The 72,089-nt window shown below is 31.5% G+C and overlaps 4 protein-coding genes and 1 non-coding gene across 9 annotated transcripts in view; 3 read left to right on the plus strand and 2 right to left on the minus strand.

The window, feature by feature from the left end:
* The window catches only part of PMM (phosphomannomutase), a 6,713-nt gene extending 25 nt beyond the window's left edge, over positions 1-6,688 (plus strand). Inside the window, exons 1-12 of one of the 2 annotated variants that reach the window (XM_069297546.1) lie at positions 1-157; positions 3,342-3,484; positions 4,136-4,180; positions 4,283-4,349; positions 4,755-4,831; positions 5,144-5,179; positions 5,600-5,655; positions 5,769-5,868; positions 5,970-6,065; positions 6,159-6,248; positions 6,330-6,381; positions 6,491-6,688. The exon at positions 1-157 is cut by the window's left edge and continues 25 nt beyond it. In XM_069297546.1, coding sequence (XP_069153647.1) covers positions 3,416-3,484; positions 4,136-4,180; positions 4,283-4,349; positions 4,755-4,831; positions 5,144-5,179; positions 5,600-5,655; positions 5,769-5,868; positions 5,970-6,065; positions 6,159-6,248; positions 6,330-6,381; positions 6,491-6,561 — 759 coding nt within the window. In that variant the 5' untranslated portion in view covers positions 1-157; positions 3,342-3,415 and the 3' untranslated portion in view covers positions 6,562-6,688. 2 annotated transcript variants of the gene reach the window in all.
* A 15,093-nt stretch (positions 6,689-21,781) lies between these two features.
* Positions 21,782-35,850, plus strand: LOC101259636 (putative threonine aspartase). Of its 4 annotated transcripts, none has more exons than XM_010323232.4 (11): positions 21,782-22,025; positions 22,199-22,249; positions 24,321-24,441; positions 24,610-24,694; positions 25,219-25,300; positions 29,292-29,418; positions 32,119-32,285; positions 33,855-34,018; positions 34,262-34,382; positions 34,459-34,563; positions 35,197-35,850. In XM_010323232.4, exons 1-11 carry the CDS (start codon positions 21,873-21,875, stop codon positions 35,215-35,217), a joined length of 1,197 nt encoding a protein of 398 aa, XP_010321534.2. In that variant the 5' UTR covers positions 21,782-21,872; the 3' UTR covers positions 35,218-35,850. The 4 variants fall into 4 exon arrangements, with proteins under 4 accessions (XP_010321534.2, XP_010321533.2, XP_069154224.1 ...); XM_010323231.4 differs by having other exon boundaries at positions 35,336-35,850; XM_069298123.1 differs by having other exon boundaries at positions 32,122-32,285.
* Positions 35,851-36,179: 329 nt separating this feature from the next.
* Positions 36,180-36,297, minus strand: LOC112941597 (U5 spliceosomal RNA). Its single transcript, XR_003247019.2, has one exon. It is a non-coding gene; the product is annotated as a U5 spliceosomal RNA (small nuclear RNA).
* Positions 36,298-36,307: 10 nt separating this feature from the next.
* Positions 36,308-43,776, plus strand: LOC104644289 (uncharacterized). The gene is given in 2 exon segments (XM_010323328.3): positions 36,308-37,799; positions 43,120-43,776. Coding segments are annotated over 2 exon segments (1,062 nt in total). The 5' UTR covers positions 36,308-37,228; the 3' UTR covers positions 43,611-43,776.
* An 11,078-nt stretch (positions 43,777-54,854) lies between these two features.
* On the minus strand, positions 54,855-60,378 carry LOC101247923 (uncharacterized). The gene is made up of 6 exons (XM_069298125.1): positions 60,085-60,378; positions 58,264-58,850; positions 57,478-57,670; positions 56,148-56,212; positions 55,810-56,020; positions 54,855-55,334 (listed from the first exon to the last, which is right to left on the minus strand). Exons 1-6 carry the CDS (start codon positions 60,259-60,261, stop codon positions 54,972-54,974), a joined length of 1,596 nt encoding a protein of 531 aa, XP_069154226.1. The 5' UTR covers positions 60,262-60,378; the 3' UTR covers positions 54,855-54,971.
* Positions 60,379-72,089: the final 11,711 nt, after the last annotated feature.

Genomic DNA, 72,089 nt, shown 5'->3' on the forward strand with positions numbered 1-72,089 from the left:
AGATAATTAAAACAAGCAAAGTAAAGCAATTTCTCTTCATTCTCAAACATCTCTTTAATTCTACGTCGAAGATTGAGATTCAGATTCAGATTCAGAATCCGGTGATTTCTTGCCGGGCCGTCACCGGCGAATTTCATCGCCCGTCGATTGCAGAATAGTAAGTTCTATGTATCGCATTTAAATAAATCAGCTTTATAGTAATGTCACATCCAGATTTGGTTTTGATTTTGTTGTGATTAAGCATTCAGTTTCCAGAAGTTTGCTTGAATTGAGATAGCGTCCTAATTTATGTGAGATTAGCAAACATATCTGTGAAACCTAACTCATTATAATCGGAATTCAGCTTCTAACCTTTTGGGATTCTTAATTTTCTGTTGAATTTTACATCGGTTTAAGGAAATTGTGGATGTATGTCGTTGGATCCAGTTAAATTTAGTTTTTGAGAGCTTATTATCATCAGCTTTGTGTATTTGTTTAGCGAATCAATACTAAAACAATGATGGATAGGTTAGGAATTTTTGCTTTATGTGCGTAGAAGGATCCATATGGCTTTCTGTTCAACTATATCTTAGACATGTTTAAGTATGACATTTGGTTCAAAACTTGAAGTTGTATTTGATTTCCCTCGGAACCTTCTCAATCCAAAACATATGGCTTTCTGTTCAACTATATCTTAGACATGTTTAAGTATGACATTTGGTTCAAAACTTGAAGTTGTATTTGATTTCCCTCGGGACCTTCTCAATCCAAAACATCAGTGTTTTTGCACTATCACTATTTACAACAACAACAGCAAAGAATGCTAATTGAACATTAGGATATAAAAAGATATATAGTTCATGTAGTTTTGACAAGTATATGACCAAAATTGATGTGCCTCAATCTCATACCTAGCCTAGCCTAGTCTGTATAATGTATATAACATATTTTATTTTGATCAAACTACAGAAATGTATCAAATAAAACAAAAAAAATAAGTAGATTGTCAAAATCTTATTATTTTCCTTTATGTTTGATGATAAATTTTGTTTAAAAAAGATTTACTAACCTACAACCACGAATATCCACTTTGAAACCCATAGACGAAGAAAACTGTGAAATCCTAGCCGCAAAATGAGACAGAAGGAGTGAAATCGTTTCTGAAAAATAATGAAAATGAGTGGAAAAAAGAGTAATTAAGATTTAGGGATTTAGTCTATGTGATAGTGGAACCCTATTGGCGTACCACGTGGCATCCACATGACATTTAACAACTTCCGTTAATAAGAAGGATATTTTTGACTCAATAATTTGTTGAAAAAGGTAGTTTTGAGCCGAATATAGTTTAAGGGTAAATATGAGCTATTTCTGATAGTTTAAGGGTATTTTTGATCCTTTTCCTTTTAGTCTATGTGGAACCCTATTGGTGTGCAAATGTGACATCCACATGACATTTAACAACTTTCATTAATAAGAAGAGCACGTTTGACCCAATAGTTTAATGGAAATGGTAATTTTGAGCTGAAATATAGTTTAAGCGTAAATATAAGCTATTTCGGATAATTTAAGGTTATTTTTTACCCTTTTCTGTTAAAAGAACTATCTTGATAAATAATGTTCTATTACTCTTGTAACATGTAAGAATTTAAAGTTAAGTTTGAATCCACATAAAATCACATATACCTGCAATTCGCTCCGCCCCACCCCACATAGCTTTAAACCCGCCCCGAGCCATTGTCATCCCTAATATTTGACTTGACACACCTATTAAGAAAATAAGAATTGACATAGCAAATTTACCATTTTACCCCTATTAATTAATAGAATTCCTAAATAAATTTACTCATTAAAGAAGTTCTACCTTTTTAAAAAACTCTCTAAATAAATTGAGGGCATAATAGGTTAAAAAATATTTTATTTTCTTAATTTGTAAAATACTACGAGTAAAATGGACAAGTAAAAAATTAAGATTCGACAAAGTAAAAAGGGACAGAGAGTAATAATTGAACATATAGTAAAAATATATAGTCTTTTGAATCTTGTGGTTTTAAATTTACCATGTAGAATATTATAATTAGAAAACTTACAATATAAAAAAACACGGATTTTTTTGGAGACAAACTATAAAAAAAAAAGTAAATTAGTTAAATTGGATCATATAATATTTATTACTCTCTTTGTTCACTTTTACTTGTCAAATTTAGACTTGACACACACATTGAAAAATGATAATCGACATAGTATCTTACTAGATTATTCCTATTAATTAGTACTTAATACTTTGTATTAGATCTTGAAAAGTAATTTTAGAAATAAATAACTAATGATAAAGGATAAAATATAGAAGAAAATATTTATCTTTTCTTAATATGCTAAAATGACAATAAAAAAGAAAAATCTATTTTTAAAATAACGGATAAGTAAAGTGAACTGTATTAATTAACCAAGAATAAATGTCAAATTTTTATTTTTTAATCTCCAATCCAGTGTCCGCTTCCATATTTGAGCCTGACTAAATCTAAATTCACATCAAAAAGCCCCTTATTATATGTAAAGTACACACTAACAAAGACAATTTTGTACCCAAAAAGATTTAGTGTCTGTTTGGAAAGCCACCTGGTAATTGAAATTTGTGTAATTACTAAGGTAGTAATTACCAACAATCACACATCTGAAAATTAGAGTGTATTTACCCTTGTGAATTACACTCAAACCAAGTAATTACATGATCAACCAAGCAGACCAAACAATGTAATTACACCTAATTATACCAAAATCAATTACCAAAATGATTTTCCAAACAGATTCTTGAATCTGAAACATGTGATTAAGAATAAAGAGCACTTACTACTCCAACATTTATAAGATTTTAGCATCATTATGACAAAAATGAATGAGTTGACACAATATAATTGAGTACTAGTTGAAAGAAACTACATAACAGATATTGGGACATATAGATTAAAAATAGAAACCTAGTACTCTCTTTGAGCAAAAACACCTCAACTGGTATGCCAATATCCACACTATAAATTACTCAAAAGCAATTTGATCTCAGATCTGTGTCTGATTCTCCGAGCCAATTTTTGCTGAGGTAAGCCAATGAATGCACAATAAAGCGGTGGAAAATTGCTCACTTGCACGTCTCTTCTTCTTCAATCGGTGTAAATTTTGCATTTTCTGTAATTGATTTTGCTTCATTTTGTCGTCTTGTTGAATACTTCTTTCTAGTCAGTACGCAAAGTGCCACCGCCCATTGTGTTCTACAAAGTAGTACAGCTATATATTGCGATTCTATAATTTGATTTGTTTCATTCAGTTTTGTGAACTTTTGTATTGAATTTTATTTTGGTTTTATCAAGTGTAGCTTGATAAGGTTGAATGTTTAGCTGTTAAATACTGTGAAGAGTTGGGGAGAAGTATAGAAAGATCAAAAATGGCTGCAAGGAAAGCTGGTTTAATTGCTCTGTTTGATGTTGATGGGACTCTTACCGCACCCAGAAAGGTATAGTATTGATTGCTCCTGCTTGTATTTGCTGTTTAAGTTTGATTGTTCACCTTGTTTCTGTTACTAGGGGTGTGTTGGGTATGCAAGTAAAGAAATTTTATTCTAAAAATATTTGTATATAATCGAAGCAAGATGAGGATGGGGGTTGTGGGGTCGGGATAGGGGTACAGAGGTGGGATGATGATAAAGTGTGTAGGAGGGCAAAATCAATGTGGAATGCTAATTCAAGAACTTGTTTTACCTACTTCTATTAGGCTATTCATTTTCCTCATTTTTAAGGAACTTGTTTTTCTAAAGAAAATATTTTTCAATTTTTTTTAGACAAGGAACATGAGAAAATCAGATCCATAATGAGAACACCTTTTTGTAGATTAATTTGACTTTATGGACAATTGCATCCTTGATGGGCTTTTATAGAGCAGAATGGTATAGATGATTTGTACATTTAGTAGCTGAATCCAACCTGTTTGAGATTGAGGTGCTGTTGAATGAATGATTCAGTGTATTTTCAAAATATTGTCATGATTTTTATTGTTCTGATTCTTATTTCTTCCTTTAATTTTATAGTAAATTTACCATTAGTTACATTTAATCACACCCATAACGATAATGATTTTCTTCTTTGGAAAATTTGCATAAAAATTTCAGGAATCTACTCCACAAATGTTGAAATTCATGCAGGAACTTAGAAAGGTAGATGATTCTTTTGCCATATTTTCTTTATTTCTTTTTTCCACATATATATTATTTTTCCTCTCAAGGATTCTTTGGTTTAACAATTTTGTCGACTTGCAGGTTGTTACTGTTGGAGTTGTTGGAGGTTCTGACCTTGTAAAGATATCAGAACAGCTTGGCAATACAGGTTAGCTTAAGTAGCATATATACTAAAGTTGGAGTTGGGATGATGAAAGGTGTGCTACATCAACTTATTAGAGCTCATGTTTCTAGCTCAGTATCTGAAATTCCTCGCAGTATTAGGCAAGAGTAGAAGTGTAGAACTATGAGTTCACTGGCAGCCTAGAGCACTGAACTGTGTTTTGATTTGAAATATTAAAGGACCTTTCCACTAGAAAGGCATACATAGTCTTATGGTTATAGCTCCATGTTAGTTGTTGAAATGTACCTTTTTCTACCGCAACTCTAGTGCTAAACAATTTTTGAGGTCATGCATGTCCCTTGGTTCCCAATATGTGACTATTAACTGATCTATCTAAAAGAATTTCTTGAGAATGATGACACTTTGATCTTTCTAATATTTGTGATGCAGTTACAAAGGACTACGATTATGTTTTCTCTGAAAATGGCCTTGTAGCACATAAAGATGGCAAGCTTATTGGGAAACAGGTAATTTTAATGACTAGAATTTGATATTGTATCTGTATAATATTACTTGTGAGTGCATATTCATTATGTGACAAAACAAAATCTTTGGGTATTGTCTTTATCAACTCGAAACAACATCCTTGTTGCCACCACTTAAGCATTTTGTACCAAGTTAAAACTAAATAAAGTCTCATGAAAATTTGAACTACCTAACAACTTGAAGAAATTTTCTTTCTACCCATCTTCAATGAGCATCGCTTCTCTCGTTCTCCTTAGTTGTTCATTAGCAGGGTGATTTGTTTTGAAATGACATAACTCTTGGTGTGCGTGCAGAGCTTAAAGTCATATCTTGGAGACGAGAAGCTCAAGGTTAGTCAATACGTTTTTCTTATTTAACGAGAAAATGTTTTATTTTTGTTATAGTGCAAAGAGGGGAAGCCTACCCAACCAAGTGTAGTTCGTTATAGGCTTGGTGATCCTTCTAAATATTTGTTGTTTAGCTTAAGAAAAATAATTGTGTTGTAGTGTTAAATTACTATGTAATTTGTACTTCATTGAAAACTGCTCTGACGTGGTATTTCGTAAGTTTTCGAAGCAGTGTTTATAATAGTTAACAAAAATCTGAAAATCAAGTTATTACACATTCCATGAAGAGTTAATTGTGTATTTTTGCTGCATATAATTGGGTGAGAATTTATGTTTATTGCTTAGGTTCACCCAATTGAAATAGAAATGAGTTTATATGTAGATGGCCGAGAAATATTTTGATGGGATGCAAATTATATGCAGGAATTTATTAACTTTACCCTCCATTACATTGCTGACTTGGATATTCCAATAAAGAGGTGAGCATATCAAAGTCTGTGTTGCTTGGATCCTCCAAAAATGACACACACCCGACAACATTTTGAAGGATCCAAGGTTGAATTATCTACTTCTTAATCATTCTTCTTTGCAGAGGAACATTCATTGAGTTCAGAAGTGGCATGCTAAATGTGTCGCCTATTGGGAGAAACTGTAGTCAAGAAGAAAGAGATGAATTTGAAAAGTATGACAAGGTATAGATAACTGCTCTAGTATTGCATATATCTTTTGCAGTAACATACCTCCTACAGATTCTTTTTCTCTGTGATTTAAAGACAATTGAAACTATAATCAGGTACAGAAGATACGCGAAACAATGGTATCAGTGCTTAGAGAAAAGTTTGCACATTTTAATCTCACCTTCTCCATTGGAGGCCAAATTAGTTTTGATGTGAGCATCTTTAAACCTTTGCTTGTGCACATTGACCGCTGAATGTTTTAAGTATATTATTGACATATGATTTGGGGATCTTGGTCATGACAGGTTTTCCCCCAAGGCTGGGACAAGACTTATTGTTTGAGATACCTTGAAGAATTTAACGAAATTCACTTTTTTGGAGACAAAACATACAAGGTAATCTTTAGTTATTGACGTGCTTGAAGCTTTCTTTTCGTGTCCGGGCTGATATAAGAGTCGTGTTTTTTACTTGAACAGGGAGGAAATGACCATGAGATCTACGAGTCTGAGAGAACCGTGGGTCACACAGGTCCGCCTAAAACTTCATTCTTTTGATGTTTGAATATAGTTATTCTCTTGCGTAATTACTTGAGGAATCACATTTAACCTGTTATTTGTTTCCTTTTCTCTTTTTCCAGTTACTAGCCCTGAGGAGACATTGAATCAATGTTCTGTCCTATTCCTTGGCAAGGATAATGGAAGTTCTTGAGCTTGTTGCAGTTTTTCAGTACACGATTGTATTCTATGCACAACAGAAATGAATAATTGAAATAATTCTTGTTTTGAATTTTGTCATCAAAATTATAATGATATTACTACTTCTCTTGAAATCCAAACTTTACATCCAAATAGATAGCTCAACAATATAATTTTTTTTTTACTGATAAATGATGCAACACCTAGAATTTAAGTAAGAACTGTCCCTTAATAACTTCTTTATCATGGAAAGAACTTATTCCATTTTGCTTAAGACATATTTGGTTAGCTAGAAATAACTCTCTTAATAAGAAGAAGGCACCATTTCAATACTTATGACACCATCACAAAAGCTACTGAATATGCCCTGTTAATTGCTAAGAAAGTAGTTTGTATAAAGCATATCTATTAACCTACAGTGGGAACCTTCATTACTTGGCCATTACAAACTCAATATTAGCTCTTATGCAAGGGCTTAAGATTGCAAAGGATAACAACTTGATACCTTTGGACATCTCCACAGACTCAATCAAGATAATAAATTTTATTAACAATGACTACGAATCTTATAGGTCTATAATTCATGAATGCAGGTCATTGATGTAAGTATTGAGAGATAAACTCTTGTATACCTATAGAGAGCAGTTTCAACCAAACACACCGCCACTAACTCTAGCCATGAACTTGACTTCACAAAGATTATAAGTGAAATGAGCTATGTTCCTTTATAGGATGGTAATAGATCTTCCAATGTTTTGACACAAGACACTAAACTCAAATGACAACTTCAAACTCAATCAAGCTCCTTATTGTTGATATAAGTTTGTTCTTTCTTGAGAAAAATAGATTTTTCTTTGAATATTCTTGATTACAATAGTTAGTTGTTTCTTGTCAAAGTGTTTAATGTAAATCATAGGTAAAAACAACCTAGATAACATGTTATTGGCTGAGAACTTTGTGCCTCTGTTGTCGTGTCCACCTACTACAACAGGTATGATAGCTTTACAAATGCACTCTATTGACTTGTCTTGAACAATCACCATTCAAAGGATCAAGTCTCCTTACCAAATTTCATTTCTTCGTAGTTTGTTTAATAATCAAAACATAAATTTGCAACAATCACCTTTAGTACGACTTGATCCTATTTTCAACCTCTAATATACATTTGTTACTATTTCTTCCTCTTTTTATTTTCAGATTTTAATCAAAAAGTTTACTAACTTAATTTTAGTACAAGTTAAAATTTACGGCATATAGAGGAACTTCAATGTTCTTGTGACATGAAATAGATGAAAGTACAATTTGTGTAACAACATTAAATTATTGTTTATGCTTGAACATTACAATATTGAATCATGAAAAATAAAAGACATAAAAGGTAGCAATATAGTTTGCAATATTCTTTAGTTTGTTACAATTGAAAGAACTTTTATAGAACAAAGACTCAATTAAACTTAAAACTTTATGTCTTATGAGAGTACAACTCTTGAAGAAAAAACGTTGAAATTGTTCTAAACAAACTTAAATATTTAACTAGGGGCTTGTGGACTCTGAAGAAATTTTATTTAGATCTATATCTATTGAATTTTCACGCAATCTTTTGCCCCTGACATTACCTGTAGTTGAGCAACAATCGTGTGGTGGTGGCAGTTGTGCTTGGGGCATCGCGATCGCGGATCTTGTTTGTTGGTCTAATGGTAAACCTTTTGATGACGTTATACCTAACATGTTAAAACTTCGTAACAGAAATATTGCTTGTTGATTCATTGAGTGAGATTGAAAATGACTCATAAATTCTTCATGAGTGTCACCGATTTGAGTACATATAGGGCAACGAAGAAGAGTAGGGTGAGAACTCAAAGTTCGAAAGAACATAATAGTATATGCATCTGCGTTAGACATGTTAATGCATGTAATGAAAAAAAAATTCTAATATTTGTTAAAGAGATATTGAATTTGCCTTTTGATTTATTCAAAAAGGAAAAATGATACAGAGTAATGCACCTCACGAAATATATGAAGAATTTATAGGTCAGTATGATTTTCAGATGCTAGATGTGAACCCCGCTCATACCAATATATATAGTAAATTTATTAAAATAATAATATTAAGGTTAGTATGACCAAAACACAAATAATATTTAAAGACAAAAATTGAGTTTTTTCTATATGGGGATTTTTTTTCCTTTTTTGTTTTTAATGTTTTTTTTCTAGCTAACTAAATTTATTAAACATATGTAGTGAAAAGGGTCATAGAAAAAATAGACAGAAATTTTAAAAAATCATCAGTGCTAAAAATAATATATATAATATTTTTTTTTAATAACAGAGACCAAAAATGAAATGTAGGACTAGTTAGTTTAATAATATGTTTTTGGTTAGTCTTTTCTTTTCCTATGTAAATGAAGAAAATTGGAAATATTGGAAATTGATTACAAACTACTATATTTTGGTTATTATTTTATTTTCTTTTCATAAGAAAAAAATAGTTTAGATCTTGATTTTATAAGCTAGATATCAAACTAATTAATTTTATAAAAATGTACTAAATTTGGCTAAAAATAAGTTATTCAGAACTACATAAATTAAATATAGTATGTTATGATCAAAAATTTATCGGTGACAGTCAAGAGGCAATATTAGATTTTCTGACTATATGGTCAGAAATATAAGAGGAAATATTTAGATTTTGTAGCTAGATTTTCAATTTCTTTTTAAAATGTACAACATTTGATTTAAAGTAAAGAATTAATTTTAAAATTTAAAAGTAAATAGTATAAAGTAATTTATTATGATAAGTTTTTCATTTTTATCCCGTAGGGAAAAATAATTTAGAAAAAAAAAAAGTGGAGAACTGAATTTAAAAGTAAATATCATAACATATAGTTTATTATGGTTCATTTTTCATTTTTATCTAGAAAGAAAAATAATTTAAATCTTAAAGTAATGCATTAGATTTAAATTTAATGGTCAGTCTTACATTTTTATTTTGTAAAAGAAAAATAATTTAGATCTTAAATTTTAAAAAATAGAATTTAATATTTAAAAGTAAATATCATAACATAGTTTTTTTATGGCCAGTCTTTCATTTTTATTCTAAAAAGGAAAAATCGTTTAGATCTTAAAGTAAAGATTTAAATTTAAACTTAAAAGTAAATATTATAAAATAGTTTAATATGGCCAGTCTTTCATTTTTATTCTATATAAGAAAAATTATTTAGATTTTAAAATAAGGAATTAAATTTAAATTCTAAAAATAAATATCATAACATAATTTATTATGATCGCTCTTTCATTTTTATTCTGTAAAAAATAATAATTTAGATCTTCAAATAAAGAATTGAATTTAAATTAAAAGTAAATATGATAACATAGTTTATTATGATCGGTCTTCCATTTTTATTTAGATTTTTAAGTAAATGATTGAATTTTATATTAAAAGTAAGATATCATAACACAGTTTATTATGGCCAGTCATTCATTTTTATTCTATAAAAGAAAATTAATTTAGAACTTAAAAGTAAAGAATTAAATTTAAATTTAAATTTAAAAGTAATACCATAAAATAGTTTATTCCAATCAATCTTTCATTTTTATTCTATAAAAGAAAATTATTTTAAAACTTAAAAGTAAAGAATTAAATTTAAATTTAAAAGTAATACCATAAAATAGTTTATTCCAATCAATCTTTCATTTTTATTCTATAAAAGAAAGATAACTTCGATCTTAAAGTAAGGAGTTGAATTTAAATTTTAAAAACAAAATATCATAACAATTTATCATTGTCAATCTTTAAAAGAAAAATAATTCAAATCTTAAAATAAATAATTTAATTTAATTTAAAAGTAAATATATTAATATAGTTAATTATGGTTTGTCTTTCATTTTTATTTTGTAAAAATAAAAATAATTTAGATCTTAAAGTAAATAACGAGATTTAAATTTAAAATTATATATCATAACATAGTTTATTATGGTAAGTCTTTCCTTTTTATTCTATAAAAGAAAAATATTTTATATCTTAAGGTGAATTTAAAAGTAAATATCACAACATAGTTTATTATGGTCAGTTTTTCATTTGTATTTGTAAAACAAAAATAATTTAGATCTTAAAGTAAAGGACTGAATTTATATATAAAAAAGTAGATATTATAACATAGTTTATTATGACCAGTCTGTCATTTTTATTTTGTAAAAAAAAAATTTTAAATGATCTTAAAGTAAAGAAATGAATTTAAAATTTAAAAATAAATATTTTAACAGTGTCTAATCTTTCACTTTTATTCAATAAGAGAAAAACAATTTAGATCTTAAAGTAAATAATTGAATTTAAATTTAAAAATAATTCTCTTAACATAGTTTATTAGCCAATCTAATAATTTAAATTTTAATGTAAAGAATTCAATTTAAAACTTAAAAGTAAATATTATATCATAGTTTATTATAGTCGGTCTCTCATTTTTATCGAGTAAAAAGATTACCTAAAGAATTAAAATTTAAAAGAAAATATCATGACAATTTATTACAGCGAGCCTTTCATTTTTATTTTATAAAAAATAATTTAGATATTAAATGTAAGGAATTTTATTTAAAATTTTAAAGTAAATATCATAACATAATTATATTTTGATTAAACTATAGGAATGTATCATACAAAAAGTGTCATGTGAACAGTTATTATTGAACTAGATATTGGAGTCCGTCCCAATATATGATATTAGTGAAAATTACACAAGTGAAGGCGTTTTATTTAATAATTGCCACTTTTAAGTATAATTTTAATTTATTATTATTTTTGTCAACTTTTAGCAATATATACTTAAAACAATTTTAAAATAACTTTAATACATGTTTAATACAACACTAATTCATAATGCAAACTTCAGTTTAAATTTTTCTTAAAATTTACATATGTCATACAAATGAATTATAACTATTTTTAATATACATTTAATATTTTTTTTTCTCACCACTTATAATTTTTATATAATATAACTGAATTATATGTAGAATTTAACACACATTGTGTAATGATATAAACATAGAAAATTTCATAACATTCATACATAATACTAGACATGCGTTAATACTTAATTAGAAGACAAAAAATGATCTGAATTTTTATAGTAAACTAATCAACTTCTAAAACAAAATGCTAAAAAAGATTTTATTCCTTATTCTTTATTCTTTATCATAAGGCCTAACATTTTTGGAAGTCTTCATGTTGTGATCTTGTTATCCATAGTTTATGTTGAGTGGATTTCTCTTAAAAAATAACTATTTATTTTAAATACTCTCTAATTCGTAAACTACATAAAATTTGTATCAATAATTAATAGACAAGTAATCTAACCATAAGAAATGAAGAGGCATGATAAACAGCCAAATAAATTAAATTTAAACTAAAATATATTACACTCATTTTAAAGTTGAATTAGAAGAGAATTAAACATGAATTCAAAATGAAGCAAATGAAAGAGCATTATGTGATTTGTAAACTGAATAAAACTAACATCAATAATGAATTAAACAAGTAATTCAATCATAACAAATCAATTAATAAACTGCAAAATGAATTAATTTGTATTAAAAGTGCATTACACAAATATTAAAGTTGAATTAGAAGAGAGAATTATGCATGGATAAAAAAAATGTAACTAACGAAACACCAGACAATGATCTATAGAGTGAATAAGTTTATATCAATAATGAATTAAACAAGTAATCTAATAGTAACAAATAATAAACTACAACATGAATTGAATTTGCGTTAAAAGTGTATTACACAATATTAAAGTTGAATTTGAAGAGAAAATTAGCAATAAAAATCGTAACTAACGAAAGACAAGACAATAATTTATAGACTGAATTAAACTTGTATTATTCATGAATAAATTATGTATTATAAGTGTCTTATAAATTATTTTGGTTTGTATCTCTAAGAACATGAGTGATGTTTGCAATATGTATTGTATCTATGTTATAAATGTATTACAAGTGTTTTCTTAAATTATTTTGGTTGATATCATTATAAAAAAAAGTGAAGTTAATTATACAACTTTAATACAATTGCGATATAGTTCCACAAAGTTCACTTTTTTCGAGTTTCAATCTAATTTTTTTTTCAAAATCAATTATAAACTTAATCAAACCCTCTTAAAATTGAGATAAACTTCAAACGATATTTTTAATTATTTGTAGGAACTACATATCCAAATTAATCACAAATCCCTAAAATTCAAAATTTAAAGCTTTATAATGACCATCAATGGTGAACTCTTGTTTCTGTAATATTAGAGATCTGAAATTTCTGCTTAAAAACGTGATTTTATACAAATTTCTGATCTTTTTATTTCTCTTTTCATCTTGTTTTTGGATAAAAATAGTGATATATAGGCAAAAACTGATTGAGGATGATTTTTTAGATGAAAAGCTCAAAAAAGAAGAAGAAAAAAAAAGGAAGAAGATAAAAAACGCAAAAGAAAGAGCCGAAGAAGTAGAAGAGTAAAAAAAAAAAGGAAAATGAAGCATAGGAGTAAAAAGACAGAAAGAGACGAAGAAGCAGAACAATGAAAATAAGAAAAGGAAAAAGGGTTGAGAAAAGAGGCGCTTTACAATTTTCTTAATTATAAAAAAATGTCATATCTAGTTAAAAAAATTATGTTAACATACATGGTAAATATTTTTATAATATAACATATTTATGTGTTTTATCCTTATTTGTTTGTTTCAATTTATGTGACACATGTAAAAATTGAAAAGTCAAAACAAATATTTTAGGTATTTATTAAATATTTTAAATTGTTGATCGTTGTGATTTACAATATTTTTGACTTAATTTACAGTTAATATGCATTACTCTCTTTTCTCAATTTATGTGACATAAATAACATTTCGAGATTTAATCGAATTCTTCATATATTTTATTTTTTTTAAGTAATTAATTATTGTCATTTATTTTTGCGTACTTTTAAAATATGTAATCCACTAAAAATATTTTTAAAGCTTGTGATCTAAAAATAAGTGAGTGATATTTGTACCACTATAAAGTATTTTATTAAGAAATAATTGAATACTTTAAATTTAAATTGTTATTAAAGATAGAAGCATATCCTATTTTTTTAGATTGATAAAGAGAAAAGTGATAAAGTGGAACTTAAAAAAAGTAATAAAAATCAGCATAATATATTTTATGAATCATAACTCATTTAATTAATTTGATCAAAAAATTACTAGCAAAGTCACTAAATCACTTGTCTTAAGCTATTATTTTTTATTTATCTAAAATTTGATTAGTTTCAACTTTTAAAAACTATTGGATCTCTATTTAAAATAACAAAGCTACTATTGCACTGTTGCTATACTTTCCCTTGTTTAAATGTTTTGAAGAAAGAAGTGACATTTTAATGGTGTAAAACTCTACGTATTAAAATAAGGATAATTTTTTGAGGATTTTTTTTAAAAATTCTTCTTGATTATGTAAAACATTACTTATTTGAAAAAGAATGAAAAAATGAGTAAAACTAGTATTTATTTTAAAAATGGGAAAATACTCAAGTACCCCTCAACCTATGCCCGAAATTCCAGAGACACACTTATACTATACTAAGGTCCTATTACCCTCCTGAACTTATTTTATATATAATTTTCTACCCCTTTTTAGCCTACGTGGCACTAGTTCGAAAAAAAAGTCAACCATCATTGGTCCCACAAGATTGTGCCACGTAAGCTAAAAAAGGATAAAAAATTATTAATAAAATAAGTTCAGGGGAGTAATAGGACCTTAGTATAGTATAAGTGTGTCTCTGAGATTTCGGGCATAGGTTGAGGGGTACTTGGACATTATCTCTTTTAAAAATAGTGGACTAAAAAAATATTTATACGATTTAATTTTTCTTTATTTTATATATTTTTTAAAAAAGATATTAAGCATGTGTCGTCTCCTAATTATTAGATGAAACAAAATCTCCATCTCAACTAGATTTTTTCCCCATAATTTATCCAAAGAATATATTCTTAAAAGACCTCAATTATTTTTGTTTTTCTTAAAAAAGAACTTTAATAGTTATTTATATTTGTTGTGGCTTTTTATTTTATTCGACCACCTCAATTTTTCTCTATATTTCCCAAGTTGTTACTTCGATTGACGATACATGCATAAATAAAAATTAACAACTAAGATTTAATCAATTAAATTAAAATTTTAGTATGATATAAATAATTAATATGTCTTAAACAAATTAATAATATTATGATCTTAATAATATTATCTTATCTATAATATATTATCATTTTCTCTCTTTTCCTATTTCTACTTTTTCTACAGGCTACGACCTACAATATTTATATATTTTTTTCTTCTTTTTAATGAGTTGTTACAGAGATTAATAGTCAAAAAATAAATGATTTTTTTGTTAAAAAAAAAAGATGGACTTTGTTTAGGATTTATGATAATATAATATGTCCCTGTAATTGTGGCATGACTAATATTTTCAAAATATATTAATCATCTAAAATAATTTTTTCTGAAAAAGCTATTGAAATTAGAAACTATTATATTTAAAAATATATATATTTTTTGGATCTTGAAGTGATATATTGTTTTATTTGGATAAATTATGGGGGCAAAAATTAATAAAAGTGAATTTTTATTTTATTCAAAAAGAAATTGACACATAATAATTTTTTTATAAAAAAAATATAAGAGAATGTTGTTAGTTTCAAGGGTATAAGTGAGCCAAAAAGGTGAATAAAAGGGCATTTTTAAATCCAAAAAAATAAATAGAAGGTTATTTTTAGTTCAAAAGATGAATGAAGGGTATCTTAGACTTTTTCTTATAATTTAAGAGTATTTTTATTATTTTCGGTTTATTTTTTTTTAAAAAAAACAGAGGACTACTAATTAACCAACAATAAGTGATCAAAATATATAATCCTCTGTCTAAGTTTATGTGCCACAAATACATTTTTGAGATTCAACCTTCTAAAGTTTGACTACAAAATTGAGGCATAAAAGCTTTTAGTTTTTAATGAAATTTGAATATTTAAATACTACGTAAGTTTTTAATTATAAATTATAATAAATAGCAATTTAAATTATTCAAAAAATATATACAAAAATTCTGATTAAATAAAAAATTGGTTACTCATCAATGTGACCAAAAAAAAGAAGGATGATTTGGCAGATTATAATTTGCTACTTGTTGAAAAAAGCAAAAGGCCACTTAGCAGCCAAAGACAAAGACACCCTTTTCAATATCACAAACTATAAATTCAACTCCCACAAATCTATTTTTCCACTCCTAATAATCTACACGTAGTATTATTTATGCAAAATGTAATATATGTTTCTTTGTCGTAGTTGTTGTTTCTTTACTTTTATTTTGTTTCTCACCCGATATTTGATCCTTTCATTGAACCTGACTAAATAGAGATTCGCGCCTAGAAGTCCCACATTTGGGGAGGGGGTGAGGGGGGGGGGAGGTTAAAACACTCCCTAACAAAGACAATTTTGTATCCAAGGGGGCTTAAACCCGAGACCTCTTGGTCAAAAAATGAAAAAGTACTTACCACTCCACCACAACTCATTGTTATTTTTTTTACAAATTGTACAATTGCATTCTTTTGTTGTCGTACTTCTTGTGTGGGAAAGGTAGGTACATGGTTAAAATCTTTTTTTTGATACATGTTTAATCCCCATTCGATTAGTTCATTTGTTTCATATTCTGAAACCTCTTAATGAAAATTCTGACATCACCAATAATCTAACTACAATGTAATTTTTCAAGGGGTGTCAAATGCACGTGGTTACACCATTGGGTAGGATTTGTATGTAAGGAGCTATATCAGCTTATTAGTGCACATGTTTCTAACTCAATATCTAAAATTCCTCTCACTATCAAGCAAGAGCACATGTTACGAATGATTATGACTACTGTGATGAATTCTTAGAAAGTAGTCTATTTTGAAAAATTTAATACGGATGTAACATTAAAAGTGAGGAGTCTACACAATTTAGGTATTCTCTATACATACTTTAGTTGGATTCTAAATGTGTGTCATTCAAATTTAGATATGATTTACATGGAAATTGAAACCTCTCTTAATTAAATTTCACAATCATCTGACTAGATAATAGTCTCATGTATTCTTGTGAGTCATGTGAACCAGGGTCTTTGGGAAATCCCTTGAGGTGGTCTTGTTTTTGTGAGATAATCAATGTGTTTTATGTCGATTTCATAATCATCATTCATGTTATGTGTAAATTGTAATGTGTGCACTTCATTCATTACTAATTTATTGCCCTCATAATGCTTCAAGGTTCAATTTTGAAATACACGAATCTAAATATTATTACAACTCAAGAATTGTATTGATAACTCGTGGTATGAATATGTACGTTCTTTGATGATTTTTAGTTGACTCTCGAATAGGTCTTGCTCTATCTCTCAAATCTCTATGTGTGATAAGTTCTCAAAGCATTTGTGTTAAAGTTCAAGACGTTTCATGAATTCAATCTTTCTCAAATCTCTCTGTGTGATAAGTTCTCAAAGCATTAATGTAATTTTTTGTATTGAAGTTCAAGACGTTTCATGAATCCAATCTTTGTTTGACTTGATTTGGAGTTAGTCAAACTTCTCATAATTCCAAACTATCTAAATTTTTTTGTTCAATTATGATAAATTTTCATGTATTGAACTCCAAATATGTTATCCCTATGTATTCATGTTAGTAAAATAAAAATAAAAAAGATGAATTTGAAAGACATAAAATAAAATAATCCGACTCCACAAAATTCATTGTGTATCCATAAGAAATTTAGTCCCCATACCTGAATTTGTAGATAAATTCCTCCCAAAATAAAACGAAATAACCATTAAAGAAGTAATGATAATGAGAGAAATCCTCGCTATTTATATCCATCTATAGGTGTGAACATACATGTTAAAACAACAGGTCATTTTCGAGCAAATTTTAATCTCGATTAATCAAATAAATTTTGCCTGACAAATTATCAATCAATCACGAAGGCGCAAGGGGACACTCTCCACTTAACCCTTTGAAAGTTGAAGGAAGTGTTTCTGATATAAGGACAATCATTTTCCTTTCTTCTATCAATATAAGATAAATGACTTTTCATTTTCCTCCAAATTGATTCTCCACATTTCTCAATTTTTCATTAACATCTTGCTTAAACCAATAAGTTCCTTATACAATTGAACTAACGCAAATTACAATTTTCTAAGGTTTTCTTTTGTGCATATGGATAACTTCTTCTTGCATCAACAAAACAATTTCCGGATAAGTTATTTCGTTCATTGATTTGACTTGTTTTGACCCCCTTTAATACGTTTTGACCCTATTTTCAAGCTCTAATATATAATTTTTACCACTTCTTTCTCTTTCTCTTTATTTTTAAAATAATTTAATTAAAAAAACTACTAACATAACTTCTTAAATTCACTATATGTTAAAATTTACAGTGGATGGAGGAACTTCAATGATCTTATGACATGAATGGATGAAACTACAATTTGTGTAATAACATTAAATTATTCTCTTCCTTGGACAGTAGAATATGGAGTCATGAAAAAGAAAAGGTTATAAAAAGTAGTAATATAGTTTGCAATATTCTTTAGTTTATCCATGCATTACCTTTTGTGTTTGTTACAATTGAAAGAACTTCAACGATGAAATAAAGACTAAATTAAAATTAAAATTATACCTTACATTCTAAGACTTCGCAAGAAGAAAGGTGCTTCTTGTTTCATTGAATGATATTGAAAATGATTCATAAATTTTTCATAAGTGCCACCGATTTGAGTAATATAAGATAACAAAGAAGCATAGAGTGAGAACTCAATAATCAAAAGAACATAATAATATACACATCTGTGTTAGACATGTTAATATTTGTAATGAAAAAACTCTAATATTTTTTAAAGAGATATTGAGTTTACCTTTTGATTTATTAAAAAAAAAAAAGTGATTCTCAGTAATGCACTTCAATTCTACGAAATATATGAAAAATTTATAGGTCAATACGACTATTAGTTGCACATAGCTAGATGTGGACCCCACTCATGCCAAGATACATAGTACAATTATTAAAATAATAATATTAAGGTTAGATGACAATAAACAAATTAAATTAAATAGAATTTTAAAAAAGTCAGTAGTGTAAATAGAATTAGAAAAATCGGTAGTGATAATATATATATATATATATATATATATATATATATATATATATATATATTAAAATTAGAGATAAAAAATGAAATTTAGAACTAGTTAGTGTAATAATACTTTTTTTTTTGGTTGGTATATTAATTTCTTCTATAAGAAAAAATATTGTAAATAGATTACAAACTATCATATTATGGTCATTCAATTATTTTCTTTTCATAAAAAGATCTTAATTCTTTAAATTAGACATCAAACTAATTAATTTTGAAAAAATATATTAAACTTGGCTTAAAATAAGGAATTTAGAACTACATAAATTATAATATAATTTTATTTAAAAAAAATATACACCAAGAATGAAATTTAGAACTAGTTGATGTAATAATGTTGTTGGATAGTCTTTTATTTTTCTTCTTTAAACAAAAAAAAAATTGTAAATAGATTACAAATTACCATATTGTGGGCGTTCTTTTATTTATATTTCATAAATAATTTAGATCTTGATTTTTTAAGCTAGATATCAAACTAAATAATTTTGCAAAAATGTATAAAAAATTATAATACAGTATATTATGGCTAGTATTTAATTTTTCTTCTGTAAAAAGAAAAAGTATTTAGATTTGTAGCTAGACTTAAAATTATTTAATTTTTTAAAAATGTAGGAACTTTGATTTATAAGAAAGAACATAATTTAGATCTTAGTTCATTAAACAAGATATTAAACTAATTAATTTTGTAAAAATGTATCAAACTTGGCTTAAAATAAGGAATTTAGAACTCCATAAATTTATAATTGAATTTGTATAAAAAAAATATATAAACATCGGCCAAAAATGAAATTTTAGAACTAGTTAGTGTAACAATATTTGTTTTGGCCAGTCTTTGGTTTTTCTTCTATAACAAAAATAATTGTAAATAGATTACGAACTACCATATTGTGGTCATTCTTTTATTTGTTTCATAAGATGAAAACAATTTAAATCTGAATTCTTTAAGCTAGATATCAAACTGATTAATTTTGTAACGATATTTAAAAAATTATAATATAGTATATTATGGAAAGTATTTAATTTTTCTTCTATAAAAAGAAAAAAAAAGATTTAACTTTTTTTTTAAAAAATGTACGCAATTTAATTTAAAGTAAATAACATAATTTAGATCTTAGATTCTTTTGAACTAGATATCAAACTAATTAAATTTCTAAAAATATATCAAACATGGCTTAAAATAAGAAATTTTTAAATACATAAATTATAATATAATATTTATAAAGAAATATTAAAACATAGACCAAAAATGAATTTTAGATGCAGTTACATTTTTTTGTTAGTCTTTTATTTTTCTTCTATAAGAAAACAAATTGTAGATTTATTACAAAATATCATATCATGATCATTCTTATATTTTCTTTTCATAAAAAGAAAATAATTTAGAAATGAATTCTATAAACTAGACATCAAATTGATTAATTTTGTAAAACTGTATCAAAAATAATAATATGACAATTATTTAATTTTTCTTTCGTGAAAATAAAAATATATTTGTTATCTAAATTTAATCTTTTTAAAAACAGACAATTTGATTCAAAGTAAACAACATAATTTAGATCTTTGAATTAAATATCAAACTAATTAATTTTGTAAAACTTTATCAAACATGGCTTAAAATAAGAAATTTTGAACTACATAAATTATAATATAATTTTTATAAAAATGTTAAAACATAGACCAAAAATGAAATTTAGATGTAATAATATTTTTTTGTAAGTCTTTTATTTTACTTCTATAAGGAAAAAAAAATGAAAACAAATTACAAACTATCATATTGTGGTCTTTTTTTTTTAAATACAAAATAAATATTTTAGATTTGAATTCTTTAAACTAGATATCAAACTGATTAATTTTGTAAAATTGTACAAAAGATTATGATATAATATATTATGGCTAGTATTTAATTTCTCTTCCATAAATAGGAAAATATATTTAGATTCTATAGATAGATCTAAATTATTATTATTTTTTTAAATGTACAAAAATTTATTAAAGTAAAAAAAGAAAAAAAAACATAATTTAGATCTTGATTCTTAAAATAAGAAATCAAACTAATTAATTTTGTAAAAATGTATCAAAACTTGGTTTAAAATAAGGAATTTAGAACTACATAAGTTATAATATAATTTTATTTTAAAAAAATTAAACAAAGACCAAAAATGAAATTTAGACGTAGTTTGTGTAATAATTTTATTTTATTTTATTGTAGCAATTAAAATCTTTTGCATACACATAAAAATAAGAGAAAATTGTATAAAATAACAAATTATTAATTCCAATTAAGTGTTATAACCATGATTTAATTGTAACTTGTAGCAAACTGTTGTCATTTCGCCTCTCTACCTAAATTTCTCGCTCACCACTCTCATTTCTCGCTGAGAAGTCTCTCCTGACCTCTCTCAATTTATACGAACACAAATATATAAAATGCTTTGTGATTGTATAAAGCGAGAGAAAATTACACATAAACATATCTTTTCGTTCCCCTTTCTCCCCTTTCCCAAATCTTGCTTGCCACTCTCCCAGATCTCGTTCACCAGTCTCACTCGCCTCTCTCACTTTATACAAACACAAACGTATAAATTTCGTTTGTGTTTGTATAAATCAAAAGAAAATTATATATACAAATACTATTTTTGTCCTATACACTTGTGATTATACAAATATAGATCTTTTCCTGTCCAATTTTTTTTTGTTTTTTCTCTTTCTCGTTTTATACGAACAAAAATTATACAATTGAATCTTTTGTATATGTATATAGCGAAACAAATTATACAATTACTTTTTTTTTATATGTATAGCGGAATATACATTTTAATAGCCATATCAAACCTTAAATGCAATTATGTAAACTATAATTATAACATACAAATATGATTTTTATGTTTGTTGTAGTAAAAGTTGCTTGATAAATAAATATGATTCTAAATTGCGAAGAAAAATAAGAGAAACAGAGAAAAACAAGATATAAGGGACTAAAATGATCTAACCCCTATACATTAAGGACTATTCTGATAATAATATTTTCAAGGCTTTTTTCTTCCAATTTCCGGTTTGACTACACCGGCGAGCAGAGAAAAGAGTAATGGCCACTGAGGTTACTGACCGGAATCTCTCAACTCCGACATTCTTCGTCGCTGTACACGTCGGCGCTGGTTATCACTCGCCGTCGAATGAGAAAGCTCTCCGTTCAGCAATGAAACGTGCGTGTCTCGCTGCCGCTTCCGTTCTCCGAAAGGTCTCTCTCAAAATATGAAATTGCTTCATACTTGTTAGTTATGCAGATCAATGTATCGATTCCAATTATATATGTTTTTGATGTTTTAATTCATGGTAAAAAAAGGATGCTCGGAAGCAACTAACTTAAAATTTCTTTCATATAACTGTGGTTCTGCTGGTTTTTAATATCAGGACGCTGGTGGATGCATAGACGCTGTAACAGCAGCAATTCAAGTACTGGAGGTACTTCAGTTACTTCATACTTTTTTCCTGAAAACCTTATAGTGGATTCTGTTTTCGACAGTGTTTTTATCGACATCTCAAGATGATATAATTGTGTTATAGAAACTTGGAAGAATTATGCACAACAGTGATGTTTTCTTTTGGTCAATTTCTCAAGAGGTGAAGAAATTTAGGTAAAATATGGTGCTTGTAGGATAAATAAATTCTGGTGGAAAGATGGTCAGACAAGTTAGCGTTACCATTCTAAAAAAAAAGGATGGTAAGACTAGTGCAAAGTTCCTAACTTGACATAAAATAGGTTTAAGTTGTTTCGACATTGATTGTAATGTCTTTGGTCATATCCAGGTTCTGTAAATTGGAGAATAAGCTTTTATAATTTATGAGGGGTTCTCTCAATTTTCATAATTTGTCATCCATGAATCTCAAATAACTTTTACAAGTTCTTCTTTTGAAATTTGTCTCGTGATATTGGTGCCCTGCGGATCGTTGGTGGCATCAACATTAATAAGCAAAGTATTACATTTCCCGGGAAGAGAGAGATTATGCCATTATTTGATCTCTCCAAGCAATTTCATAGTAAAGAGTTGCTTAGATGTCCTCCTTGGCAAGTGGGCTTCTAGGATTTCAACATGCATGTTTATTGCCTCCATGAAATATGGATCATGTCCCTGATATTTGGGAAAACCATCACAAAAACTATTCCTCTGTTCAAAGTACTTCAATAGTGTCAAGATTAGCACGCTGGTATCTAATTGAATGTCCTATTTTAAAGTTGCTTTATCATTGAAATGGATAACACGAGCACCGTTTTAGTTAGATCGGGTGCATGTGGACGCACTAGTTACTTTTGATATTTAAAGAATAGATTAAGGACAAACTGGTTTTTGGAAGAGGAAGTGTGTATATACAAGTTTCTAGTTGTATAGTTTACAACGTACCTCTTTTGGTAAAACCACATAATTTGTGAGTAGCTCTAGAAAAAGCTGGATATAATATTTGGGATAGAGGCACCAGAGTAGTAACAAAATTACTCTTTTTTTTTTTTTTGAATAAGCAACATTTATATTATAACTCAACACTTAGGTAGTGCTAAACCCCTTTACAACAAGTCGAAGTATAGCAATATATCAAAGGACTCCCAAAGCATGAGTCTAACACATCTAGGATATTTTCTGCATCTATAGGGGAGTTCCTTGTACGCCAAAAACACAAAAGAAAAATACAATCTGTTTGATTTTCCGTACTGTTCTACTCCTTCTTTGAAACACCTAGCATTTCTCTCCTTCCAGATGGTCCACCATATACAAGATGGTATGTTTCTCCAGTAGCTCCTGTTTCTTGCTCCCTTCCCAGCTTTTTCCCACCTAGATAGAGTGTCAACAATCTTGCTAGGCATTGTCCATTGTATGCCTCTGAGATTAATGAAAATCTTCCATAGTTTGTCAGTGATTCTACAATGCAAAAGTAAATGTCCCACTGTCTCAGCTGCCTCACCACATAAACAACAGTGCTTGACTAAGATAATGTTCCTGTTTCTTAGGTTTTCATGTGTCAAGACAGCTTCTTCTGCTACCAGCCATGAGAAACCTGCCACCTTCAAAGGTCCTTTGGTTCTCCAGATTTGTTTCCATGGCCATATGGAGTTCTGTGCCACTATCGAGTTGAGAAGTTTGTACCCTGAACTTACTTTGTATACCCTTTTGTTGTGCCCATTCCACCATAGTCTGTCCACCCCAAGTAACAAAATTTACTTGTAAGTTTACCTTGTATTGAAATGTAATATCATAAAAGTTAGTTGCAATTTTTGCCGTAGTTGATTGAAAGAGGTGTTCAATTATACGGTTATCAAAAAAAGAAGGTATTCAATTACCAAGCAATGGGGTGAAAAGGGGATGATGCTTGATGAGTCACTTGCGTCAAGTTTGTTCTGCTGTTATATGAGCTTGTAAATGTCGAAATCATATTAAAGTTTGTTATAACTTCTCAAAAAATATTTTGTTGCAAATGTCCCATCTTGAAGTCCTAAAATCCCCTTCTAGCATGGACTGTAGGTGAAGTTATATTCTTGCAGGATGATCCAAATACAAATGCTGGACGGGGTTCAAATTTGACAGAGGATGGTCATGTGGAGTGTGATGCTAGTATTATGGATGGTGATTCTGGAGCATTTGGTGCCGTAGGTGCAGTGCCAGGTATTCTCAGAGCCAATTATCATGTACTTTATTGCTGAAAGTAGAGGTCATGCATTGGTGATGTATTCTAAAGTTTGTCGTTATTGCTTTAGAGTTAATACTTCAAATTCTTGTGGCATCAATTTTGTTTACTCTTGCTACATCTTCTGTGAAGTTAACCTTTACCAGGTGTCAGAAATGCCATTGAGATTGCTACTTTGTTGGCCAAGGAACAGATTTCTGGTTCTTCACTGCTTGGACGAATATCTCCAATGTATGATGACTCTTCTTTAGATGTCTTGTAAATAACTCTATATTGCTTCAATTGATATATCATCAATCCTTTTACTATATTTGGGCAATATGAATACATTATTGGCAAAAAATAGTTGTCTAATAATTCAAAGAAATTGGAATTTGCTAAAAAGGTAAGCGGGTCCAATAAACTTATGTGGACTGAAAAAATAATTAAATAGGTGAGAGACGTGTCATTCAATTTGATGCTTCTTTGTTGTAAATTACTCATTGTTCGTCTATATGAGAAAAATTGTTTGATGTTCTACATTATTTATCAAGGTTGGCTACTTTGGTTTCAGATTTTTTTCTTTTTTTGAATTTCAAGGGACCCAGACACTAATTAATGATGAAAAATTGTTTTACAACGCTTGTTCTACTCATTGCATCCTTCCTTTTTCAAAATTTATTCATAAACAGAAGTCCAGTTCTTTGTCTCTTGGTTTGACTTGTTTCTTCTTCCAACTTTATATTCTAATGAAACTTTTCTGGCCTTCGGTCTAGGTTTTTAGTTGGAGAAGGTGCCCGTGCATGGGCGAAGTCCAAAGGTGTTGTTTTACCATCAACTCTGACAGAGGCTGACGAGGTAGAATACACTTGTCTTAACTGTAGATTTGTTTTTACTTAGGTGTCATACACAAATAGTAGTTACATTGAATAAAATATGTTGAAGTGTATGCCCATCTTATTTAAAATGTTACCAGGTTCAAAACAAAAAAAAGACCATCTCATCTAAAAGTTTGAGCTATTAGAGAGAGCACCCTTTTGTTTACTTAATTATATCTTCAACAAGGATTCTTCTTTTGATGAGCCAAGCACGTGGAAATGGTATTTAATAATGGGTGCTGCCGTGCTGATTAGATTCGAATCTAGGAACTTTGTTTGGTCTGCTACCATGTTAAAGAAATGGATTTTGTTAGGATTCTTGTAATTTACTCTACTCTAAACTCTGGCTCTCGCCTATATAAAGGGTAATATATTCCCTTGAAGAGACATCTCAAATATCCCTTGATAACTACAGAAAAGTTTATAATAACAAAGTCCTAAATTAAAAGGAGTTCAAAATAAGGAAAGTTTGTCCCAAAACGCGTCTTCATGGGACGACTCCACAGACGATCCGTCGATGGAACGGCGGACCGTCGACTGCCTCTGTCGGTCAATACTTAGCATCTTCTTCACGCCTCCAAATCGAACTTTCTCTGATCCCATCGACATACCAACAACATGGTACGTCGATGCACTTACGGCTTGTCGATGCGTATCGTCGTTCCATACTTAGCTTTTCTCCAACACCGGGTACTAGGGCAGTCTTCGATCACATCGACGACTTGCCAGCACGATCCGTCGATTAGTTGACGGACCGTCGATCCTTCTGTGGCCTACACTTGGTCAGAATTCCCCGAGTTGCTTCGAAATGCTCTAACCTTCAGTCAACGGTCACCACCTACGGTCCGTCGATGAGACGACGGGCCGTCGATGGCTTTGTGGATGGTCACTTCTGCATTGATTTCTGCACAGTCTTTCGCATTTTCGTTTTGGACAATTTTCCTGCAAAACATAGATAAACACATTAAAATTACTACAAAAAGGCCCTAGACACACACTAAACTTAAGAAAAAAGCATTGAGAGGCTCTGATGTAGACCGGGAAGAACTCGGTGCTCCACTAGTGCCCAGGGCAGACTCGACCACGTGGTGTCCATAGGATCTGAAGCAGCATGATCAGCCCCTTGGGCTTGCTCTACCGTATCTGCGAGGTTCTCACCCAATGGCTGCACATCCACTCGGGGCCCTCTATTTGGTGCCCCCTTATTGGCCTCATCCCTGATGAGACCAATGTCCACTGTCCTGGTAGATGTATATAGAACATCTATGTGCCAAATGGGCACTCCAGCAGCCTTGCACAACTCAAAAATCATACAAGGGAAAGGGTAAGTGGTCGAGGTCTTAAAAGCCCTCTCATGGATGACAGACAACAACGGCCTTGGAAAATCAATCTCGAACTCGGCGACCATAGCAGCAACTAAAACCGCTCTATCCCACGTAAGTATGTTGTCAGCAGCTGTGGGGAATAGGCGGTTTAAAAGCCAGATGAACTTGGCAACAAATGTGAGGTTGGCCTTCTTGATAATGCCTGTGGGGTCCAACACCCAGTCGCGCCCTCACGGTCTACACATATGTGCTGGGGAGTCCACCTCTTGGTGGTCTCTCTCAGATCCTTGTCTCGCTGGAAATGATCTTGCTTAATCACGTTCCACCTATAGTCAAACTAGGGGGTGAGGGGGACCCTGTTGGCATCAGTATCTGCATCGTCTAAGAAACGGCGGATGGTAGGCAAAGAAGTATTCACTCGGCAGCCACAGACTCGGACATATGTAAGTGGTGCCTGTTTGGCGGGATTAGACCGCCTATCCAAAGAACCCCTAGAGTTGCTACGTAACAGGTGTAGAACTCTCGCACCAACTCCTCACTGTAGCGTCCCACACTCCTAGCCATCCACTCGAGCTGGTGGCGGGTGAATAGGTCATGTATCGCAGGGACAGTGTGTAGACTTCCCTGTAAGAACCCACCGCTCAACTGTCAGAGTTCGAGTCATGACCCCCTTATCATTGAGCAGCTTGGTGTTGATACGCTCAAACTTACTTCTCAAATAAGAAGTAAAGCGGTCGTGTCAAGTAAATAACCCAACTAGTGAGGTTGGGATCATTCCCACGAAAAAAATAGTTTAGACTTAACTTCAATCTATTACTATTATTGTTCAGTCAATTACATCCTTGGAAAGCAAACATGATAAGAGGGGGGTTTTCTATTTCTAAGTAAATGAAAATAACTATCAAAATAAAAGGAGACAACATACAGCTTCGAATGTTGGAGTTTAATCAATTAATCAAAGTAACTAGGGTTTACGTGTTCCCACAGGTTCATAACTTGATAAGTCTAACTATAACAATTCTTTCCTAGTATCTTGCATGCAAAGTGATAAGTTATGTATTTCTAAATCCTTGGTCCGGCATCTAGAAAATGTCACTCCGCACCTTGGTCCGGCTACGTGTGTTGCTATCCTAACCCTTATCTTTACCTCATATTAAGCATCGTATTCGATATTTGACTAAGTTATTACCTCGTACCAATCAATACTAGCTATTAGATAGTATACTCTAAATCTATGTTGATAATTCTTTTCCTATTATCTATCTCCTTGGTCCGGCAAGTAGCATTAAGGCGAGTTCTTACGTTGGCCATCCATTAAAAAGACTTCTATGCGAAAGAATTATCAATACATGCTACACACTATTCTAGAATTGTTATTTTAGTTAGGTTTTACCTCATTATTTGCCTATAGTTCCCATAACCCTAGTTCATGGAGTTTAGTTACCCATAGTCATAATCACAATATTCAAATATATGATATAAGAATTCATGTACTTATTTCAATGATAAAGAGTAAAATTCAAAAATTCGCTTGATTAATCAACAAAAATCACCAACACTCAATGATAAAAGTCTCAAGATAATAAAAAATCTAACAACAATCAAGGGCCTAACCAAATAATCCAGAGTCTCACTAATAATCCAGCGTCTAACCTCAAAAACGAGGTTTTTCGAACTACTTATAGAAAATAAAAACCTAATTAAACAAGGGCTCTATTTGCTGGAAATCTGTCAAAATGCGGCTGAGTCGACGGACCTCGCGACGGATCGTCGTGGTCACGACGGGCCGTCATGGATTCAGTCGTCCCATACTTGTGCAATTTTCTTGTGCTGCTCTTTTCATTACCCTCGACGACAGGTATGACGGATCGTTACGAGCACAACGGTCCGTCGAGGGTCTCCGTTCCAAAACACTTGAACTCTTGGAATATGGGTACTGGGACTACTTCTTTGATCTTCATGACGAACCTGCAGGACGGACCACATGGCTACGACGGTCCGTCATGCTTTCCGTAACCCCACACTTGGTCAGAATTCCCCATCTTCCTTCAGCAGCTGCACTACGCTGCCACCTACGGACCGTCACAAGCATGACAGACCGTCACTAGCATGCGGACCGTCACAAGCTCCGTAGGTGGTCTCTTCTGTATCTCTTCGCTCAAAAACCTCCGCATTCATCTTTGGACAGATTTCCTGCAAATAAGGAGAAACTTATATAAAAATTAGCACAAAAAGGCTTTTGGACACACTAAACTTAAGGAAAAAGTATTAATAATACCGTGAAACCACGGTATATCAGGCGTCCCTGTATATCTGGTTTTGCCCCTCTACGCACCACAGGATAGGCTGATCAGCAACCGGTGCAGGATCCTCAACAATTTCGTACAATAATTGCATTTTAAGGCTAAAATATTCATAGGCATTCTTCTGCCAGTGCTCCAAATTGAAGAGTGGAATGACACTTTGACAGTGGGGAGATATCTATATAATTAGAGTGAAGTGCTTAGCTCCTTTTAAGCTAAAAGGGAGATCTCTTGAATTTTAGTCAAACTAGATGGGTGGTCTATCTAAATATCATATTTTCTTTTCAGTATTCTTCCTAGATTTTGGCTTGAAGTAAACTATTTATTTGTGATATGGAGACAGTCGCTTGTTACTGAGAAGGCAAGAACCCAATGGAAAAGATACAAAGCAATGCTTGATGATGCCAAAGCTGTAAATGATTCTCCTAACATAAAGATGACCAATGCTAAGGAGACTAATACAACATCTGGTAAGTTGTAGTATATTGTTACCCAAGGTCTTTCGACTTTGATAAGGCTACTGTATTCCCAATGTTTAATTTTTTTTATTGGATTTCCTCAATGGGACTGTTTATCATGATGTAGGGCAGGCCGATAAGTGGACAAAATTACTTCTTATGTTCCAATTTATCTGACATAATTTTAATGGGACATAGTTTTTACGATAGAAATGAAGACTTTTGAAATTTTTGGTCTAGAATATGCTATAGCATATATGTGGCTATAAAACTTTTGAAACTGGTGACCTTTAACATGTCACAAAATTTATGTGGTTATAGAAGTGTCATTCTTTTTACAACAGACTACAAAGAATCACATAAACTGAAATGGAACGAGTATTATTTTGAGTTCTAATGAACTGACATTCATATTTTGAGGTCTCAACTATCCCATTTTTTTGCATTTAGTTAACATTAGGTGAATCTTTTTTTAATTTGTTCTTTTGAAAAGGACATTAGGCAAATCCTAAACCCTCTGGTAAGTATTGTCCTTAGAAGCTATTACTTTGTGCTCATATACAAGGTTGTATTTTTTCAGTATATGAAATATTCCCCTATACAGTTTGCAGAGTCTAAATGATATCCTCTATGAAATCATCAAAGTAATCTTGTGCATCAGGCTACTTGTCGACCATGTTAGTTACTATACTATCTTTAACATAATTAATATCTCCAGTAGACTGAACTAACTGGAGATGCATTTCCTCTGATTGTGCATTTTTGTCATTGGGATCAACTCGAATCTTCTGCATGCTACTTATTTTACTTTAGGGACATGTATATATATTTATATATATATGCATTTTACTTTATTATATAGGTTCTTAGTTGACTAGGTTCGCACAAAATAAAATGCTTCCGCATAAACACTAATTTCTTACAGAGCTCAGGAGATGGGGAGAAGTTGATGGCGATGGGGCTTAGGGCAGTATTGGGGATGCAAATAGTGTGCGGGAAAGGACGCGTCTTGCATTAGGTAAGTAGATAGAGAGGTGTTTGGGGTCTCAAGGGGTAACTTTGATGGACACCAAGTATCAACTCTTACCTCATTTCTATTTGCCTTGGTGATGGATGAACTGACACAACATAGTAAGGGGAAGTGTCATGTTGTATGTTATTTGCAGTTGATATAACATTGATTGGCGAGACACGCAGCGGATAAACGATAGGCTGGAGGTCTAGAGATAGACCTGGAGTCTAAATCCTTTAGTTTAGTACTTAAGGATCGTTTGGTTTGAAGACAAGTGATGCTGAGATTAGTTATGTTGGTTTAGTTATGTTGAGTTTAGTTATGTTGGGTTAGTTATGTGGAGTTTAGTTATTTTGCTATTTTTTTCTTATTGGATGCTTGGTTTGTTGTATTAAAAATAAGATGTCTTGCATAATTTCTTAGAAGTCTTTTTTTTTAAAAAAAATTATCTCCACCTTATTTAGTAGAAAAAGGGTTTGAGGAACCTCAGGAGTATTTTTGTCATTTTCATTGTTTTATCTTGGGATAACTAATCCTAGTACTATTAATCCACTCTATGGCAAGGATAACTTATTCGAGTAATAACTAATTCTGGTATAACTTATGCCATGATTAGGAGTAAGGATTGATACTTGAGTCATCTCCAAAAGAGGAAGTTTTATGTATTTTGGGTCAATATTTCAAGGAATTGAAGAGATTGACAATGATGTTACACATCATATTGGAGTGAGATCGATGAAATGGAGGTTCAGATCCTTGTTCTGTGTGATAAGAATGTGCCGCCGCCAAGATTTAAAGGTTAAGTTCTATAAAGTGGTTGCCAAGGCATCTATATTGTATGTGTGTGTGTAGGGGGGGGGGGGGTTGTCTAGTCAAGAACTCACATGTCTAGAAGATGAAAATAGCAGAAATGAGGATGTTGTGATGGATGTGTGGCATACTTGGAGAGATAGGATTAGGAATGAAGATATTCGTACAAGGTGGTAGTGACCTCCCTGATGGACAAGATAAGGGAGGCAAAATTGAGATGGGCCGGGCTTGTTAAGAGGAGAGACACGAATGCCCTAGTGAGGAGATGTGAGAGGTTGACAATGGTGGGTATCGGAAGAGGTAAAGGTAGCTGAAGAAGTATTGGGAAGAGGTGATTAGAGAAGACATGGCACACCTGCAGCTTACTGAGGAGATGACCCTGTATAGGAGGATATGGAGGTCGAAGATCTAGGTAGTAGGTAGTGGAACGTCGTCTGGTTCCCTTATCAGTATTGCTGTTATTACTCTTCTACTAATTTATTCTTCAATTTTATTATTACCTTGTTGTGTCCTTACCGTATTATTTGTTGTCGCGACTACTCTCTTCTTATTTTATTTTTAGCTATCTTCTTCACTTTTTGTGTTTTCTTTTTCGGTACTCGATTTTTGATATGTTTTACTTGAGTTGAGGGTCTAGCGTAAACAACCTCTCTAACTTCACATGGTAGGGGTAAGGCTGCTGGCTGCGTACACACTGCTCTTACCAAATGCCGCTTGTGGGACTACACTAGTGTTTTTGTTGTTTAACAATATTTTCTTGTTGGCTGGTTCATCTTGGTTTTCCAGTACTTTTTCATTGTGAGAAAATATTAGTATATTGTTAATTACTTGTTACCCTCTCCCTCTTCCCTGTGTATGTGTGTCTCATACATGTGCATTTTTCTTAAAAGTAGAGAGCCAACCATCTGATCAATTCAGGGGAGATGGAGTGGGTGACCAAATCTCCTTGCTCGATGCATTAGATGAAGACTTAATTTCAGACACTGTTGGGGTTATCTGTCTCGATTCGAAAGGACATATGGCTTGTGGAAGCTCTAGCGGTGGGATAGCACTGAAGGTGATAAAACTAGAAATGTTTTTTAATTTCTATCTAATTGTGTAATAAATTTGAGGGTCTTGCGGTAGGTGTTTCTCTGCCCAACCTCTGATCTTTTCTTGTATACATGTGCATGTTGTGAATGAATTTAATACACTTGAAGGTTTCAAAATCTGAAGGATTGTGACTAGTGCAGTTTTATCTGGGTGTTAGTTACTTCAATTGGTGGTGGTGGGTGTCTTGAATTCAGGCTTTAAATTTATGTGATGAAGATTATGAATTCAAGATTATCCTCAGTTCTTTTATCAGTAAGATTATCGTAAGTTATAATTAGAGCCTGAATATGGCTGACACTGTTGTTTGGGCCTGGAAAGTAGAAAATTCTCATTCTGTCATAATATAAGTTGAAGTTCGTTATTGACACAACTGCAATTCTTGAAAAGGGGTGTTGCATTTGTCAATGCACATGCCTTTTGGGAAAGAACCAGCTATCCCTATTGATTTCTTGGTAATTCTAACAAGACAGAATTGTCTGTTGGTTAACATTTTCAGGCAGTCTCTTCTCCTTCTGTGTTGAATTTTAAAGGTCTTCTCTATCTAAGGACTTTCATCAAAGAACAAACACAAGTTTTGGTCAAACAACATATACAATGTCCCACCCTCAAGCTAATTGGTGTATCCTCTAGAAAAATGGAGGAAGAAAGATACAGTTCACCCTTATTAATATATATAAGAGTTGACAGTGGTGGATAGTGAACGTAGGGCCGTGGAAGCTAAGTGCTAACAACAATGAGATCCTTGAAGTTCTTTATTTCTATCTAGATGGTGCACATATTTTCCAATCTTCTATATCTCCACTGCTTCTATTACTATTAGAACTTCTTAGTACTGTTTAGAAGGTATTACTGTGTGTAAATTACAGATATTGCTGTGGGAACAAGTATAATATACACATATTTTCCCATCTTGTATACTTCCGCTGCTTCTATTAAACTTCTCAGTATTGTTTACATGTTATTATTGTGTATACTTAGCCTTATGATTTCGCTGGATATTGAGAAACTTTACAATGCTCAATTGTTTGTGGCCTGAATTCTTCCTTTTGGTTTGATATGACCAGTTGTCCTTATCATGTTCATCCTTTAAATGATCGTTTTCTCTTACCCTCCTCTCATTTCTTCTTCATAGTTCTTCTGCATATCCTTTTCCTGCACTTGATTCTCTGCTCATAATGGACAGCTTGGAAGGCTTATATATACTGTCTTTAAAGCACCATTTAACTGAATATTGAAAAACTAATATATTATTGAAGGAAGCAGAAGTTGTATCACAGTGTTGGTTTCGTCCAAGATGTTTGCTTCTGGTTGAGCTTTGGTTTCTCTTTTCCTTGCACTATTCGTACAAACTACTTGGAGTGTACAGTTTTCTTGCTTTCACTGTCTATTATTTTCTTTTGCCTTCTAATTTTTGTGAAACTTTCCCTTGTTCCAAATTTTATTGTATTTGCAAGAGCAGAGGTCTTTTCTTCTTTCTTATATTGAGTTGATAAGTTCTTTGGATTGCTTATTTCAATCTTTGAACTTATAACAGATAAGTGGGCGCGTAGGTCTAGCAGCGATGTATGGTTCCGGTTGTTGGGCATCGTCAAGGGGACCTTTTGGAGCTCCATTTATGGTGGGATGCTGTGTCAGTGGTGCTGGAGAGTACCTAATGAAAGGATTTGCTGCTCGGGAATGCTGTATCTCATCATCACTGTATGCTTTCCATGTCTCTGAGATACCTGCTTTCCCATTTGTCCAAGTTACCTTTTCTCCTTATTATTAGTTATGGACAATATAGTTGTTGAAGTCCTATATCGTGGACAAAATTTTACCTGCAAAATCCATGAATTTTACTGAAAATTAGTGTTGATTGTTAAATTTGTGAACTTGAACAAACATATATTCCATCTCGCTTTTTGCGCTTGAAATTTTGTACTTGCATGTTTCTTTCTGCAGGTCTCAAGCTGGTCCATCTTCTGCATGTAAAAAGGTTTTGCAAACTATTAAAGAAAATAGCCAATGCAGTGTTGACCGAAGTGCTGGATTCCTTCTAGTTCAAGCAGAGCCTCCAAGACTGGTAAGACTATTCCAGTGTTCCCTTATCTTTCTCTTTTCTCATGCTTTTTATCTGTAAGGAAATCCATTGTCCATAGGTTGGGGGCAGTTTGGCTAGGCTGGAAGCTGTTGAGGTTGCAGCTGTATATTCTTCCTCGTCCTTTGGAATAGGTTATTTTGGCAGCTCTATGGATATGCCCAAGGTATCATATGTCTGCATTTTCTCACGTTTTATGCAACATTCGATGATTTCTGTGTTTAAACTGATGGCACCTCAAGTTAAATAATTCTCTCTATCTTTCTTTCTGTGTGTGTGTGTGTTTGGGAGGGGAGTAAAGGCAGGAGCATCTGCATGACAATGGACAATGTTGCTTTAATGACATATAAGATTAATTAGGAGGAAGTTGGCTTATGGTCAAAGTTGATCACCGAAAATATTGATAGCTTATTTACTTTGTCATTGTTCATATTCTTGTTTCATTTTAGGAGAATCCCATCCATTAGACTAATATCTGCTTAATTGTTGGAGAATATGAGAGATTAATTATTCATATATACTTTTTTGAGTTATACAATACTTTGGCTTTTATCAAAATTCGTTAGTAATAAGACCAGCTGCCAATCTTCAAGCTTAATCAATTGAACCTAGAGAACTAAAGCTCGAGCCTTAAACTTGGTAATGAGATTCAAAGATGATAATATACCTGTTTGTTCGCTTATCATATAATGATTTGCATATAAATCATTATAATTGATTAGTTAAAAAGGAAAAATAGCCATTGCTTTAATCTAGCTTTTGTGTTGATATGCTGAGGAGAAGGCTTTCAATATTGCAGATCTCACACAACTTGTGCTGATTCTGTTCTTTAACATACTATTTTTGACTGCTGCTGCTGCTGCAAAATGTCACTGCATGAGTTATCATTCAACATCAACTTCAACCATCAATGTTGTTATCGTTGTGATCTTCTACAGGTTTCAGTGCTTAGGAGTAAAAAACAGCAAAATAAAGCTGGAATTGATGAGTTTGCTGCACGGATTAATCTCGTCTCCAAGGAACAGTAGTGTTGCAGCAGGAGTTGTCAATTCGACAAAAGACTTGCCATTTCAATGGCATCCATCATCAGTTGAACTAATCATCCAAGATACGTCTGAGACCAATAGACTTGCAGTTGAAGGAACGTAGTTGAGCCAAAAGCTAAGAGAGGAATAACTCAAGTTTTTATTTCATATGGAAAAGGGTCTCCTTTTGGGATGAAGAGTTAATGAGGTTTGCCTCATTTACACAAAAAGCTAAAAAAATACTTGATTTGACATTTGTAATCTGGTTGTGTTGTTGCAAAGAAGAGAGAAAATTTGCCAAATAATGGGCAATGGTTTTGACAGGAGAAAGAAATGTTTATTTAACTTAGTTGTCCATTTTTGAAAAGTGGAAAAAAATGTTGAATTTTAAGTAATAATTATTGAAAGCTGAAGGACACAATCATAAATTATTTAGCTTACACATAGGCCCCTGGATATAGAAGTCAAAGTTCTACCCAAGAAATGAACCTTAGTTTTTCTTCTTCTATCTTAGATATAGAGGTGTTTATGGTTCAATTTGGGTAAAATGATAAAATCAATTTGTATGAAGAGATCTCTGTCTATACCTACCTCATTGTATATATTGACAGAAACCAAAACTTAAAACTATTGAGTCTAAATATGTGTACTATCTTTGCTGCTTATAAAATTCTCTTTTTAAAATTCAAAGTTATGGTCTTGCCACAATTCCCTTGCATTGGGTTATTTATAAAAGGTTAAAACTAGAATTGTAGGGGGCTCTCAAGAAATGAGAACTCCTCCAAAAATTGGTGTATGCCACTAAATGCAATGCACACACGGTATTCTTTAGTAAAAGGCGAAAGAATAGTTCGCTTTGTGCTCACTGCGTGGCTGCGTGGGTTTAGCTTCTGTATTAGTGATGCATTTTATATTGTACATTAAGTTTGGATTCACCTTCTATTACCAATGTGGTACTTTACCTATGAAAGGGAAGAATAATAAAAAATAATAATTTCAAATCTAACACAAGTTATAAAATATTAATACTAATTTTTAGGGGTTAAGATTATGTTGTACATTTTGAATTTTGCAAGACCGCAACGACATACAACTGCATAATCAATGTAATCTACAAAAAACAAAAAAAACTTTATGTGTAACAGTAAAATTAATAAAGAGTGAATGCGATAAAATCGATATCTCCATCATTTTGTTCAAGATTATAAATTCTCTTGTGCTGCCGTTACAAAGATTCTTATATGCATGACTTTTTTCATGACAAAAGGACAACAAAATCTAGTCTCCATCAAGTTAACAAAGATGCCCCAAGGCATTTGTCTTGTGCTCTCATCCGCGGACTTCTCGTGGACAGTCAACGTTGACATGAAACATAAATTTTAGAGATGTCTAGATGATTATTTGGTAAGCTAGAGTGTTCATCGACTTACACAATAAAGACGAGTTAACGTGTATAGATGTGCATATACGTAATCAATCAGAGTGTTTACTTACTAGAGAACAAATTTGAGTGCCTTGTTTATGTCATATAGCCAAAAATAACCCCAACACAAATTCAACTGTTGTTGTTACCTTGTTAGATAAAAACCAAGCATCTTCAATAAAACAAGTTAAAAATTCTCTTGGGAGATCACGAATTAACCATTAATAATTTATCCATACACCAATATTTGTCACACTATAAATAGTTCTATTTTTTAACCCTTTCTTCACCCCCTCACCAACATAACTTATACCACTACACAGAACGTCTAACGATCTTATAATAACACTCACCAAACACAACTCAAACAAAGACATAAAAAAATGAAGATGAACACTAGTCCAAAAGTTTCCATTCTCATCATCCTCACACTAATTTCATGTGCCATAGCACAACCTTCGTCGTGCAACCCTAGTGGGAAGATTGAAGGCATAAAACCACCACCAGGGAAATGCAAAATAGGCTATCAATCAGAATGTTGCAAGCCTGGAAAGTCGTACACAACTTACAAGTGCTCGCCTTCCATTTCAGGCAAGACGAAAGCAGTTCTAACTATCAACAGTTTCCAAAAAGGCGGTGATGGTGGTGGAAAATCCGAATGTGACAACAAGTACCATTCAGATAACACACCGGTGGTTGCACTCTCAACAGGTTGGTTCAGTGGCGAAAAGAGGTGTATGCAGAACATAACAATTTATGGGAACGGTAGGAAAACGAATGCTATGGTTGTCGATGAGTGTGATTCCACAATGGGATGTGACCATGTTCATGACTATCAACCACCCTGTGCTAACAACATTGTTGATGCGTCCAAAGCTGTTTGGAAGGCATTAGGAGTACCTAAGAAGCAATGGGGAGAACTTGATATATTCTGGTCTGATTAATGAACATGATGTACATATGAATAAGGCATAATACATAAATATGTCATTTAACTTGGCTTCGAATCACATTTATGTCCTTCAACTTTTGGTCTGCATAAGTAGACACTTGAACTTGTATAATGTTGAACAAATAAACACACGTGTCCTACATGTCATTTTTCGTCTTAGGTGGTGTCCTACGTGTATTTTTCCATGTAGGACTTATGTGTTTATTTATTTAAAAGTTGGATAGTTAAAGTGTCTGTTTATGCATTATAAAAGTTGAAGGTCAAAGTTAAAATTTGAAGTCAAGTTTAGGGTACAATATATGTATTATGCCTATGAATAAAGGTTATATAACTAAGTATATAAAAGTCCGTACCCTGATGTGGATCTAGTTATGAGACGTTGTAAGATGAAATCAGATGTTTTCCTCTTACGACTTGTAATGTTGATTTGTTAAGAGAGACCATTCAATCTCTCGAGTCAAAGTACTCAATAATTGAATGACTTTAAATGCAATATTTGTGGATTAACGCCAACCACCTAATAACAAGAAAAAAACTTCCTACTACTACTGAAATGAGAAGGTCGAGAGGATGCTAATTGTGAACACCTAATTTTTTATCAAAATATAAAGATTTCACATCAATTTTTAAAAAAATTATATTTAAAATAAATAAAAATAAATAAATTGTGTAAATTACTTTAATAATAAAAAATTATGAATTTATGGTATTTGTTTTAAATCTTCAACTTTTAATTAGTTTAAAAATAATGGTCGAAGAAAAAAAAAGGAGTCCTAAATATTCAAATTACCTTCCCCTTATCCTAATTATTCCCAACTTCCTAACTTATTTTGCTAAAAAAACCTCATCCCATTTATTTATTTTTTAATTTTCTCTCTCTCTCTCTCTTTGGACGAATCTTTTGAAATTTTACAATTTTTTTTCTTAATTTTCTATTATTATTATTCATTTATTTTATATCCTTATCTCAACCCCAATTCCCTCAACAATATTTCAAATTAAATCCTAATCCCACTCTATTACGTTCCTTTTAATTAGCACCAGACTCTCAGTCAAAATTATTATAAAAAACACGTACAGTTGAAAAAAGAGACAGAGGAAAAGAGAGAAATACGGAGAGAAATATAGAGAGACACAGAGATAAAGAGCAAACACAAAGATAAGAAAAGTGAGTTATTCTTTTGAGAATTAGGTTAGAGTTAGAGATTTTGTCGTGGTTTTAAATTCGTGGCTCAAATCAGTAGATCGCAGCAGTTGTTTTTCGTGATATCCATTTTCGCAGCGAGGTAACTCTAAATTCTCGCATTATTTAAATGTAATGTTATATGAAAATTTGAATCTAATAATATGAAGTTATGTTATTATTATGTAATATAAATCCGTGATGCATGTTATGATTTTTTTTTTGATATGAAAACGGAACAAAAAGAAAATGTTTCTTGCTAACAAAAAAATAATATAAAATAAAAGATGCATCATACATTTTTTTTGCATTGTTGTTAGTTCTGTTATTTTTTAGATGCAATTTATATTAAAATTTATTTTGTGATATTTAATAGCTAATGTTTCTTGGATCCTAGTTTTCACTTAAGAATTTTTTTTTAAAAAAATAATATTTATAAATTTATGGAATTAGAAAATAAATTAAAGCTTAAGTGATTAGCAATTTGAAAAAGCTAAACAAAACATTTTCATATATTATTTCAATAAATAAGATGGTTTTCCTCTGGAATAAACGTAAGATGATCATCACTAATTCATATTATTATGAAATATATTTAGAAGGATATATAATATTATTTAGAAAATTATGATAAAAAAATTAGACAAATTATTGAAAAGATTAATAAAAAAAAAAGCATAAAAGAAAAGAACAACGAAAATAATAATAATAAATAACAATAATAATAATAATAATGAAACAAAAGATTAAAAAAAAAAAAAACATAACCAAAAAAAACTAGAAAACAGAAAGAGAATGTAAAAAGAAAAAAGAGAGAAAGAATCAGGGTAAAAAATAAATAAATAGAAAAACGTAAAAATATAAAAAAAATTAAAAGCAAACAAAAAATATACAAAAAAAAAAAACAAAAATGCGTGAAAAAAAAAGAAGAAGAAAAAAACGTGAAATGAAAAAAAGAAGGAGGAGAAAGAAGTAGAATGAAAAAAATAATAATATAAAACTAATATAACACAAGGTAGAAATTAAATAAAAAAAAAAAAACGTAAAAAGAACAAAGAAGTTACAAAAAATTATTTTTTAAGAAAAAGGAGAAAAAGACAAAATCTATAAAATAATAATAAAATAAAAATAATGATAAAAAATGTTTTCCATGAAAAATATTTTCCTAGTAAATGTTTTCCGGGAAAACGAGTAGATTTTGAACTTATTTTCTCATGTTTGGTTGGTGCGTAGAAAATATTTTCCGGAAATGATTTTTAGTGTTTAATTTGTGAATGAAAAATGTTTTTGAGAAACATCTTTTATTTTTACTAGAATAGAAAATAATTTATGAAATTGAAAATATTTTTTAAAAATATTTTTTTTTGGGTGGTAGTGGTGGGGGTGTGGGGGGATAGTGGGGGTGGGGGCAGGGGGAGGGGCTAGGAGTGAAAAATAAAAATTTGAAGTTGATAGTATTTTCAAAAAGCAAAATTAATTTTTTTGGGGGTTGGGGGGGGGGGGGGGGCAGGGGGGCTGGCCAGGGGTAGGTAGGAGTTTAAAAATAAAAATTTGAAGTTGAAAATTTTTTTAAAAAGTAAAATTAATTTTTTGGGGAGGGGGGTTGGCGGGAGGGTGGTCAGGGATCGGGTGAAAAAATAAAATTTTGAAATTGAAAATATTTTTTTTAAATGATATTTTTTCCAAAAAAAAAAGTAATTTGAAATTGGAGGAGAGCTTTGGAAAATGTTTTCCTTAATTTTTGAAGGGAAGTCATTTTCCTTAATTTTGAGGAAAATGAGATGATTTGGAAAACATTTTCCAAAACTTTTGCCCCAACCAAACATGAGAAAATTGAAAAACATTTTCCAGAAAATGTTTTCCTTCATACCAAACACACTCTAAAAAAAAAGAAAGGAAAAACTTTGTTTCATTAAAAAAAAAATAACATTTCTAATCTATTTAGGATTTCTTGATAAAAACTAACTTCAAATTTTATAAAATTTATTTATTTTTTTTATTTTTTTATCGAATAAATAAATAAATATATGTTTCTAAATTATTTTGAACTCAAAAATCTCTTTTCTACACGAATTCTAATTTTTAAAAAATTCTATAATAACATTAAAAAAAATACATACAATATATATATATATATATAAATGTATATATATACGGATATTTCATGTTTAAAATTAATGGACGCATAAAAAAATAAATTTAAAACCATTTAAAATAAATAAGTCAATTTCAAATAAGTTTAAAATAAATTTAAGGGTAAATAAAAATTTTATTATTAAATAAATAATATAATGTCCAAAAATTAAGTTAAGTCATTCTAAAGTTAATAAAGCGACTGTGCTAGAACCACGGGACTCGAGGGGTGCCTAACACATTCCCATCGGTCAACAAAATTCCTTACCCGGATTTCTAGTTCGCAGACCAATAAAAATAGAGTCAAATTTCCTTTTGATTAGGGATTTAAATAAGGTGATTTAGAACACTAAAACTCAATTTCAAGTGACGACTCTAAATAATAATTATCCCTTTCCAAAACGTCACTTTAATTGGAAAAACTCTTTTTCTTTCGAAAAAATAAAAATCAAAAAAAATATTGAGAGAAAAAAAAAAGGGGCGTGACACTAATAACTGCTACAGAAGAAATAGATGCATTGAATCATCAATCTTGAATACTATATATCTATGGTTCATTTTCATTTCCAACTCTGAAAAATTCAGCTTGCATTCATCCCTCATTGCTATCGTTGACGTTGAATTCGCCTATGAAAATGCCACAAAATTAGAGATGAAAATAAAATTTCTCATGTTATTGTATGAACATATTTACCTCCCTACTCAAGTTCAACATGCACCGGAAATGTACCTCGTATTCAACAGTGTGGCCTAGTGATCAAGGAGGAGAAACAACAATCATAAAGTCTCAAGTTTAAATTCCAATAGAGATTAAAAAAAAATACTAAGTAAATTCTTGCTATCTACGCAAGCCTCGGCAGAACTAATACAACAAGAGAAATTGTTTTAGGTCACAAAGTTTGAATTCCTACTTTGATATTTTAGTATCTTTTGTGAATCTAGTCCTGTTCCTTCACTATTTCCCCCGCTAAATGTGCTCGTGAGAGATAGTAGGTATAAAAAAAAATAGTTAATGTTGCGCAAGTTGGCCTAATACCATATTCATTAAAACATAAAAAAGACTCTAAACGTAACTCTCACACAACTAATTTTCTTAAAAAGGATAAATGATGGAATAAGCCAAATTCAATTGAAGTTTTGCTAAGTGCCTAAGAAATGTTCAAAGGGCTGAGTGCTTTTTTTTTTTTAAAAAAAAATTATTCATAAAATAATTTGAGATAATTATTCATAATTATGCCCTCGTCTCACATCTTCATCTTCTTTCATATATAAGTACAGTTGAATTTATAACGTGATTTAAAGGACATGTGGATTGAATTAAATTGAATTCAAATTCAAAATTTTTTTTTGTTACATTAAATATGCTTATTTGGTGGAAATTTTAATAGCGTGGTGTCTTAGTTAAGCTGATTGAGACTATCTTTCTTTCCAAATTTGTTTTTGAATCAAATTTTGTTGTCATGAAAAAAAATTCATATGCCAATAGGAATCTTTGTACGGCTACAAGACAAAACAATGTTATATTGATGAAAACATCAATTTTCTAAGGGTCATTTTGTTTAACATATACTCCCTCCCTTCCGTTTCTTCTTAATTATCATATCGCGCTTTTAAAGAATCAATTTGACTAACTGTCAAAGCTAAATTAGATTATATTATAAAAATTTGAATATTTAAAAACTATAAAAGAAAGTACTAGAAGTTATGGTTTTAGTCAAGTCAAATGATAATGAAAAAAAAAATTGTGACAAGTAAAAGGGAACGCTGAGAGTATATATACAACAAGCTTAGGGAATAAATTGGATATTTGAACACAAGGTTGGAGTTTTATGTAATCAAACTTTATATAGACTAATAAACCATCTCCCAAATACACAATCAAAAACAAAACATTTTCTAATTAAGAGAAAATTTGATCATGAAGAACATTAGATTGTGTACTAAATCTCTTATTGTGTTGCTAATTCTTCCAACTATTTGTAGTTTTTCAGAGTCAAGATTGCAAGTTTGCAAGCCTAGTAGCAAGATTAAGGCAAAAAATCCGCCCAACGGGCATTGTAACATAGAAGAAGATGATATATGTTGCATCAAAGACAAAATATACACTACTTACAAATGTTCACCTCAAGTGTCTAGCAAGACCAAAGCAATTCTCACATTGAATAGTTTCGAAAAGGGTGGAGATGGAGACGGAGATGGACCATCAAAATGTGATAACAAGTATCATTTTGATGATACACATGTTGTAGCTCTTTCAACTGGTTGGTACAATGGAGGAGGGAGATGTCTTAGAAACATAACGATAAATGGTAATGGAAGAAGCGTAAATGCCATGGTTGTGGATGAATGTGATTCGACTATGGGTTGTGATGAGAAACATGATTATCAACCACCATGTAGAAACAACCTTGTTATCGCTTCACAAGGCGTTTGGAGAGCCTTACGTGTGCCTATCAACGAATGGGGTGAGTTGGACATAACTTGGTTCGATGAATAGATGCAGAGGTAGATCCAGAATTTGAAATTGTATTCATGGTTTGTGTAACTTTATTGTATTTACTCTAACACCAAAAAAACATTTATTATATTAATCATGGTTGTGTAACTTGTTGAAGAACTATAGTGGCTAATTAACAGTCAAATTACAAGTAGTATTTGTTGAATCCATCCCATTGTTTTAGTCAACTTTAGCTATTCAATTGGTACAAGCAATTGTTAAAAAGGAATAGTAATTGAGTTGAAAAGAAAAGATTTGGCAGTTGGCAAATTGGTAAGATTTGCAACCATTTTTGACTTTGCTATTTACATATGTCATTAGTGACATAGGTATGGTTTTATCCTTCTATAAATAGAGCATTCTTACTCATTTGTAGAACACACCAAGTTACAGAGAAAAACCATTTTGAGAGCAAAGTGAGGTATTCCATAGACTATATAAGAAAATAGTCTGTGAAGAAAAATAGAGTGTGAGCGATATTTTAGTAAGACGGAAACCAAAAGAATGTTGTTCCTTTTGAGTGTGTAGTAGTCACTTTGAGTGTTGTATTCGTGACTACACAGTGTAAAATTCCTTACTATAGTAATATCAGTTGCTCCTCTTGGCCCGTGCTTTTTTCCCTTATTCAGAAGGGTTTCCACGTAAAATTCTTGGTGTCGTTATTTTCTCATTTTATTTCCATTAATTTTACCATATATACTTTTGTGCTTGTCCGCGTTTTTCCAACAAAACAATGGGATGGATTCAACAAATCTCCCCCTCCAGTCCCATTTACTGGAAGAAGGTATCTTCAACTTCTTTAGAGAGAGCTCATACCCACAAGTTCTTTGCATAACTCGAACTTGTCTTTCGGTATCATCTTGGTCAACATATCTGCAGGATTTTCACTTGTGTGAATCTTTTTGACGTGAAATGATTCATTCTCCACTTTCTCACGAATCCAATGATATCTGACGTCAATGTGTTTTGTTCTTGCATGGTACATGGAGTTCTTGCTCAAGTCTATTGCACTCTGGCTGTCACAATAGACAATATACTCCATCTGATTCAAACCAAGCTCTTGAAGAAATCGCTTTAGCCATATCATCTCCTTGCCGGCTTCAGTAGCCGCAATATACTCAGCTTCAGTTGTAGATAGTGCAACACACTTCTGCAACTTTGACTGCCATGATATAGCCCCCCCTGAAAAAGTAAACAAATATCCAGTAGTGGATTTTCTGTTATCAAGGTCACCTGCCATATCAGAATCTGTATAGCCTTTCAAGATTGGATTTGATGCTCCAAAACACAAGCATTCATCTGATCTTCCTCTAAGATACCTGAGTATCCATTTCACAGCTTCCCAATGCTCTTTTCCCAGATTTTCGAGAAATCTACTGACAACACCAACTGCGTGAGCAATATCAGGTCGAGTGCACACCATTGCATACATTAGACTTCCGACGACGGAGGAATATGGAACTTTGGCCATGTTCTCTTTTTCCTCCCTAGCTGTAGGACACAACTTCTTGCTCAACTTCATATGACCAGCAAGAGGTATACTAACAGGCTTAGCATTCTTCATATTGAAGCGCTCAAGTACGCGTTCAATGTACTTCTTCTGGGACAAATAAATCTTCCTTTTATCTCTAAGACGAGTAATTCTCATGCCCAAAATTTGCTTGGCATGACCCAAGTCTTTCATAGAAAAAGACTTACACAACTCTTTCTTTAGCTCGTCAATCTTGGAAGTATTTTTGCCCACAATCAACATATCATCCACATACAACAAAAGGATGATAAAATCATTGTCAGAAAATTTTTGTACAAATACGCAATGATCTGAAGAAGTCTTCTTATAGCCTTGCTCCCCATAACATATTCAAACTTTTTGTACCACTGTCTAGGAGCTTGTTTTAGGCCAAAGAGACTCTTTTTGAGTTTGCATACAAAATTTTCTTTACCATCTACTTTGAAGCCCTCAGGTTGTTCCATATAAATCTCTTCTTCTAGGTCACCATGAAGGAAAGCCGTCTTCACATCCATCTGCTCAATCTCTAAATTAAGACTAGCAGCCAAACCTAGAACTGTGCGAATCGAGGACATTTTCACAACAGGAGAAAATATTTCGTCAAAGTCAATACCTTTCCTTTGACCGAATCCCTTAACAACCAATCTAGCTTTGTACCTGGGCTTCAAGTTGTGTTCTTCAACTTTAACTTTGAACACCCACTTGTTCTTCAAAGCTCTCATGCCCTTGGGCAATTTTACCAACTCATAAGTGTGGTTCTCATGCCAATACTTCATCTCGTCTTGCATGGCTTCAATCCATTGATTCTTGTGCTCATCTTCCATGGCCTCCTCATAACATTCAGGTTCTCCCCCGTCAGTGAGTAACACATACTCATTGGGTGAATAACGGGAGGAAGGAAACCGCTGTCTTGTGGACCTCCGAAGCGGAATATTTGATTCGTCCACAACTTCATGAGCAACAGGATCATCAATAACAATATCATTGTTATTATCAACATCAACATGTTGATTCGATACATGATTCTGGGTGTCACCATGATTATCAAACCCAACAACATCATGCACACTTGTGTGAGGAACTTCATCATGATGAACTATACCATCAAAATTTAAAGATTCTACCTTCTCCGCTTTGTCAATATCTTCAATTGTTTGATTCTCCATGAAAATAATATCACGGGTTCTCACAATTTTCTTTTCAATTGGATCATATAGCCTGTAACCAAATTCATCTAGGCCATATCCAATGAAGATGCATTGCCTTGTCTTGGCATCTAATTTTGACCTCTCATCTTTCGGCACATGTACAAAAGCTTTGCAACCAAATACTCTCAAATGGTCATAGGAAACTTTCTTTCCATACCAAACACTATTTGGTACATCACTTTGCAAAGCAACAGCAGGAGATAGATTAATAACATGTGCAGCGGTCAATAAAGCCTCACCCCAAAATGAGTTTGGCAACTTTGCTTCAGAAAGCAAACATCTAACTCTTTCCATCAAGGTCTTGTTCATCCTCTCAGCCAAACCATTAAGCTGAGGAGTCTTGGGAGGAGTCTTCTGGTGTCTAATACCTTGATGCTTGCAGTATTCGTCAAATGGTCCACAATATTCACCACCATTATCAGTTCGAATACATTTCAATTTCTTTCCAGTTTCTCTTTCAACTGAAGCCTGAAACTGCTTAAAGACACCTAACACTTGGTCTTTAGTCTTCAAGACATAGACTCAAAGTTTTCTCGAGCAATCATCAATGAAAGTGACAAAGTAAAGTGCACCACCCAATGTCTTTGTCTTCATTGGACCACATAAATCAGAGTGCACTAACTCAAGCAACTCTGTCTTTCTCAAAGGAGGGTAGGACTTAAAGGAAACTCTATTTTGTTTACCAGCCAAGCAGTGCTCACATTTTTCTAATTTAGCACTTTGGAAATTTGACAATAATTTCTTCTTGGATAGAACATTAAGTCCTTTCTCGCTAATGTGGCTAAGCCTCTTGTGCCATAATATTGAAGAGCTATCGCTCTCAACCGCATTCACTATATCAACACAAGCAGAGGCCGTAGTCCAGTATAGACCACGACATTTGTTACCACGAGCCACAACCAAGGAACCCTTAATGAGCTTCCATTTTCCATCACCGTTGGTACTAATATATCCTTCATCATCTAAAACACCAATAGAGATTGGGTGCAGACGATCATCAGGAGCATGTTTCACATTGTTCAAAACTAGTTTAGTTCCAACACTAGTTTCCAAACAAATTTTACCAATACCAACCACCCTAGAAACAGTCTCATTACCCATACTCAAGGTTCCAAAATCACCAGGAGTGTAGGAAGAGAAAAAATCCTTCCTTGATGTCACATGAGATGCGGCACCGGTGTCCACAACCCAGCTTGACTCATCACAAGAAATATTTATCATGTTTGCATCAAGAACGGTAACAAGATCTTCGGTGGTGACGGTGGCTAGGCAGTTTTCATTGCCATCTTCTTTAGTTTCCTCTTTGTTTTTGTTCTCCCTCTTCAAGTTCCTGCAGAACTTCTTTGTGTGCCCTTTCATGCCACAATGATAGCACTCAATATCCTTAAGTCTGCCATTGGATTTGCTCCTATTTTGTTCTCTATGCTGAGAACCATGAGTTTTATTTCTCCCCTGGGGCCAGTTATCAGGACATGCGACGAAGAGGAACCTTGAGTTTTTCTTCTCATCTCTTCGTTCAAGACACTACTCTTGGCGGAATCCATAGAGATTACACCATCCAGAGCAGAATTTGACAATGACGTTCTAAATGTTTCCCAAGAATCTGGTAGGGAACCAAGAAGAAGCAAGCCTTGAATTTCTTCATCAAATTTGATGCCCATAGCAGATAATTGGTTCATTATCCCCTGAAAATTATTCAGATGGTTTGTCATCGGAGAACCATCATGATACTTCAAACTCAACATCTGTTTTATTAAGAACATTTTGTTGTTGCCAGTCTTTCGAGCATACAAACTTTCAAGATGCTCCCAAAGGGTTCGAGCATGTGTTTCTCCAGAGATGTGGTTCAACACATTATCGTTGACCCATTGCCTAATGAATCCACAAACCTGTCTATGCAACAGATTTCACTCTTCATCTGTCATATTATCAGGCTTTACAGTGGTAAATACTGGTTTATAAAATTTCTTGACATAAAGCAGATCTTCCATTTCCCCTTCCAAATGGCATAATTAACACCATTCAAAGTAACCATTCTACTTGTGTTGGCTTCCATTGTTTTTCCCCAAAATATAGTTATCGCAAATCAAAGTAAATATTTTCTGATGTGGAAGTTCAGACTGTGCTGCAACCACAGAGCATACTCAGATAAAACCTTGGCTCTGATACCAGTTTGTTGGGAAAACGCGGACAAGCACAAAAGTATATATGGTAAAATTAATGGAAATAAAATGGGAAAATAACGACACCAAGAATTTTACGTGAAAACCCTTCTGAATAAGGGAAAAAACCACGGGCCAAGAGGAGCAATTGATATTATTATAGTAAGGAATTTTACACTGTGTAGTCACGAATACAACACTCAAAGTGACTTCTACACACTCAAAAGGAACAACACTCTTTTGGTTTCCGTCTTACTAAAATATCGCTCACACTCTATTTTTCTTCATAGACTATTTTCTTATATAGTCTATGGAATACCTCACTTTGCTCTCAAAATGGTTTTTCTCTCTAACTTGGTGTGTTCTACAAATGAGCAAGAATGCTCTATTTATAGAAGGATAAAACCATACCTATGTCACTAATGACATATGTAAACATAGCAAAGTCAAAAATGGTTGCAAATCTTACCAATTTGCCAACTACCAAATCTTTTCTTTTCAACTCAATTACTATTCCTTTTTAACAATTGCTTGTACCAATTGAATAGCTAAAGTTGACTAAAACAATGGGATGGATACTCAGATAAAACCTTGGCTCTGATACCAGTTTGTTGGGAAAACAATGGAAGCCAACACAAGTAGAATGGTTACTTTAAATGGTGTTAATTATGCCATTTGGAAGGGGAAAATGGAAGATCTGCTTTATGTCAAGAATTTTTATAAACCAGTATTTACCACTGTAAAGCCTGATAATATAACAGATGAAGAGTGGAATCTGTTGCATAGACAGGTTTGTGGATTCATTAGGCAATGGGTCAACGATAATGTGTTGAACCATATTTCTGGGGAAACACATGCTCGAACCCTATGGGAGCATCTTGAAAGTTTGTATGCTCGAAAGACTGGCAACAACAAAATGTTCTTAATAAAGCAGATGTTGAGTTTAAAGTATCATGATGGTTCTCCGATGACAGACCATCTAAATAATTTTCAAGGGATAATGAACCAATTATCTGCTATGGGCATCAAATTTGATGAAGAAATTCAAGGCTTGCTTCTACTTGGTTCCCTACTAGATTCATGGGAAACATTTAGAACACCATTGTCAAATTCTGCTCCGGATGGTGTGATCTCTATGGATTCCGCCAAGAGTAGTGTCTTGAACGAAGAGATGAGAAGAAAAACTCAAAGTTCCTCTTCGTCGGATGTCCTGATAACTGGCCCCAGGGGGAGAAATAAAACTCGTGGTTCTCAGCATAGAGAACAAAATAGGAGCAAATCCAAAGGCAGACTTAAGGATATTGAGTGCTATCATTGTGGCATGAAAGGGCACACGAAGAAGTTCGGCAGGAAGTTGAAGAGGGAGAACAATAAAGAGGAAACTAAACAAGATGACAATGAAAATTGCCTAGCCACCGTTACCACCGAAGATCTTGTTACCGTTCTTGATGCAAACATGATAAATCTTGCTTGTGATGAGTCAAGCTGGGTTGTGGACACTGGTGCCGCATCTCATGTGACATCAAGGAAGGATTTTTTCTCTTCCTACACTCCTGGTGATTTTGGAACCTTGAGTATGGGTAATGAGACTGTTTCTAGGGTGGTTGGTATTGGTACAATTTGTTTGGAAACTAGTATTGGAACTAAACTAGTTTTGAACAATGTGAAACATGCTCCTGATGTCCGTCTGCACCTAATTTCTGTTGGTGTTTTAGATGATGAAGGATATGTTAGTACCAACGGTGATGGAAAATGGAAGCTCATTAAGGGTTCCTTGGTTGTGGCTCGTGGTAACAAACATCGTGGTCTATACTGGACTACGGCGTCTGCTTGTGTTGATATGGTGAATGCAGTTGAGAGCGATAACTCTTCAACATTATGGCACAAGAGGCTTAGCCACATTAGCGAGAAAGGACTTAATGTTCTAGCCAAGAAGAAATTATTGTCAAATTTCCAAAGTGCTAAATTAGAAAAATGTGAGCACTGCTTGGCTGGTAAACAAAATAGAGTTTCCTTTAAGTCCTACCCTCCTTCGAGAAAGACAGAGTTGCTTGAGTTAGTGCAATCTGATTTATGTGGTCCAATGAAGACAAAGACATTGGGTGGTGCACTTTACTTTGTCACTTTCATTGATGACTGCTCAAGAAAACTTTGGGTCTATGTCTTGAAGACTAAAGACCAAGTGTTAGGTGTCTTTAAGCAGTTTCAGGCTTTAGTTGAAAGAGAAACTGGAAAGAAATTGAAATGTATTCGTACTGATAATGGTGGTGAATATTGTGGACCATTTGACAAATACTGCAAGCATCAAGGTATTAGACACCAGAAGACTCCTCCCAAGACTCCTCAGCTTAATGGTTTGGCTGAGAGGATGAACAGGACCTTGATGGAAAGAGTTAGATGTTTGCTTTCTGAAGCAAAGTTGCCGAACTCATTTTGGGGTGAGGCTTTATTGACCGCTGCACATGTTATTAATCTATCTCCTGCTGTTGCTTTGCAAAGTGATGTACCAAATAGTGTTTGGTATGGAAAGGATGTTTCCTATGACCATTTGAGAGTATTTGGTTGCAAAGCTTTTGTACATGTGCCGAAAGATGAGAGGTCAAAGTTAGATGCCAAGACAAGGCAATGCATCTTCATTGGATATGGCCTAGATGAATTTGGTTACAGGCTATATGATCCAATTGAAAAGAAACTTGTGAGAAGCCGTGATATTATTTTCATGGAGAATCAAACAATTGAAGATATTGACAAAGCGGAGAAGGTAGAATCTTCAAGTTTTGATGGTATAGTTCATCATGATGAAGTTCCTCACACAAGTGTGCATGATGTTGTTGGGTTTGATAATCATGGTGACGCCCAGAATCATGTATCAAATCAACTTGTTGATGTTGATAATAACAATGATATTGTTATTGATGATCCTGTTGCTCATGAAGTTGCGGACGAATCAAATATTCCACTTCGGAGGTCCACAAGACAGCGGTTTCCTTCCTCCCGTTATTCACCCAATGAGTATGTGTTACTCACTGACGGGGGAGAACCTGAATGTTATGAGGAGGCCATGGAAGATGAGCACAAGAATCAATGGATTGAAGCCATGCAAGACGAGATGAAGTCTTTGCATGAGAACCACACTTATGAGTTGGTAAAATTGCCCAAGGGCATGAGAACTTTGAAGAACAAGTGGGTGTTCAAAGTTAAAGTTGAAGAACACAACTTGAAGCCCAGGTACAAAGCTAGATTGGTTGTTAAGGGATTCAGTCAAAGGAAAGGTATTGACTTTGACGAAATATTTTCTCCTGTTGTGAAAATGTCCTCGATTCGCACAGTTCTAGGTTTGGCTGCTAGTCTTAATTTAGAGATTGAGCAGATGGATGTGAAGACGGCTTTCCTTCACGGTGACCTAGAAGAAGAGATTTATATGGAACAACCTGAGGGCTTCAAAGTAGATGGTAAAGAAAATTTTGTATGCAAACTCAAAAAGAGTCTCTATGGCCTAAAACAAGCTCCTAGACAGTGGTACAAAAAGTTTGAATATGTTATGGGGGAGCAAGGTTATAAGAAGACTTCTTCAGATCATTGCGTATTTGCACAAAAATTTTCTGACAATGATTTTATCATCCTTTTGTTGTATGTGGATGATATGTTGATTGTAGGCAAAAATACTTCCAAGATTGACGAGCTAAAGAAAGCATTGTGTAAGTCTTTTTCTATGAAAGACTTGGGTCATGCCAAGCAAATTTTGGGCATGAGAATTACTCGTCTTAGAGATAAAAGAAAGATTTATTTGTCCCAGAAGAAGTACATTGAACGCGTACTAGAGCGCTTCAATATGAAGAATGCTAAGCCTGTTAGTATACCTCTTGCTGGTCATGTGAAGTTGAGCAAGAAGATGTGTCCTACAGCTAGGGAGGAAAAAGAGAACATGGCCAAAGTTCCATATTCCTCTGTTGTCGGAAGTCTAATGTATGCAATGGTGTGCACTAGACCTGATATTGCTCACGCAGTTGGTGTTGTCAGTAGATTTCTCAAAAATCCGGGAAAAGAGCATTGGGAAGCTGTGAAATGGATACTTAGGTATCTTAGAGGAAGCTCAGATGAATGCTTGTGTTTTGGAGCATCAAATCCAATCTTGAAAGGCTATACAGATTCTGATATGGCAGGTGACCTTGATAACAGAAAATCCACTACTGGATATTTGTTTACTTTTTCAGGGAGAGCTATATCATGGCAGTCAAAGTTGCAGAAGTGTGTTGCACTATCTACAACTGAAGCTGAGTATATTGCGGCTACTGAAGCCGGCAAGGAGATGATATGGCTAAAGCGATTTCTTCAAGAGCTTGGTTTGAATCAGATGGAGTATATTGTCTATTGTGACAGCCAGAGTGCAATAGGCTTGAGCAAGAACTCCATGTACCATGCAAGAACAAAACACATTGACGTCAGATATCATTGGATTCGTGAGAAAGTGGAGAATGAATCATTTCACATCAAAAAGATTCACACAAGTGAAAATCTTACAGATATGTTGACCAAGATGATACCGAAAGACAAGTTCGAGTTATGCAAAGAACTTGTGGGTATGAGCTCTCTCTAAAGAAGTTGAAGATACCTTCTTCCAGTAAATGGGACTGGAGGGGGAGATTTGTTGAATCCATCATTGTTTTAGTCAACTTTAGCTATTCAATTGGTACTTGTTAAAAAGGAATAGTAATTGAGTTGAAAAGAAAAGATTTGGTAGTTGGCAAATTGGTAAGATTTGCAACCATTTTTGACTTTGCTATGTTTACATATGTCATTAGTGACATAGGTATGGTTTTATCCTTATATAAATAGAGCATTCTTGCTCATTTGTAGAATACACCAAGTTAGAGAGAAAAACCATTTTGAGAGCAAAGTGAGGTATTCCATAGACTATATAAGAAAATAGTCTGTGAAGAAAAATAGAGTGTGAGTGATATTTTAGTAATACGGAAACCAAAAGAGTGTTGTTCCTTTTGAGTGTGTAGTAGTCACTTTGAGTGTTGTATTCGTGACTACACAGTGTAAAATTCCTTACTATAGTAATATCAGTTGCTCCTCTTGGCCCGTGGTTTTTTCCCTTATTCAGAAGGGTTTCCACGTAAAATTTTTGGTGTCGTTATTTTCTCATTTTATTTCCATTAATTTTACCATATATACTTTTGTGCTTGTCCGCGTTTTCCCAACAGTATTTGTGTTCTTAAATGAATATTGAAGCTCAATTAACATACTTTTTCCTCTGTTTATGAGAAGATAATTTATTTTGATATTTACCCATGGACTCTGTTTCTCACTCTCTGATAGGCAGAGTTTTAAACAGTGCTGATTCGATTGAACTCAAAAGGAGGTTCTTGTGAAACTTGACTTAGGTAAATTCTAGGTTGGGATCAGTGGCGGATCCAAGATTTTCACTAAGGGGGTTCGAGAAAAAAGTAGTGCTTAAGATTTGAGGTTTGAACTCTTCAACCACTAAGTCAACCTCTAATCTTATATTCAAGAGGTTCAAAATCAATATATAAGCATAAAAAATTCTTAAAGTACCTTAAATATACAACGAATTCCTCGGCAAACTCTAGGTCCGCCCCTAGTCGGGATGTTAGGAGCCATATAAGACCGAGTTCAAAATTGTTAAATTAGGTCTTGGGTCTAACTCAAACCCCCAAAGTTATCTCAACGGGAGGAGGATTGCCCAAACCATATAAGGAGTTCACTCATCTCATTAACTACCAATGTGGGACTATTTGCTTTTAAAACCCACCTCAAGTGATGTGCTTAGCATCTGGTGTGTGAACAATTTTAAATAATTTTTTATTTTTTTGGATCCCAACATTGAGTGAGATGGACCCTACTCCGATACCTTGTTAAATAGGTATCTTGTTAAAGCACTTTTTGGGCTAAAGCCGAATGGACTAACCCGTGAGACCCCAAAGATTGGGTTAGAGCATATACTAGAGGTTTAGAGTTTCGAATATTGAGAAATAAAAGAATTTCTTGATAGAGAGCGAGTTTTACCACAAAATAGTCATATCAAGAAAGTGGGTTCAAAGCCTAATGCCTAGAGGAGGAAAAAAAAAGGGGAAATTGCCTCCATGTCTAATTAATGGGAGAAAATACTTAGACCACATAGTCCATATTTTGAGCTGGTTACATGGTTTAGCCCATATTTGTGTATAAACACATTTCATACACTATTATACACATCTATACAAGAATGATATATTATATATAATATTTTTTAATGACTGTAGTGTTCGAGCTAGCTTCCTCGACTAATTCAACGGGATACCTACCACCATTATATAATGTTTTTCCCTAGATATAATATATATTGAACTACGTAACGTAATAATACATTGTCTATCACAAGAAAAAGTATCATTTTGTAAACAAAATCACCAAAATCAAGATAGTACATAAGGGATACAATAAGCAAATTGACTAACATAACAAAAAGGGCACCCTATTGCTTCTTGTTTAAACTAGACCAATACTCACTCTCCCATGACCTCACTTGCTTTGTTGCATTAACTTTTTGTTCAACAAATGTCTTAAGTTGTTGAGGATCATAAGGTGGTGGAAGTATACAAGGATCACTATAACTTGGAGATTTCTCTAAACCTTCTTCCATGAACTTTCTCCACAAACCATCTAATGGACATGCCAATGATTCTGAACATATTTCAGTAGCATTTTGAGGAACAATTGGATCAAATCTTTGTAACTTTGCATATTCATTCAATAGATGGTATATGTAATCGAAAACGCGCTCCATCTTCATATCTTCATGAATGAATTCACTTCCTGCCTTTCCTATTGCTTCTGCCTGAAAATTCTCAGCATGTACACAACAAGGTTTGTCAAACTAAAGAAATGGCATATACTTTATCCGTCTCAGTTTATATAGCACACTTTTGTTTCCGAAATTTGCTTATTTAGAAATGATTTAACTTTAAACTTCAAACAAATGTACATGACTTGTTTGCAATCATATGCATAATGAGTCTCTCTTTTTTTCCTTTGAATTTCGTGTCTAATCAAACACTAAATATCAGTCAATTATGGATGAGTGACTTGGACAATCGGTTCTTGACCTAACTTCTGGGGATAGTTAGGGCTTAGGCTATAATTTATTTCTTTTCATGACATCAGAACAAGACTCATCCTGATTCTAGTTCATAATGATAGGCACATATTAAAATTTTTCACGCTCGAGATATCCACTTAAATGAGATTTTAAAATTCATAGATGAAATTAAACGTTATAATCGTGAAAAAAATTTGAAAATATAGTCATGTACCTTGTGAGTGTGATTGTTTCCCCATTGAACAGCAAATTTGAGAGATTTACACTTGTCATTATCACTAATAGGCCAATAATGTTGTTGTGGGATCATTCCTCTTATGAAGAAATCATAGAAGTGAGACTCTATGTATAATGTTGGGGAATCACATGCAAATATGTATTTCTCACTAACGGACCATGCCCATCCTTCAACATATATTTTGTATCTATATAATATAATAACAATTTTCAAATTATAATAATTAGTAATTAATACAAGAAAATTGATAATCTTTAATTTGGAATTTTATATTATAGTAGTATGTATGTATATATATATATATATATACTAACCTGTGTGTGCATTGGTCTTCAATATTTGATTCCTTGTACCCTATTTTGGATTGATTTTTCCAATCCTAGGATTGTCATTTGAAAAAGAAAAAAAAGATAAAAAGATTATGTTATTATGTAATAGGCTAAGAAATAAATTAATTTAATCATGTCAATTGGTAAAATTATATGTATGAGAATTAATGGCTAGATAGATCTACTCGATTTGTTTTCACAAAAAGAAATGCTATTTAAAAAGATGCTTATATAATAAGTAAAATACATCATAAGTTTCCTAATAATAATTATATTTTAAATCCGAAAAACTATAATTAGAGAAAAAAAATGTTTTTCAAATTTTGAACATGTACTCAAACACAATGTGGCACTATAGTTAATTAACATCACCTGGAAAATATCTTTACATCCTTTATCAAAAGTCTTGAATAATTTAAATCGTAACACAATTTAAATTAATTGAAACCCCATAAAATAAATATCAAACACAAGTAAAAAACCCAAAAGAAAAGAACAAAAAATAATAATTATGTGACACATTTTTATTTTTGAAAAATTCGATTTTTCAAATTTTGAACATGTAAATCATAATGTGGCACTATAACATCACCTAAAAAGTACCATTAGGGTTTTGGACAGGATTCCACAACCCCTGACTAAAAATTTTTAAAATTTGACTCGTAATACAAACTTAAATTAATTGAAACTCCATAAAATAAATATCAAACCAAATTTAAAAAAACAAAGAAAATTATGTGACACATTTTTATTTTTGAAAAATTTCTTTTTTAAAATTTTGAACATGTAAAACACAATGTGGCACTATAACATCACCTAAAAAGTACCATTAGGGTTGTGGATAAGATTCCACAACCCCTGACTAAAAACTCTCGAAATTTGAATTGTAATACAAATTTAAATTAATTGAAACCCCATAAAATAAATATCAAACCCAAGTCAAGAAAACAAAGAAAATTATGTGACACATTATTTATTTTTGAAAAAATTCATTTTTCAAATTTTAAACATGTCAAACACAATATGGCACTATAACATCATCTAAAAAGTACCATTAGGGTTGTAAATAGGATCCCGCAACCCCTAACCAAAAACTCTTTGAAATTTAATTCGTAATACAAATTCAAATTAATTGAAATCTCAAAATATATAATAACACCTAAAAAGTACCATTAGGGTTGTAAATAGGATCCCACAACCCCTAATCAAACTCTTTGAAATTTAATTCGTAATACAAATTCAAATTAGTCGAAATCTCAAAATAAATATCGAAAATCAGTGGAAAGTTATGATCTAGAAAGTCAAGGAAATATACCTGAGTATATAATAGAGTATCCCAATTTTGTTTGTCAGTAACATTACACTTGGTAAGGTCTTTTCTAACATGAGAAACAAGTGGATTTCCCCTCCAATAAGCAAAGGGTATCCTATCTTTCCATTTACTTCTCTTATTCCCTTCTTTTATATTCTTTAACATACTTCTCCATGGCCTTATATTTGTCTCTCCCCTATAAACAATCAAAATTATCAAAATCACAATCATATATCACCTCGAGATCACTATTTTTTTTAAAATGTATACAGAGTAAATCTCTTTTCAATATAACAAATTGTAAGGTGTGAATCATATTAAAGATATCAAGTGCACTAGGCAAATCTTGTGCAATACATGATTAGATATTATTAAGAATGAAAATAGACTTTTGACTCTATAAATTATTGTAACAAATATGACTTATTTATATTTTTAAATAATAAATAAGTTTACATAGTTGTAAAAATTAGAATAAAATACTAAAAAATCCTGATAAGGACTTTCATGACAAACAAAAACAAAACAAATAAATAGATTAGAACCCATAAAGGATTTATAATCTTTTAATTTATTTTCTTAAAAAAAACATAGATGTATATAAAGAAGATCCCAAATTAATTTTAAGAAGGTTTATTTTCTTGACCTTTGACATATAAATAAGTAAATTCTATCTCAATAAAATATAATAAAATACAATTTAATTATTATCAAAATCGAAAGCTGACTTAGACATTATCATCATAAAAATAATATATATTTAAGGCCTGCGAAATGATTGATAATTACCAGCCCCAAAATGACCAATCTGGGAAAACAGTATCCAAGCTCTGCCAATCTGAACAGTACCGGAACAACGGCGGTGGACCGGAATCAGGTCGCCGGAATTTCCTCTCCGGGATAACCGGCCGGTCATCGGTGTCAAACATGATCTCCAAATTAGGCAATTTTCCGGGATAAAACCTTAGGAGTTGTACAATACCATACATCGTGAACAAATGTCTAATTTCTATCGAGTATTTCGCGTAACGTTCGATATAAATCTTTCCGTCCAAAATTATTAACCTAAAATGTGCGTATTTTTTCGATTTTTCGAGCATTTCTCGAGTAATTCCGGTGTTCTTCCAATGCCTTAAATCTTCATAAATCCATCTAAAATATTCAGGACATGTTGAGTTGTAAGGGTTTAAGGGTTTATAGGACTTTGGATAAGTTGATGGACATGTATTAGTTTTGTTCCATGCATTACAATCCAATGGATATTCAAGAATTTGAGGTTTCATAGATTGATTTTCTACTTTTTTATAAGGCTCCATAAAAACGAGATTAGGGACCATGATCTTCGCTTTCTTTTTTAAATGTACGGAGTATTTTGCCTGCACAAATTTTTAATCAAAATAAGTAAATTTATCGAAGAAAAAAAAATAGTTGATTTATCTAACATACATAAAAAAATTCCAAATTTTGATTGAAAAGTATTTCATATGAATATTTTATTATGTGTCCAGATGCTCAGTTAAAACTAACAATATTTTGATATCAAAATAAAATTTAGTGAAAAATTTAAGCTTTGGTAATACCTCCACATTCCATACTTTTAACATGGACAATAAGTTTTCCTCTTATGCAACTATTTAGTCCAATTTATTTATTTTTTGGTTCTACGTTTCCGACCAATGTTTTATAATTTTGAATTTAGGGTGAAATGATTATTTATCCTCCAATTCATTTTTATTTTACTTGTTAAATATGTTAAAATAGATTTTTAATGTTTTACTTGTGCAATTTTTTTTAAAAAAAAGATTCAATCACTTTTCTTGACTTTATCTCTATCGTTAAATAACCATTAATTCTCAAACTTATTGGTTTGACTACTATAATTTGTAGTCAAATTTAGATTTTTAAAATCTAGTAAATAGAGGTAATTTTGGTCAAATAAATATTTAATTAATATTTGTTTTTAAAAGAGCACAGAATACTTTGTCAAGTAACCGTTAATTTCTCAAACTTATTGGTTTCACTACTACAATTTGTAATCAAATTTACATTTCTAAAATCTAGTAAATAGAGGCAATTTGGTAAAATAAATATTCAATTAATATATTTTTTTTAAAACAGCGCAAAATACATAGTGAACAAGTAAGAAAATTGCTAATATATAAGTTTTCATCTACTGTATGTTCTTGGGAAGTGACAAACAAAAACTAAATGAAGGGGGAGCATCAAAATTTCACCTAATAATAATTTTAACATTATAAAAATATAATAATTTTCTGCGGAAGGGTGTTTAGATGAATATCACTTGACTCTATCTAGTTCTATCCCTGCTTGATCAATTCGATTATTTTAGAGTTTAGACCATCTAGAAACTAATCGAAATTCAGTAAAAAAAATTTCTCTTTTTTTCGGTCTTCCCTTTTACTATTCTAGTTAAATTAATTCAATATATGTCTTTTTGATTCATCGATTAACTTATCAGTAAATTTTAATTTGATATATATATATATATATATATATATATATATATATATATATATATATATATATATATATATAAAATTATCTTACAAGCGATCTGATAATACAAAAAGAGAAAAAAAAAAGACTTACAAGATCAATCCATCCAAGAAAGGACAAGGATGAAACTGTGATGGTGAGAAATAAGAATAGCAACATTGTCACATAAGTTGTTGTTGTAACTCTCTTCAAATATTTCCATTTTGCTCCCACAATTGATATAATATTATTACTTTTATTCCAAAAAGAACTCAACAATTCCTTCTTCATCTCTTTTCTTACCTATAAATAAAAATAAAATGTAACTCACAAGTTAAAATGTAATTTATATAGAGAGAGGTGAAAGGGAAAAAAAAGTAAGAATACTCAAACTTGACTTTGAAAGGTCTCTATTGCTATTTTAACTTTTTTGGGTAATTTTCAGAGATCTTCTAATTTTATAACACTAGTTTTTTTTTTTTTTAATGATTTTGAATATTAGATTTATTTATGTGAATATATTGTAATCAAATTTGTTTAAATGATAATCATTCAAGTGGACTTTAAAAATGTCTTTTTGTGACATTGATTTGTTTATTTTAATAAACTTAGTTTACTAGAGTAAATTTGTCTTGAAATTTAGCATTTAATAATTAATCATCAATTTTCACATTTCATTTGGTTGTAGTTATATATATATATATATATATATATATAAATCTCATTCAATTTTCTAAGTTAATATTTTGATAATCTGATTCAATACTTGGTTATAAGTCCTTAATTAATTATTTTCTTCAATGATTACATATAGAGTAGTACCACTACAGCACTTCTATGTCCAAACTCTATTCACCCTTAATTAGGTAAATAATTAATTTCTCTGCTTGGAAGAATTTTCAGCGTTGACTCTATGCGGTTTGATATGCAAATTAAATTATTTTGGTCCTTAATATTTTAAATTTATAGATTTAATTTCAGAAATTATATAATATATTTTTTATAAATATAAAAATCTCAATAATTTCTAAAAAAAATATTTTAAAAAATTGATTCATAATCAAACAATGTAATATAATATTCTAAAACATCATATTAATGACTTGTTTATCTTCGTGTTCCTTTCATAAATAAATGATATATAAAAAATCACTAATTCAAATAAATCAACAATATTGATAACTTATTATCCTTAAATATTGTTACACATTGTACGAACAATCTTTTTATATCGAGTGTGTTGTTATGAAATTATATAAATTTAGAAGAAGAAGAAAGTAGGGAGAAGAGAAAAGAATTCTTATTTCTCTTAAAGTATATTCAGGATTCATAGATCTTTCACAAATTTTCTTTACAATGAAGGAAAACTCTTTATTTATAGGGAAAACCTTACTTGGTGCCCAAGTAAAATTCCTAACCATATCCTACAAGGACTCCACATAATTAGATATTCACTATAATACAAATTGTTTAGAACACTCCCTCTTGAATGTCGTTAGATTATGTGCCTCGTTAAAACCTTACCAGATAAATTCTAGTGGAAAAAAATCTAGTGAAGGAAAAAGAGTACACATATCTAATAATACGCACTATGGATGCCTCATTAAAAACCTTACAAGAAAAACCTAGTGGGACAAAACCTTGCGAGGAAAAAAGAGTACATCGCGTATTAACTCCCCCTAATGACAACATCAATTCAGAGACTAGAATCTTCGTTTAGCAAGATTGTGCACCATCTTCTTGAAAGTTGTAGTTGGTAGAGACATGATGAATAAATCAACTATAATATTACTTGAACAGACTTCTTACATGTTGATATCACCATTCTTGGGAGCTCATTAGTGTAGAAAAATCTTGACGAAATATGATTTCTTCTATATGCTTTTATGAATCTTCACTTCACGATCAAATATTTCTGCAAGTTCCTTACTTTAACTTCTTTAAGCAAATAATCTATTGCCTTTTAAAAACTCTTCAAGAGTTTCAATTCTAGTTATCAACTTGCATAACAATATTTGTATATGCTTCATGCATTTTGAATCGATTTAATCCTTATGAGGATGATAAACAAGTTTTTCAAAAACTTGTATATGCTTTAGATTTTGAACCCATTGGATATTTAATTTTGTCAAGTAACAACATTCAATATTAGATGTATGACATCTTTTCTAGTGCCTAGATTGCAAGTCAAATAAGTTTTACGCTTACCAAGATGCATCATTCCACTTTTCACTTGATAATTATTTCTACACAAGCATGCTTTAGTAGATATAGAATTCATATCCTCAAAATCTTTTATAATATTGCGCGCTATTGTATCAAAGATATTGTCAACGATATACCATTTTGCATTGATTCACAATACGACATAACTTATTGAGATATCATCACTTCATTATTTTTAGGTAGCTACCCCTCTCATAAAGTTTCATAGAGTGTTATGTCGTAGGCTCCCCAGGAGCACATTATCTTCTTATTATGATCATTTTAATCCTTTGATCCTCTTCCTTTTTCAAAAATCATTTTATTTAGAATTGATTAGTCTATCATGCTTCATGTATGTCATAGACTCTATTGGACATTCAATAGGAGTATTTACAACTTTTGTGTTGCTTCTAATCTTCCCTTTATGTTAGACAAACTAACATATATCTCAATCTTTGGAGAATCTATCCTTGTGCATAAATGTATATTCATTGATTATATACCACATATCAAAATAATCATATGAAAAATATTTGGTCCCCGACCATTAATCAATTGAAAGAAAATTTGATCATAATTTATCGGTCTGATGCGTACAATTACTTTTGTATACAATATTGTATTTCATATCAACATATGAAACTTTATTTTCATAAACAATGATTTACTATTTGAGATATTTAGTGTCACATCATCTTGAATATTTGTCAATATTATCAAGATAAATTGTCTTGATTACATATTCTGAAATTGTGTTCTTAACTCAATTATTTTTGCACAAACAATTTTGTGAATGTCAAACTACATGTTGACAACAAAAACACATGTAATTATCTTATAGATGCATCTTTTTATCATATCACAAGATAAGTGAACGGACCCATATTCACCTTTTATACTTTTCAGAATTTAGAGATTTAGTCCCAACTTTAGTTGATCCAATCAACTTTATCACGAGAACAAGCAACTAAAGATTCTTGAAGAATCTTCTAGTTTTTCAATGTATGTCCATTACTTAGTATGCACATCTTTGGGATGACCAAATTATTCATGCCAACTAATAAATTTATTAGTACTCGTAAACTCCAAGTTTACTTCGTCATGTGCCTTTTGCTTTAGTAAATTTCTGATTTACTATTATATGAGTGATTTTCAATTTTATTAATCCAAGAGTAATTTTCAGATTTATTTCTTCTCAATTACTTCACCCTTTAGGTGAGTTATGATCCCATCATTGAATGAACTAATCTGAAGAAAATTGTGCATGTAACATATTATTTGTGCCAACATTTTTGCAAACATCAAGTTGCAGATAATAATAGGCACATATGAGACCATATGAAGAAATATTTATTAGGACCATTAAAAATCTAAACAATCCATTAGGTGGAAGACTAGGTCCACAAATATCTGTATACGTTCCTAGAACACAGAGAATTCAAGCTCAACTTTCGTTTATGATGGTCTCACAATTAACTTGCCTTGTTAACAAGCAGTAAAAGAAAATTCACGTCTAGCATGGTGCTTATTACCTCATTCCCTTTAAAGAATGGATCTGTATTTTTACCATTTATCAAAGACTCTCATTCTTCATGAATGAAACACAATCATCTAAGGACATCAAATTTTTATAATTTAGTACCTCATTCCATATTCATGTGCATCATTTAATCAATTGTCTTCTTTTAGACATTTATGCACTGCTACATTCTTTTTGGAGAATGGTTCTGCTTCAACGAGATATATTTTATGACTAATTTTATCAAAAGCTCATTATTTCCCTTAGTCATCATTATATCATCAATATGGTTCATTGAGACTCAAACCCAACGTCTTATGCCATAATCAATGAGGGACTTAAACCCAACATCTTTTATCACAAAGCATCAAGACTCCTGATATCTTACCCTCTTGGTGCGATTGGATGTAAATCCATCGTCTTATTCTTTTGGTGCGATATAACTTAAATGCATTGTCTTACCCACAATGAGGCTCAACTTTGAGCCTTTGAAAATAATTGAAATTTTATCACTTTTGATGATCATTAATATGATTAATAGTTACACACAAAACTGAGACTAATGATTTCTTATAATCAACACTAGCAGTTAATAGATATAGTTTAATAGATCACGTACCTCATGCAGAGATTGAAAACATATCTTTCACTAAATTGTGCTTATTTAATTATTAAAATAAATTAAGGAATTCTCTTCCCAGCCAGTTTAATTAAACGTATAGAAAGTCGACAAGTCTCTTTAAATACTTACTTTAGATGGTACCTCCTGATTTGTTACATAAATAATTATAACATAAAGATAAATCATACCTTGAAGATATAAGAACCTTATTGCATAACTTATGCAAGATCTCTTTTGTACTTTTCTCGTCTTCTATAATAATTTTTTAAGAATAGAACAATCTTGTTGATAACGTGTTATGAAACTATATAAATTTAGAAGAAGAAGAAGAAAGTAGGGAGAAGAGAAAAGACTTCTTATTTCTCTTGAAGTATATTCATGATTCATAGATCTTTCACAAATCTTCTTTACAATGAAGGAAACCCCTTTATTTATAGGAAAAACCTTACTTGGTGTTCAAGTAGAATTCCTAATCATATCCTACAAAGACTCTTCATAATTAGATAGTGAATGTCTAATCATAACCTTACTTGTATCTTTTTTTTATTTTTTTATATAAAATAGAAATTTATCAAAATTAAAAGCTTACCTTTTAAAAGAATTTGATTGTTGTAATTAGAATTTCAAACTAGAATTGAAATGTTGGTCAACTACACTGATTTCTTATTAATTATAAAGCATTAAATTTGAATACGTCTATAAAATCTAGTGTGTATCAAAATAAATTTACTTTAAAAATAGAGATAGGAGTAAGTGTGTTCACACGTCGGTTTGTGTTGGTTCTTAGTTAAAATCAAAATCAAAATAATAATAAACCAAATATATATTCATCTATCGTTGTTATCAACTTTCTATTCGATTTGGTACAGTAAAAAAAGAATCATTCAAAAGAGGGGAAAAAAGACAACAATTTATTTAAAAAGAAAAATAATTAGAATGACTAATATTACACATATATTGATCACTGAATTTATTGTGAATAAATTTTCAAAATTCATCATTTTTTTCTAGAAGGAAGAGACAGAAACATTCTCACGAAAAATTACTATAAACACTAATATACATGAAACTAATAAGATAAATATTTTTGGCTTGAACATTTTTTCTTTCATAAATAAATGTGAAAATTTTACAATTGACATATATAAGGCTAATAATCATTGGTTATGACATTATTCTTTATCTTTCAAGTTATAACAATAAAAAAATTGCAGGTTATAACATTTAACTAAATTAAAAAAGATTTAAAATAAAAATAAAAATCAATTAGTGTGAAAAATATATAAAATAAACCAATTAAAACAGATATTTTAGACGTCAATAATTTGAAAATATTAATGATAATCTTTAGTTTTGTAATGGACACAGTTTTTTTATCAATATTAATAAAAAATGATGGTAGATGAGATTCTTAAGATTAGTGTTCTTTTCGATATTTTATTTGTATTGGTATAAAAACAAAACGTGAAAAAAACTATGAACAAGGATATTGGAAAAAATAAAGATACAAAAAGTTTGTTTTTATATAATAATTTTAACTATGTCATTTTATTTATGTATATTGATAGATTTTGATACGAACATTCATATTCTTTTTTATGTTTTTGATTAAAAAAATTACATAAATTTTGTTTTGGAAATTGGTATATCAGTTATACCATGTTGATACAATTGATTTTCTTGGCACCATATTAAAGTGAATTTAGTATATTATTCATCTAATAAATGACAATTAATATTTAAAAATGATATTAATATTCTGATGGCGTGAATAAGTGATGACTTATGGCATGAAATATATATGATTTAGAAATGAAATAGGTATCATTCCAAATGCATACCATGTTGATACAATTGATTTTTTTGGCACCATATTAAAGTGAATTTAGTATATTATTCATCTAATAAATGACAATTAATATTTAAAAATGATATTAATATTCTGGTAGCGTAAATAAGTGATGACTTATGGCATGAAATATGTATGATTTAGAAATGAAATAGGTATCATTCCAAATGCATACATATTTCATGTCAAAATACATAAAGTAATTGATATTCGTATCAACTACAAAAGTTCAAACTACATATCAATTTGCTATAAAAGTTCGAAATGCAAAATACAAAATTCATACTAAAATATGGTAAAGATATGACACACCACACCCCGTTATTTGTGAGATCTAATCGTTATGTTGAACCAGTCTATTTCAGAAATTTTCACAACACCAAAATTCATATGAGATTCAAACTTATCTTTGGCCTTAGAATAGGCGAATTTTATGTGTATGTGAGAATAGATAATAAAAATTGAATACACATTGTATCCAGTATTGCAATTAATTTTCGCATTTCTCTCTCTCTATATATATACCAACTATGTCAAGATAAAACATCTTAAACTGTTTTCATTTTTCACAAAAGCGAATGTATGGGAGATGTATCATACTTGTCGGGATTTCTGTTTCTTTGTTATATATAAGGAGTAGTTGTCTCATTGAGTACTGGATCAATTTGTACAATTTTTGTGTCATGGTCAAATTAGGATAATCATTTAGGCTTGAATTCTCTAGCGGATGATCAAGGTAATAAACACCACCAATTGTTTGATCGATTGAATTCTGAACTTCAACTACATAATCAAAAAATCAATAAATGTTCGAAACTTTGTAAATGACTATACACATTATATTAGGAGTGGTTCTCATACCATCAAATTGACCAACTTTGGTTCGCATTAACCCAATGTATACATTTAAATAATAAATGAATTGGATAATTTAGTATAAAAGAAAACAATGTTGCATATATATTTTTACCAAAATAATGGCTCATCCAAATTCATGGCAAACGGATATCATCTATGCATTAATTTGTATATATTCAATTGCATGGAATTGATATAAATATCATAGTATTTTCATATAAAAATTAATACTAAAATTATGCAGGCTCATACCAACATAATACTAAAAATTGAACATTGGTTAACTTACTATACGCAAAATGTCTATATAAATTCATGCCAAAATTATACCGATCTTTTACATAAAGTATATTAACTACATATTTCATCATTATACATAAAATCTCTTTCTATGTCATTTGTGTTGGCTTACTTCTTGAAGACCTCTTCTCGTCGATTATCAACTTGGTTGAATTATTGACATATGATTTCAAATTTATTATGTGCTTGTCAATATTTTCAACATGTACCTTAATAACAAGAAAATTAAAGAATAAAATGTAATATGAAGTTAACGAAAAAAGATTTCAGAAAAAGAAAACATTATCCTTCAGTTCTTTCAACTCTTGCTGAGCCTATTGTTGGAACAATAAAAAATGAATTGTATATGTAAATAATAATTAAATAATTATTTTTTGTATGCTAACCTCTAAATTTTTTTTATTCTAACTCAACATATTTGTCTTCTACGTCAACATCGTTCTTTTATGATGTTATATAATTTTTCCTAATTGCGATCGGATAATTCATATAATATATTTGTATCAACGATATTCATCTCTACAGTCATCAGGACTATGTTTTTAAATTTACGTTATAATTACAAAATAAAAAGGCTAAACAAAAAAAAATTAAATAGAAAGACAAAATGTAAAATTGTTAAACGAGTTTTTGAATTAAAATTTTACCAGAAGCAGTCACTTCTTGAATTTATGAGGGTAACAGTTCAAACATAGATTCATAAACACAAAGATGATGCGAAAATTATATCAGAGTGGACAAAAAATATGATCTTAAGCTCCATAAAAGTTTTACTTTGTCTACTAGTATTGGGGTATGATTTTTATTTATTCATTGTTTTATCGAAAAATGATTTCGAAATGAACTTGTTTAATTTTAAAGGTATTTTCGACTTTTAGGAATCGCCACTTAATTTTTAAGGAAAATTAAGAAAACTTGTCTCTAAACAACTTAAACAGAAAAAATTGTTTTGAAACATTTTAAGGGGTTCGGGATTCCTATTAGCGTCTTAGGAAGGTTTCGAAAAAGCACCTAAGACGCTCCGCTAACTTACGGTTTTTCGGCGATTAACTTATTTGATTATTTATTTTAACTATTGCAATTGAATTTCTTAAGATTTTTATCTAGGCTAATTCTACAAGTTAAAATATTCATTGTTTTGGGATTCAATTTTTATTTTTTAAGTTTGATAAAATAAAAGGCGTCGATGGGGTTTGGAGTTTTCTATCCTAAGCTAACGTCGTTCAAAACAAAACAAGTAGTGAAACGAGATAAAGAGAGAGAGGGAGAGAGAGATTTTTGGGTCCAAATTCGGGTTCTGTTCGCCTTGACCGAATTTTGGACCCACCTGCTTTTGGGTTTTAACCCATTTTAACCTGTCCTAATCTAAACATATAAAATAAATACGAGAAAGAAAAGCAACAAGGGCTTATGCCCATTACAAAATAAAAAAACAAAAATGCAAAATAAAATAAGGGAAAAGTCTTCTAGTCCATTTCTTCAAGTTTCTCCAATCTTTTTAACTCTGGGATCCCCTCGTCGGTCGACTCGATGAAAGAAATTTTGAGACTTTAGATTAATTCTTGGAGCAAAGCGAGAACCCATGGAGTCCGTAGAACTCACTCGAAGGAGCTCATGCAAGAGAAGACGATAAGAATTAATATATAAAATGGCATATATTCTATCGGTAATAATCAAACTAACTATACACAATGCCATAGTAATCCCCAATAAAAAGAAAACAGGGCAACAACCGATAAGTAATGAAGGATATGTAAAAAAAAACTGCCCGGCTTTTGAAAATCTAAATGATAACATATATATATATATATATATATATATATGTATATATATATATATATATATATATATATGTATATATATATATATCTAACATTACGTATCATCCAAAGCCAAAATATATACATATATATATATATATATATATATATATATGTATATATATATATATCTAACATTACGTATCATCCAAAGCCAAAATAGAATTGCTGATTTTTTTTCTTTATATTTTATTTTTATTTTTTAAAACTTTCTTTTTAAAAAAAACGTATATGGGGATTAACAACATTGTTGACAAAAACTTAACACAAACAAAAGGGAATGAACAAAGCAACATTAATATTACATAAAAAAAACGATAGCACACAAACTAGTATTAACAACAATAATAATCAAAGTCATAACATAATTCAAGCAAGCATACAATTACTTCCTACTGTGACTAAATGACCTGTCAAATAAGAAAATAACAATGTAAAAGGGTGGTAAAATCGCAACATGCACAGATCTAGAACTTGTCTTTCACAGATGAGTTGCTAACCAAAATGGATACACTTTAACATATTTCTTTAACAAACATAAAAGGAAAACATGTGCACCCATGAGAAACATAAAACCACCTTAGGCCCAGCTCTTAAAGTTAATGTTTGAACAAAGCTTGGCCAAGAAAGCAAATTTCAGAGAGGAGAAAGCTCAAAGATATACCCCTGTTGCCCCTATTGCAATATTCGAGACCAACTAATACACAACTATATACAACTGTTCCTAATATGCATTTTCCGTAGTCAAATATCACCACAAGAACCAGCATCTATGTTGATCAAAATAACACATCACTATGCCTAAAGGACGATTTAACGATACTGAGACACCAACATCTTACCAAGGAAGAAAACAAAATCAAAAGGGGAGCCAGAACACAGCCAAATCAGAGAAAACAACGTTAATCACGACCATACCAATTTTATTATATGCTACGACTAAGCAGACGAACGGACAGAGCGAACACATCAACAAACGACAAACGAGACCAGAAGCGACTGACTAGATGGCCATCTTCGAACTCCTTTCCACATCGAAGAACAATACACCAAACGATAAAACGAAAGGAAAAGCATCAAGAGAACACCGAAAGGAAGGAGTATTACCTTTCCGGCGCAGCAAAACCGAGACGCAAACGAGCAGTAATAGCGACAAGCCTCCACACTTGAACGACAACCTCTCGCTTTGGAACGAATCCTTCTCAAAATCTAATTCCAATGTTTTCCAGCAGCCAACAGAAGAGAACCAAAATGTTTTCGATAATAAGTTTTATACTCCTCAATGATAAACTCTCCAAGTTTGCTAACGATTTTCAACTCGAAAAATTCCAATAGAAGTTCCCACCAAAAATCTAACCCACAAAAATCTAACCAAGATTTTTTCCAACTAAATTTCTAACCCCCTTATTCTGAAAATGGAGGGGGGTTTATATAGAGGGGGGATTTAGGTTTCTTCATTTCGATTTGAAATTCGAATTCCGGAAGGACGACTCGAGCGGGAAAAGAGGTGGAGGGTCGAGATGAGTTCGAGGTCCTTGCGAGCTACGTGGCGCAATCCCACGCTGCAAGGACGAAGTTTGCAGCCTTCCTTGCTGCCATACCTGCGCGAACGTACTATCGTACGAGTCGCAGAAGACAACGACATGAAATGGAGCCGTTGCGCAGTTCGCGTGAGGGAGAGGATGAGAGAGAGCGACGCGGGAGAGGTGAACACACGAAGGCAACACGCGGGGGGAGGGGGGAGCGCTGGGTATTTTGGGGATTTCATTTTTGGTGTCTGTTTTTTTTTTTTGCTGCGTTTTCTGGGTTTCTTCGTTGCTCTCTCTTTTTCGAAAATGTTGGGGTATCGCGTGGGGAAGGGAGAGAGCGTGAGGGAGAAGAGGAGATGAAGGAGAGAGCGTGAGGGTTTGGGGGAGAGGGTCTGGGAAAGGGGAAGAAGAAAGGGAGGGGGGTCGCGTGGGGGAGATACGCGTGAGGGAGAGACGAGAGAGGGTTCTGTTTTGGCTGTGTATCGTGGGGAGAGAAAGAAGGAAGGGGGGAAGAGGGGATTTGGGTCGGGTTTCGGTTTGGGGTTGGGTTGAGGGGAATGGGCCGAATATGGGCTGCTGAAAGGGAGGTGTGTTTGGGCTGACATTGGGTTGGAGGGGAAGAAGGGAATTGATTGGATTTGGTACAGAAGTGGGCCTGGGAGTTAAGTGTGAAGGTGGGCTGAAAAATTGGAAAAAGGAGAGTGGGTTAGATTAAAAAGAGGGCCAACTTTAGTTAAAACAAAATTAAAAATTGGCTAATTCTTAAATAAAAAATGAACTTGTATTAATTAATCGACGAGCTCCCCTTTTTAGCAAAATAATTATTAAAATCGTAAGAAGTGATTAAAGTATAATTATAATTTAGATTAAACTAGTTTAATAAAATACATAGGCATATTTCTTAGAGGGTTCTTGAATAATCATAAAATATACAAACTATATACATAATTATGCAACGTATATATATTATCTAAAGTTATGATAAGTAGCATAAAATCCACGTATTATATATATATATATATATATATATATATATATATATATATATATATATATATATATATATATATATATATATTCTTATATATATTTTTTTAATTTTCGCAAGATTTATAAAACTAATTAATTTGAATAATTTAAAAAATTCACGAAGCTCGATAATTTATTTACACCGACGCGGGTCAAAATTGGGTGTCAACAACTGTCCCTCATTTTACTTGGGTTGATGCAAGCAACTCGAGGAAAATGAAATTGACCAAACCAATTTTGACCAACCTCATTCGTTTTTTTCTTCTTCTTCTTTTTTTTTTAAAAAAAGGATTTGACAAAGGATTTAGGAATTATGTCCGAACCCGCGAAACGGGTTTCCTACATGTCTCAGCCTATATGAGAATTCAGGCCACTTGTAGTTCGATAA

Source organism: Solanum lycopersicum, chromosome 5, assembly GCF_036512215.1.
Source record: "Solanum lycopersicum chromosome 5, SLM_r2.1".
NCBI classification, from domain to species: Eukaryota; Viridiplantae; Streptophyta; class Magnoliopsida; order Solanales; family Solanaceae; genus Solanum; species Solanum lycopersicum.

Excerpts from the sequence above, each read along its gene's own strand:
- LOC101259636 (XM_010323231.4), top strand. The coding sequence starts at position 21,873 with ATGGCCACTGAGGTTACTGACCGGAATCTCTCAACTCCGACATTCTTC. Across the intron at positions 29,419-32,118 it reads GGAGACTAATACAACATCTG|TAGAGAGCCAACCATCTGAT; the intron begins GTAAGTTGTAGT and ends TTTTCTTAAAAG. Across the intron at positions 34,019-34,261 it reads TGCTGTATCTCATCATCACT|GTCTCAAGCTGGTCCATCTT; the intron begins GTATGCTTTCCA and ends TTCTTTCTGCAG.
- LOC101247923 (XM_069298125.1), bottom strand. The coding sequence starts at position 60,261 with ATGAAGAAGGAATTGTTGAGTTCTTTTTGGAATAAAAGTAATAATATT. Across the intron at positions 58,851-60,084 it reads TTCTTGGATGGATTGATCTT|GCAAAATACTCCGTACATTT; the intron begins GTAAGTCTTTTT and ends AAATTTGTGCAG. Across the intron at positions 55,335-55,809 it reads GAAACAATCACACTCACAAG|GCAGAAGCAATAGGAAAGGC; the intron begins GTACATGACTAT and ends GAGAATTTTCAG.